Source organism: Triticum aestivum, chromosome 5B, assembly GCF_018294505.1.
Source record: "Triticum aestivum cultivar Chinese Spring chromosome 5B, IWGSC CS RefSeq v2.1, whole genome shotgun sequence".
Classification (NCBI taxonomy): Eukaryota; Viridiplantae; Streptophyta; class Magnoliopsida; order Poales; family Poaceae; genus Triticum; species Triticum aestivum.
Genome location: NC_057807.1, coordinates 604,266,834 through 604,338,922, shown reverse-complemented (window position 1 = coordinate 604,338,922; position 72,089 = coordinate 604,266,834). Strand labels below are relative to the sequence as shown.

The window sequence follows — 72,089 nt, the reverse complement described above, 5'->3', positions numbered from 1 at the left end:
TTATTGACATTCCAAAAGAAACAAAGCTACACCGTTGCATTGCACGCGGACGCGGGTGACCAAAAGCATGAGCTCGTTCCGCCCTCGCCGCAGCTAGCAAATCAATCAGCGACGATCATGGCGTCGCCTTCCCCGGCCGGAAGGATAAATATGATTTGTTTCCCGTGGTAACCGATTGTACAGCGATATGATTCTAGGATCCTGTAGATTTTTTTGCTATGATCTTGTCTTGATGTGCATGTTGTGATCCTATATAGTTATAAATAGAAGGCAACGAGGCAATTCACCACAAATCATTCTTCATTTCCAAGTGTCTTCACCTTCGTTCCCTCCTCCCCCAGCAGCTGGCACGGTAGCGATGGAGGCGCACATTGATCGATTTTGCATTAGCATGATCGTTAGAGCAGCGGTTATTACTTTACTTTTGGCTTTGTGCGTGTCATCCCTCCCGAGCCACTTCATGCAGGCGACCACAAGCGCGTCCCCAGCCTCAGGGGAAGTCGCCGGCAGGGCGATCCGTCCGCTGCTCGCCGTCCACAGGCCGCGGCGGCCAGGCCTCCCAAGAGAAGGCGAAGGCGGCCAGGGTGGGTATTACCATAAGGGCGATCCCGGCGCCGGTGGAGGCGCCGCCGGCGACCAGGGTGGGTATGCCCATAAGGGCGATCCCGGCGCCGGCGGCGGGATCATCCATGCGACTTCCTCTTGATCGGCTCAGGAAACACGACATGGCGGCTGAAAAAGAACGCGAAAACCAAGATTAGTTAGACTTTTACTAGCAAATGTGCCCGTGGAAAATAAATATAATGTGTGAGTGCACTGCCTGTGCCTCGCAATGGAAGAAATAAATTCGCGCATGCAAACCATATAATTTGTGGGTGCAGTGCCACTGATAATGTAATCGCCCCCTCAATTTTAGTTGTGGAGTTGCCCTCGTGCTTCGCTATGAAGGCCACAATCTAACGATATGGCCTTCAAGTGGAGAACATCGACATAACACTTAGACCCCGTCTTGATGCAACAAAAGCAACTACAACGAGGTTATGCTGAAAAGGCTTGAGAAACGCAAGCTACATATAATTCAGACAATCTGCATCTCTGAATAAGAGGGACCAGACGAACCTATAGTCTTGGAGAGGGATCCAGCCCGGTACTGCGAAGTGTGACGCACAGCATGGACAAACTTCCTCGCCAACTGTACCGCTTGATGCCGGTGTCCCTGTCCAGCCACGTGCTCTGCAGATTTCTGACACGCCGCCGTTTTGCCCGTTCAGCCCCGTCGCCATCGCCGGAATCAAGGTGAAACGCCGCTGCGGTCGCCATTGTTGATTCATCCGTGTTTCTTCTTTTTCTAGCTCCCGCCGCATCGCACCTTGCTTGCGCACCGTTGCAGGTCACCCGCCGCTCGCCGGTTTGATGGCAGCACAACAATTTTACCAAGTTCATAATATTTGAGTATGGCACCGTACTTTTATTCCATTAACTGAAGTCTTCACTCCGATCCCGCGGATACTTTTCCATACTGCCAGTGGCATCCAAGTTGATGCACAACTGAAGATACTTGTTTTAATAGAGCTACCATGGTCTACAGATTAAGCATACAATTGGCCACGAATAATTACTGCAAACTTTATCATAAGCATTAAAAGCTAGGGGTGCCTATGATGATACAACTGACGCATTACATCACATATTTTCTTACAAGCCCAGGGTAATCTAATTCGCTCTCAGCATATGCACAACCTTTTTCTTTTTGCAGGTGAAAGAAGAATTCATTGGAGCACAATATTCATAGGAATACAAATAACATCCGCTGGGGAAGGAAATGAAACATGGTGGCCTGCACCCAAAGAAGTGGCCGCTCTTGCAAGATCGTAATAAATTTCTAACACACAGTAACAGGAATAACAGGAAGGAATGAAGTCACACCGGGCTAGGGATACCTGCTGTTGAAGTTTGGCGGTTGAGTCCACGGTGGGACGAAGAAGCCAATTCATCTTCCTCAACAAGGATCTCCTTTTCTTTCGGAGACTCGGGCTTGTGAATCTTGTCCGCCAAGGTCTCCATCCCCATGTATGACCAGAGGAGCCACACATAGGAGAGGTATTCCCCGCCTTCACCCAGGCTCTTGGCGTGCAGGAATCCTCTGCATCTACTAGCAGAGTAGCAGAGCATCTCCACCCACACGCCCTGGATCATCTCCCACATCTCCTCTTCCTGCAGGCCCATCAATGACATGGCGAGCCTGCAAGCTTTGTGAATCAGAGTACCCCCGGCCGTCTGTTGAATAATCTCTTGAGCAAGTGCTTCTTCATCCTGGAGCTCTGCCTTGCTGTTCTTCAAGATTTCCTCTAGATCATCTATGGCGACGGTGAAGAGACCCGGTCTGGTGCCGGGCGACAACATCTCGGTGCGGATGAAAAGCAGGTATAACATGTAGTCGGACATCTCCATACTGCGTTGCGTAATGTCACTTTGTCCTCGAGGGAAGGATGATGGCTTGTCCACGGGCCGGTGAAAGCAGAGATTTGTGGCGATGTGCCAAAGAAGGATACTCCTGTCGAATGGCACCTTCAAGCTATCCCACAACTCCTCTCCAAGGTCACCCCCTGTTGGTGCTTCACTGAACCTCTCCAGAGTCATGCCATCCCTCGAGATACTCGTCGATGAATTTCAGGCAAGGAATACATGTAGTGACAACACCACACCATAACTGTAAGAACTCCAGTAGAGTAGTGCAAGAGAAAAGGATGTATGTCACCTTGACGTCCCTGCTGTTGTAACCATGCTTGTTGCTTGTGGCGAAGAGCATCAGGGAAGCTAAAGCCACTAATGGAAGCAAAAGCGTAAACAGAATCTCAAAAGAAGTGAATCCCACATTGGTGTCTCCATCAACATATCCCATTTTGGTGTACAAGAGATCAAATATTTGATCAAAGCACATTTGCAACATCTTGTATGATGCATTCCTCGTCCTCTTGTTGTTGCTCTGGAGATACCACAGGTCACTTAGCCAAGCACCGTACGGAGCGGACAGGTCCACAAAGTAATCAATGTGCCTGACTGCTATTGCCGTAGGCGGGTTAGCAGCTTGTTGCTCGCACATTGTCGCCTTTGCTTGTGTCACATATTCATCAAGGGAAAGGGGGCTGTCCACTGTTGCTCCATCACGACTTGTTTTCCCCCCGTCTCTTGGTAGGGACACATCAGTGGAAGCGAGCATCTGACTATAGCTAGCTCTTCTGAGGGTCCATGGCTTGAGACCAAATTTGAGGATGCCGAAGACGAAGAGCATAACTGCCGCCAGCAGCAGCCTCAACTCGCCGGACCACCACTTGCAGAAGACGTACAGGGCGACGGTGACCTGAGATAGCAGAGTTATGACATGTCGTAGCCACAACTCGTTGTCCTCCAGGCAGTAGGCGCTCAATGTCACGTGGCCACCCAGGTGGATGAGAAGAACAGGCGCCCATATCACCTCCAGGTCGCTGCTGCTCTCACCCACCGCATCCGTCGTCCACTGCTTATGGCGGTTGAAGAGGGTGGCAAGGGCGTAGATTGCCAGGGCGTCGCCTCCTATGTACGCCATCCACACCACCACCCTCAGCCTGCGTAGGCCGGGGACTCGACGCACCCACATGGAGAAGTAGAGGAAGAACTGCACACATAGGCTGCTGAGCACCAGGATACGCAGCTGCCACTCCTCCCACCATTTCAGAGCACCTGAGACGAGACCCATCTCCGGGCTGGCACTCCCTTTCTCCTCCTCCCTCCCTCTCCCTCTCCCTCTCCCTCACACACACACGCACACGAAAGCTCTGTCGCCAACGGAAAGGACTGTCTCCCGTCTCCGTGCTTAAGATGTCCGCCATGGCACGGATCCTATATAGTAGCATACATACCGCAACACCGAGCGTCCGACACAAGTCGTCCCGACAGCTAAAGGAAGAGTCCGTCTTTCTATCTTTACGTGCTGCTGCTCCTTGGCATAAACTCCGACGCCATCTCCCCTAGAACCAAAGCAATGGATTCTTTCTTCATCCCATCGGTGCTTTAATTATCTGCTTTTGATTCGCCAACCCCATCGTCTGGATTAAGCCAAGGAAAAAGAAACCAGATGATTGATTCTTCCTTCTTTTGTTCTTTACATAGTACGTATGTGCTGCACTCCTCCTCGCTAAATCAAAAGAGCCAACCAAAAAAGCAACCAGAGAATTGTTCTTTTGATCTTTGCAGGCTGGCACAGCTACGAATCTGAGAGCTACTCTAGATGAAAGGGGCGCTGAAATGATGTGCATGTGTATGCGCGCGCCTAGGCAGAACTATGGTTGTTCAGGTTGCGTGTTTTCCTTTTCATTTTTGACATAAGGTTGCGTATGTTGGCCAAATTGGACATATTAGATAATAACGAGAAATAAACGAGACAAAGAGACACGGATTTTTATGTGAAAATCCTTGCGGGAGAAAACCACGGAACGCACGAAGACGTATCACTATAATTGGGAGGAGTATTACATTACACGAGAGGACAAACCCTCTACGTGCTAATCTGGTGGAGATCTCTCTCATCTATTCTATGGCTAGCTGGTACTATATAAAGGGGCAAACAACTCTCTTTCTTGATGGACACGAAACAGAGTTGTAGTCATGCTACGTCTAGCACGGTTGGCATGTCGTAGTCCGGTAGGACTCCATCCGTAATACAATACTTGTATGGGATTCGGAACACAATAAAAATAACACTTTACCTTGAGACGAAATCCCTTACAATAATCATAGATAGCATCAACTCCTCAATTAAAGTCATCACAAGTAAACCTTGTGCCTGGAAACGTCCATAGGACTAATAAACTTCTCATGAAGTCATATTGAGCAAATCAATCAGTAGGTCGTCCAGAAAATAGCACAACTATCAACAAAGCAGACTAACAAAACTTGGTCTCCCAATAAAAGTCTGAGTCTGTGCCACTGACCTCAAAAACTGAAACTGCTCAATCATCGAATGACATAAGTCATCATATCTCCTGTGGTGCCTGAACGAGGACATAGCTCATAGTGCAACATCTTGGTGCACATCGCATTGTGAAGAACTCATCTCACGGAATCTGAACATGCTTCAAAACAGAAAGCACAAACCTCCGCAAACAATACTCATGCAAGAGCATATGGTACGGATGGCATCGCGTGCACCCAAAAACTGCCGACTTGTAGTGGTTAATGAAAATCCATGACATGGTCATAAACTGCCCTTGTAGAACAACTGTCGGATGAAGGAACCATCTTAACATGCAACGGAGTTTCAACTCTGCAATAGACCCCTCTTCAAAGAGCAAAGACAACTGAATTGCACTTGAAACTTAACAGCGCTAAATGTTGTAGTATCTAGTAGAAACAAATCAATCTCCTTCTTGCACCTCAACTGATTATCATCACGAACATGAATATCAAACAAAACCTTCACATGCATAATAGCAAAATACTATGGAGAGAATAGAGTATATGCTGGCTACCAACAGGCTTAATAGTTACCTCCTCCATACCCTTTTTTCTTGAAACTGAATTGTGTTCTTCAAATAACTGCAGCAATATTGCATCCATTATCCCGACAGGCCATAATCCCCAAAACTCCACCTTGAAGAAAAAAAAACTGAGTGCATCCTGATAATCGGCTTGCGCCAACAACGCTCGCATCTCGACTCGCCATAGGGTAAACTTTGTGTCATGATCCAGCATCGAAAGGGTAGTAAATCGATGAGCACAAGTAGTACAAGCCGAAGAAAACCTTGTTAAATTAAATTAGCAGAGCGGATAACTAGAGTAAATAGCACCTGGTAGTCTTCTCGTGTGGACATAGCTGATTTGGTTGTCTTGCCATGTGAACGTAGCAGATTAAGAATAAAAAATTGGATTGCCCTATCACGTAATGAATACCAGTAGTTGGCTGATCTACTAGTAAAATATCCCTAGAAACTGAGCCTTCACGTGTAGATGCAGCAGCAGACTAGCCATAATGCATAGTAACATATACTAGTAACATACACATATCCTTAGACTATGTTACTACCTTCATAGTGGGTAGTAACATAAGTGTGGTAACATGCAAAACTTCATTTATTAGGTTATAGACTCATATTGCATTGGGACATGTGATGTTACAGTAACTAGCTAAGTTACTGTAACTACATCTTTTCTCATTAATTCATTGTCATATAAGCAAATTTGTTGAGTTGGACTCGATGTTACTGCTAAAGTTACTTCCATTATGGCTAGTCGCAGCAAAGGTTGATGCCCTTGGGACTTCAAGCAAGCAGGCCAACAACTCGGCGGAACGGCTGCAATTTATCTTCCGCGTGATCAGGTGAGTAGTATCCGATCGAAGCGGCTATGGATTCCCTCGAACTCCTGTCGGTCTTGGCGACACGCGGCTGCAGCGGCTCGTACAACGGCTCGTACTGGAAACAGTCTCCGATCCGGAACACTGGGCCGGCCTTCGATTGATTTCTGCGCCGTGCGCAGCGGAACGTCTTGTCGGTCTCGACGGATCAAAAGCGATCGGATGAATCACAGTGCAGCGGCCACGACCGCAACCCTAACTTATCGTCTCAAATCTCGTATATGAACCTCAGCTCTGTATACCACTTGTTAGATAATAACAAGAAATAAACGAGACAAAGAAACACGGATTTTTATGTGAAAACCCTTGCGGGAGAAAATCACGGAACGCATGAAAGCGTATCACTATAATTGGGAGGAGTATTACATTACACGAGATGACAAACCCTCTACGTGCTAATCTGGTGGAGATCTCTCTCATCTATTCTATGACTAGCTGGTACTATATAAAGGGGCAAACAACTCTCTTTCTTGATGGACACGAAACAGAGTTGTAGTCATGCTACGTCTAGCACGGTTGACATGCCGTAGTCCGGTAGAACTCCATCCGTAATACAATACTTGTATGGGATTCGGAACACAATAAAAATAACAGTTGTCCAATCAATAGAACACAACTTATAAATTACTAATATAAGAGCATCTCCAACAGACACGCAGCAGGACGGCGCGCTAAACAAGTTTTTCAACGCTGAAATAGTGTTTTTACGTGCGGGAGGTTTACCAGACACACAAAAACACGGCGCCCAACCCGGCGGCCCCACATGCAGCAGCCCGCGCACAAGCCGGCACCCCAAATTTGCAGCCCACAGCCCGCGTGTGCTAAATTTACAGCTCTGTTTTCGTGCGTGCTCTATTTTACAGCTTCTGCTGAAGCGTTGTTTTTGGTCGCACGCTATATAGACATCTTTTCCAGCGCGCGGCTTATATAGCGCCTCTGTTGGAGATGGTCTAAGTCTCCGACGGTTGCATCAATAGAATAGAATCGTCCCAGGAGATGGGCAAGGGGGCGGTATGTGACCAGAACGCCTAGCGAAAAAACGGGATCGCCCTAGCGTTGCTCCTAGGAGGGGCGACTCGGGCGGATCCCACGAGCGCGCCGCCGCCTCTTCCTCCTCCGATCCTCCTCACCCCTTGCCTCCGTCGAAGGACGCCTTCGGTCTAAGGCCGCAAGGCTGACGGCGGTGGCGGGTCCTCATCCTCCTCGCGCGACTGATGGTGGCGGGGGCCCCATCCCTCTCGCGTGCTCTAGGGCGGCATGAATGCGCCGCGGTAAGCGGCACGTGCATCGGAAGGAAAGCGCGGGAGGGGCGGGGAGGGGGGTTTGGGTGGGTCAGAGTGGTCAGAAGCGGTGACCAAAATTTAAAACAACAAAAATTCCTAGAAAACTGAAAACCAACCAAAATTCTCGGTGACCAAAATTTAAAACAACAAACAATGATTTAGTAAGAACAAACGAGACCACAATCTGACAACATGGCCTTCATCAAGTGGAAAAAATCGACATAACTTAGACCCCGTCTTGGTGCACCAAAAACAACTAGAATGATGTTATGTTGAAAAGGAGATTCGAGCCAAACCGTAAGAGGACCCCGCCGGGAGAAATAGACAGCAGGAAGCACGGTTCAAGCTGTCATGTTATTTCGATCGATCTGAACCTTTATCTTAATCTCTTATGTGTAATCTTTTCGCCTTCCAGTTGCCTTTGTATATTCAGAGCACTCTTGACACTGGCTAAGGTCAGGTGCAAGCTACCAGTACTCGCGTACGATCGCTCTACGTGTAGTACTAGTCTAAACGCTTTATATTTCTTTATTTATAGAGGGAGTACACGACAACCTTCAGAAATGCAAGCTAAAGTATAATTCAGACAATCTGCATCTCTGAATCAGAGGGAGCGGACGAAGCTATAGTCTTGGAGAGGGATCCAGCCCGGTACTGCGATGTGTGACGCACAGCATGGATAAACTTCCTCGCCAACTGTACCACTTGACGCTGGTGTCCCTGCAGGCCTGCTCCGGTGCTCCCCCTAACCCAATTTCGGAGGGGTATTTTTTTTTCCGCGAGTTTGTTTTTTTCCTGGCCCGCCGTAGCCCAGATCCAAGCCCTGTCTAATCCTGCCAAGCCCTGTATAGCCCAGACCTTATATGTACAGTACCTGGTCCGGAAAAAAATATCACACGACCCCACGACCACGTAGAACCTGCCGGATCCAATCATTCACGCAGCTCCATCAATCTGCGAGCATTCAGGCAGCTCCATAATTCACGCGGTAGATCTCCAGCGGCGCGCGGCTATCTCGTCGGACAACGGGCGCGGCAACATCGTGAATCTCCAGCGCTCACAGGTACCGCATCCTGCATCCCCCGCACCCCTCTAGTCTCGCTCGCGGCAACATCGAACGAACTGCCGCCGTCAGAGATAGTGGTTAGCCTAGCGGGGAGGGTAACCTACCTACCCGGCGGCGCATGCAATCGTGGATCTTGTTCCGGTAGTGCTGCTCCTCGTGATCTGGGTTTCTTCACTGTAGGGTTCACGTAGTGTCCGTTGCCGCCGGCTGTGTCCACCAGGACTATCATTATTTGATGTGGCGGCTAACCTAGGTATCCGGCGGCAGAGGTAATCACAGATCTAGCTAGGTTTTGTAGTGCTGCTCCTCGCGATTGAAAGTGATCACGACGGGTGCCGTGGCCATCTTCCTGACTTGGTTTGGCAGATCTGGACGGCCTCGGTTGGGGTTGTTTACATAACATTCGTGACCGTGAGCTATGTGTTGATATTTCATCATTGATAATGTTTTCATCATTTGTTGTAGGAAATGGCGGACGAGGAGTTAGCTGATATGATGGTAGACATTGAGTTTGGAGAACTCATGAAAGACTGGATAGAAGATTGGTCAGAAGATGAAAATTCAGATCTTGGAGATCAGTCAGAGAATGGGAACGAATGGGAAGATTTTAATGTGAGTGGCATTACCATGTTGTAATTTTTTGGTGCCATCCTACAACATTATATTTTTGTGTTGAAAATTTGTAGATGGATGAGCATGATGATGGTCAGGAAAATAATTCGGAGCTCTCAAATGAAGATTACATTAGTCAGGTACGTAGGTGAAAAAAATTATTGGCATGCAAATTGAATTCATTCTGGAATATTATATGATAAGTAATTATGTATTTGTGTTGTATTTTTCAGTTCATTTCCGAATGTCATAATGCGTACGACTATTATGGTGATTCCGACGCGGAGACAGGCCTTAACGACGAATCATCAGATGCACCTGATTTTGGGGATTTGCAGTCGTCGGTCATCATGAGTGAGGTATTTGTGTAATCAATGTTCTATGAAAGTAATGTTAAACCATACAAAACAGTTTTCATGTCTATGTTTTGATTGTGTAGGTGACAGAAGATGGTGGGGTAATGAATGTCCAAGATACTGCCAGTGCAGATGATAAGAGGGATATGTTCATGCAGATAATGGACATGACTTTTATGACTCACGATGCTACGTATGATTTCTACAACAGCTATGCTAGAGCTAATGGTTTCAGCATTAGGAAGAATAAGGTCAGGTATACCAAAACCGAGGCACACCTTATGCGTTATAGGAAGTTTGTTTGTTCCAGACAAGGGAAACGTGACAGCAAGTTGCTAACCGAGGAAGGGCACAGCCGTCGGCTCAGAGCCGAGACACGCTACTTTTGCGAAGCACACCTGACTGTCAAGCTTGACCAAAAGCATGGGGTTTGGTATGTTGCAAGTTTTGAGGACAAGCATAGCCATATGTTGGCAAGACCGGACGAGGTACCTTTTCTTTGGTCCCACAGAAAAATCAAACAGTTTCAGAAGCGTGAGATAATGTCCATGGGAGCTCTATGGATTAGAATTCACGACATGATGGATTCCCTCATCAGCAAACATGTATGGTATGGCGGTGTTGGTTTTACCAGGCGTGAAATATACAACCTTTGTGCCAGGGAGAAGAGGAAGCTGCTTTCAAAAGGTGATGCTGCCACAGCCATAGGCATCATGGCCAGTAGGAAACAGAGGGACCCTAGCTTCTTTTTCGAGTACAAGCTAGATAAGGAAGGACACTTGAATAGGATGTTCTGGTGTGACTCCCAGTCTCGTCATGACTATGAGGACTTTGGCGACGTGCTTGTATTTAACATCACGTATAAGATGAACCGCTATGGTATGCCATTCATACCTTTTGTTGGTCTTAACAATCACTGGAAGACCACTGTTTTTCGTTGTGCCATAGTTTCGGACGAGACCGAACAGACATACGTGTGGCTGCTGCAGACTTTTTTGAGGTCCATGTGTCAAAAGATGCCGAAGAGTGTAATCACAGACGCCGACGCTGCGATGAACAAGGCAATTCGCGAAGTCTTGTCAGACGTGTGGCACCGTATATGTACGTGGCATATAGAAAAAAATATGAAGATTCACCTCAGTCCCAAGTCCTTGAAGGAGTTCCGAACCCTTCTGTACTACAGCACGTCCACGACCACGTTTGAGGAGAGATGGCACACGTTTACCAAAAGATGGCAGTCGGAAAAAACAATAACATGGTTGAGACGGATGTATAAGAAGAGGAGACTGTGGGACGCGGCTTATCTAACAGAGGGGTTTTGGCTTGGCATGAAAAGCAACCAGCGGAGTGAAAGCCTAAACTCATGCCTTCACCTCCACCTAGACGGTGAAATGACCCTGGTGGATATGATTTTGCATTATGAGAACGCCGTTGTATGTATCCGTGAAAACGAGGGGCGAGATGACTGCACGGCCTCACAGAGTTTACCGGTGCCAGTTACTAGCTCGAGAGAACTTGAGATAGTTGCTTCTCACATCTTCACTCCAGCAAACTTCTATATGTTGCAAGATGATCTTAGAAAAATTGATGGCATGGAGATTGTAGAAATTAAGCTGGGAGACGGATCACAGCAGTACATCGTGGCCTGGAAGAATAACCGGAATAGCCGTTTTTGGGTGGAGTATACATCAGTAAATTTCGCAGAACCTATACGGTGCAGCTGCAGAAGAATGATTCAAAAGGGTCTACCTTGCAAACACATATTCCACGTACTGAAGTACTTGAACATATCTGAAATACCAAAGTGTTTAGTTCTTCTTCGGTTCACGAAACAAGCAAGGTTGGGACTTTCCGCGAGGCGCACAAGCGATCTATTGGGATATGGTTGGACTGGGAGAGAGGAAAGAATGAAATATAGCCAGGTCAGTGTGTTAGCGTCAGAAGCTATGCATGCGGCATGCAAACACCCAGCTTTGTGGGATCAGTTACAGGATAGTTTGAAGACTGTGATAGCTAAGAGTCACGAGTATGATCTGCTACAGGGAAATTTGAGCAAGAATATAAATGACTTCAGTAAGTGTGCAGTTGAATATGTAGACGATGGTGAAGGCAACATGGTCGCAGTTAAAGATCCTATGAAAGTGTCAAGCAAAGGTGCAACAAAGGTAGATGAGAACCGCCCTGTCTCGAAAAATGGCAGACCACTCTCTTTTGATGAGTTGAAAACCCGATGCGGCGCTTGCAAATTGCTAGGACACACTAAATGTAGCAAGAAATGCAAATTAAATCAGAAGTAAGTGTTTGTATGCATTCTGGATTATTGAAAAATTTATCATTCATTAACTTATCTTGTCTTCTATGATGTGCAGAACAGTGGAGAAGGAAGAAGTGTAGAACACTTGCTTCATTTTTTTACGGATGAATCGAGTGAACAGGACAGTATATCCTTTTCACATTACGGCATCAATTTTAGTTCGACATTTAACATCGTGTTTGGATCCTATATATATCTTCTATAACTAAATAGCTAGCCCCCACTACTAGATTTGTATACGCATGCGTGCTTTCACATCACCTCAATTATTTACAGCCTTCCGATCAAAATTGTGTGGCATCAAGGAATCATGCATGTGCTCATAAGTCACCTTTTGCATTAATGTAAATTATGTCACCTCATTGGTCATGCATGTCTTTTTTTCCCAACGCATGCATGCATTTTTTGCATTAACCTATCAACTCAAACAACGCCACTTCATCAATCATGTCTTCTATTTGTGGGGATTTTTTCTCTCTTTTATATGTCATTTTGCCACACACACTTCTTTTAAGTTTTATCATTTTTAATATGTAAAACTCTTACATTTGTTTTCATTGGTTTTAAGCACTAATTTATGGATTGGTTTTAACACGGTTCCCGCAGCAACGCGCGGGGCATCATCTAGTTGTTGCAACTCGATCGGCACTTTGTTTAGTGGGAGTGTCAAATTTTTACATCTCTAAATAAACAACAAAATCTGACCTAAATAAATTAGTTATACATGGTAGAAAGAATATTGTACATTTCCCCTCCCCACCTCCTAACTGCCATTAAATAAGTAACTTACCACTCCTCACCACACATTCACCCACCTACCTCGCGCGCCGGTTCGAACTCCCCTTATCCCCACCTACAGTAGATTGAGAAAACCCCCCGCCGGCGACCGCTGCAGCCGCCTCCATGGAGAAAAGCCTCGGCTGGCAGAGAGCGATGATGAAGCTCGCCGGCGATGACGAGGGGTGGCGCGCCCAGTTGGCGGAGGTGTGCGGCTGGTCCCCCAGCACGGAGATGTTGGTTAACCACGCGCGTGGCCTCGTCAAAGTCCTCACCGACGCCGAGAAGAAGCGTGCCTTACCCTACGGCTGCGGCGTCCCGCCGGCTCACCTCCTCGTCTGGGCAATGCGAGAGGCCACGCTGAGCGACTCCCCTGTTCAGCGCGCAAGGTGGTGGATGTACCGCTCTACCACCATGACGCTGCGGCCAGATCCAGCACGCGTCGCGTCGAGGGCGGAGTGCGTCGACGTCGAGCTCGGTCTCCCTGCGCCCGTGAGCCCGGACTACCAGGTCCGCCACGTGCCGAAGCCAGTCCTGCCGTTGGGCTCTGACGTCGTGGAGGACGACGTGGACGAGGTACTGCTCATCCCTGATGACCCTGAGGAGGGCGAGGAGGACGCCGTGCAGACGGTAGCGCCGGTCGCCGTCGAGGATGGCAAAACAATGCCCATCGACGTCGAGCTCCTTCCCCTCCACCCTGACATAGTGAAGGTGGAAGAAGAGGAGGTGGCTCAGGATCAGGTGGCTCAGGATCCGGTGGCGCAGCTGTCGAACAGGACGGCGGTCAAGAAGAAGGCTTATCCGTGTGTGGTGCGCCGCTGACGCCGCCTCAAATTTCTGAAGAAGTGAAGATGGACACAGTTGCTGAAGGAAGAGGAAGCTGCTGGTTATCTTAGGTATGCTGTTATATGTTTCAGCATATAAGTTTCCTGTTCTCCTAGTTGCTACTGGGATCCTTCAGCTCCATGGTTGCTTTTGATGTAATAATGATCGATGTAGGGTGGATTGTGTCGTCGCTTGTGAACTTGTTTGGGTCATTGCGCGGTTTGGCTGGCCTGTGTTGGCCTTCTGGGATGTTGCGATGTCATGCTGGTAGCGTTTTAGTCCTTCTCTTTTTAGACTGAACTTGGTTATGAACTTTGGTGGTTTTCAGTAATGAAAATCAGAAGGGGCAAGCCCTTCTTTGAGCAAAAAAATAATTTGGGCTTGATGTTGGTTAGGTGTGCTTTTCTCCAGGTAATTATATAAGTTATGGAATCGGTACGGTTTGGTCGGGTTCTTTGTGGCTAAAGAACTGAATATCTACTGCTTACCCTAAGTGTGAAGTTCAGTTAAATTTCAGAATATTGAATATGTATTGTTGTTTTGCTTCAGTGTTGAATCAAAGGTGTAGGTGCTGCTAGATGTTGCTCCTATGTTGCAACAAGACAATGAAGTGGGCTGCTGCACAAATCAGTAGTGTTGCTATGTGATGTGCCCATGTGCATCACTTACCAAATATAGAACATGACAAAAGTGCGGTGTCTGCCAAATGTAGAACATGCCAAAAGTGCATTATCTACCAATCATGATGGCTCCATGTTATTTCTGCTGCAATGTCTATTACACTTTGCCCATAAACTGAATAGCAAATAATTCATCAGGATTTCATCATGTCAACTACAATGATATCAATAACTTTATGAACAATCTACTTGGTAACTATGAAAACAATCATAGTGGCAAGCAGGCCAAGATACAGAAGACCTCCAACTCCTAAAATCCTATCCCTATAGAGCAATATTTCCTTGTGCATCTTAACCATTGCCCTCTTTTCTTTCTCATTCCTTTTAATTTCAGCTTCACATTCTGTAATCTTAGTCTCCAGTTTCTTGTTCTTCATGGCTAGATACTTAATGACTGACTTTGCTTTGCTATCCCACTCCCCATCAACCCATTCAACATACTCAGAAGTGACATCATCCTAAATAAATCATGAGCAATTCAAGTCAATTTATAATTGAACTTGTCACTGAAAGCGTTAAACACTGAACTTTTTTGCAGCTTGACCGCAGTAGCAGTACTAGTTTGAAGATCATGCTCAGTACACTAACCTCAAACACACAATCCACTAATGCGCTGTCAAAATTTTCTCCATTTATGCACACACGGCCACCCGGAGTACCTGATGACCAAATAGATGGAGCTTGTAAGGGCCACAGGTCATGATTTGTGGGCGACAATGCTGGGATGTAAAGAACAACGGTAAAGAACTTACCTTTTTGCCACCAAAGTGTAGCACTGAAGAAACCCTAGCCGTCGGTTCTCCCGGCCCTCCGCCGCCCACGAAACCCCCCTCCCCTATTCCACTCGAACCGCCTCCGTTGCCTCCTGTTCCACTGAATCCGCTCCACCTGCTTCCAGGACCCAGGGTTCGACCTAACTTGCGGTCGCCACCGCTCTTCTCGCCGCAGCCGCAGCCGCCCGACGCCCAGCTTGCTGTCATGCTTTCACCGTGGAGATTTGGAGGCGCAAATGGAGAGAGTGTGCAAGGGATTTGGAAGGGAAACGAGAAAAGGGGAACCACTCGTTTCCCAAATCAACCACAGCCGTTGTTTCCATGTATTCAAATGATGGCCCCACTATTCCTTTGATAATGCAACAAACCCAGCCATGCATGCACGTGTAATTTACAACCGCACCTGAAATTTCGGCTGGGCTCACTCATCGTTCCATCCCTCAATTAATCACGTCCCAAAAGTTAATTATACATACAATAAAAAATGACGGGCTTGTGAAACAAAATAGAAAAACATGATGCCTGATAACACGCGATAGAGCCAACGAGCTGACATGACTAATTTTCATCTGTGTAATATGTTCTGCCTCGATATATTTACATAGCTAACATGACTACTTTTCATAATCATGTGATGAGGGGGAATTACCAGGAGATTATGCAAGATGATGACATGCAGATAGCTAAGGTAGAAGGCTAAAGTTTGATAGAGTTTTTAAAAAGTAAAGAATGTGAAAAATTTAAATATCAAACTTTGGAGAGCAGTTGAAGAGAAAAATAGAATGCGAATACTATGAGTGTGATAAATACAATTATAAAAAATTGGAGAACGAGAAAAATGTTAAGCAAGAACAATTGATAGTTGAAGCCAAAACTTTATTGGTACGACCAAATTGTCTTCTTGGAGCGAATTGTATGACCGAATTGTCTGGTACGAGCCTATTGTTTGCCAGACACATACACATGTATGTGTCACAATATTCAAGATGCCCTGTTTATTACATAAAAATGATAGAAACCGTAAGATAATCATGTCGTCGAAACCTTCGACCGGACTAAATCCAAAGCACTAAAACTTGACTCTTGCATGCCGCATGAATTCTTCAGGCGCGCCTCTTCCTTGCGATTTCGCGAATTTTGTTCTTCACACACTCCATCGTGTTCGAAAGTGACATAATCAACTCGGCGACGAAACATCTTCTCCTTGCGTCAACACTAGCCTGCAAAAAATAACATACATGTTACATGAACCAAATTTTGTACACGACCATAGTAGCTACTCTACAAACGTAAATAAAAGCATACCTGTGAAAAATCGTGGGTCATTCGGTCCCCGTCCCAATGCTCTAGACATTCTATGACAAAAAGGCCACAAGAGTTCCTGGTATATATGCAAACATTAGCGGTGGGCAATACGAACATGTGTATTGTTGTTTGAATGTGCATGATGTCCTACTAACTCACCCATCCTCTTGCTGGGGCATGTCATACTCCTTGATAGGACACTTACTTACATCCGGATATTTCTCTGGTGTAACAAGGTTTGCTTGGCGCATATCATTTGCTATAGCCATTCGCTATAAAGAGGATAGTGTTAAAGAAGAATCATAAACAACATGTAAGACCAATGGTACAAAAGTTGGTTATATTACCAGTGCTTTCACAGTCTTTTCTGTCAGGTCCAGAGGATAGAGTTGTTGGAAATATGCCCCAGAGGCAATAATAAAAGTATTATTATTATATTTCCTTGTTCATGATAATTGTCTTTTATTCATGCTATAACTGTATTATCCGGAAATCGTAATACACGTGTGAATACATAGACCACAATATGTCCCTAGTGAGCCTCTAGTTGACTAGCTCGTTGTGATCAACAGATAGTCATGGTTTCCTGGCTATGGACATTGGATGTCGTTGATAACGGGATCACATCATTAGGAGAATGATGTGATGGACAAGACCCAATCCTAAGACTAGCACAAAAGATCGTGTAGTTCATTTGCTAGAGCTTTGCCAATGTCAAGTATCTCTTCCTTTGACCATGAGATCGTGTAACTCCTGGATACCGTAGGAGTGCTTTGGGTGTATCAAACGTCACAACGTAACTGGGTGACTATAAAGGTGCACTACAGGTATCTCCGAAAGTATCTATTGTTTTATGCGGATCGAGACTGGGATTTGTCACTCCGTGTAAACGGAGAGGTATCTCTGGGCCCACTCGGTAGGACATCATCATATGCGCAATGTGACCAAGGAGTTGATCACGGGATGATGTGTTACGGAACGAGTAAAGTGACTTGCCGGTAACGAGATTGAACAAGGTATCGGTATACCGACGATCGAATCTCGGGCAAGTAAAATACCGCTAGACAAAGGGAATTGTATACGGGATCGATTGAGTCCTTGACATCGTGGTTCATCCGATGAGATCATCGTGGAACATGTGGGAGCCAACATGGGTATCCAGATCCCGCTGTTGGTTATTGACCGGAGAACGTCTCGGTCATGTCTGCATGTCTCCCGAACCCGTAGGGTCTACACACTTAAGGTTCGATGACGCTAGGGTTATAAAGGAAGCTTGTATGTGGTTACCGAATGTTGTTCGGAGTCCCGGATGAGATCCCGGACGTCACGAGGAGTTCCGGAATGGTCCGGAGGTAAAGATTTATATATAGGAAGTCCTGTTTCGGCCATCGGGACAAGTTTCGGGGTCATCGGTATTGTACCGGGACCACCGGAAGGGTCCCGGGGGCCCACCGGGTGGGGCCACCTGCCCCGGGGGGCCACATGGGCTGTAGGGGGTGCGCCTTGGCCTACATGGGCCAAGGGCACCAGCCCCAAGAGGCCCATGCGCCTAGGGAACCCTAGAGGGAAGAGTCCTCAAGGGGGAAGGCACCTCCGAGGTGCCTTGGGGAGGATGGACTCCTCCCCCCCTCTTGGCCGCACCCCTTTCTTGGAGTAAGGGGCAAGGCTGCGCCTCCCCCCTCTCCCTTGCCCCTATATATAGTGGAGGGGAGGGAGGGCATCCATACCTGAGCCCTTGGCGCCTCCCTCCCTCCCGTGACACCTCCTCCTCTCCCGTAGGTGCTTGGCGAAGCCCTGCAGGATTGCCACGCTCCTCCATCACCACCACGCCGTTGTGCTGCTGCTGGATGGAGTCTTCCTCAACCTCTCCCTCTCTCCTTGCTGGATCAAGGCGTGGGAGACATCGTCGAGCTGTACGTGTGTTGAACGCGGAGGTGCCGTCCGTTCGGCACTAGGATCATCGGTGATCTGAATCACGACGAGTACGACTCCATCAACCCCGTTCACTTGAACGCTTCCGCTTAGCGATCTACAAGGGTATGTAGATGCACTCTCCTTCTACTCGTTGCTGGTCTCTCCATAGATAGATCTTGGTGTTACGTAGGAAATTTTTGAATTTCTGCTACGTTCCCCAACAGTGGCATCATGAGCTAGGTCTATTGCGTAGATTCTTTGCACGAGTAGAACACAAAGTAGTTGTGGGCGTTGATGTTGTTCAATATGCTTACCGTTACTAGTCCAATCTTGTTTCGACGGTATTGTGGGATGAAGCGGCCCGGACCGACCTTACACGTACTCTTACGTGAGACAGGTTCCACCGATTGACATGCACTTGGTGCATAAGGTGGCTAGCGGGTGCCAGTCTCTCCCACTTTAGTCGGAACGGATTCGATGAAAAGGGTCCTTATGAAGGGTAAATAGCAATTGGCATATCACGTTGTGGTTTTGCGTAGGTAAGAAACGTTCTTGCTAGAAACCCATAGCAGCCACGTAAAACATGCAACAACAATTAGAGGACGTCTAACTTGTTTTTGCAGGGTATGCTATGTGATGTGATATGGCCAAAAGGATGTGATGAATGATATGTGATGTATGAGATTGATCATGTTCTTGTAATAGGATTCACGACTTGCATGTCGATGAGTATGACAACCGGCAGGAGCCATAGGAGTTGTCTTTATTTTTGTATGACCTGCGTGTCATTGAAGAACGCCATGTAAACTACTTTACTTTATTGCTAAACGCGTTAGTCATAGAAGTAGAAGTAGTCGTTGGCGTGACAACTTCATGAAGACACGATGATGGAGATCATGATGATGGAGATCATGGTGTCATGCCGGTGACGATGATGATCATGGAGCCCCGAAGATGAAGATCAAAGGAGCAAAATGATATTGGCCATATCATGTCACTATTTGATTGCATGTGATGTTTATCATGTTTATGCATCTTGTTTACTTAGGACGACGGTAGTAAATAAGATGATCCCTTACAAAATTTCAAGAAGTGTTCTCCCCTAACTGTGCACCGTTGCTACAGTTCGTCGCTTCTAAGCACCACGTGATGATCGGGTGTGATGGATTCTTACGTTCACATACAACGGGTGTAAGACAGTTTTACACAGCGAAAACACTTAGGGTTAACTTGACGAGCCTAGCATGTGCAGACATGGCCTCGGAACACGGAGACCGAAAGGTCGAGCATGAGTCGTATAGTAGATACGATCAACATGAAGATGTTCACCGATGATGACTAGTCCGTCTCACGTGATGATCGGACACGGCCTAGTTGACTCGGATCATGTGATCACTTAGATGACCAGAGGGATGTCTATCTAAGTGGGAGTTCATAAGATGAACTTAATTATCCTGAACATAGTCAAAAGACCTTTTGCAAATTATGTCGTAAGCTCGCGCTTTAGTTCCACTGTTTAGATATGTTCCTAGAGAAAATATAGTTGAAAGTTGATAGTAGCGATTATGCGATCAGTAGAAAGCTTATGTCCTTAATGCACCGCTCAGTGTGCTGAACCCCAACGTCGTTTGTCGATGTTGCGAACATCGGACATACACGTTTTGATAACTACGTGATAGTTCAATTAAATGGTTTAAGTAGAGGCACCAAAGACGTTTTCGAAACGTCGCGGAACATATGAGATGTTTCGAGGGCTGAAATTGGGATTTCAGGCTCGTGCCCACGTCAAGAGGTATAAGACCTCCGACGATTTTCTTAGCCTGCAAACTAAGGGAGAAAAGCTCAATCGTTGAGCTTGTGCTCAGATTGTCTGAGTGCAACAATCACTTGAATCGAGTGGGAGTTGATCTTCCAGATGAGATAGTGATGTTTCCCCAAAGTCATTGCCACCAAGCTGCTAGAGCTTCGTGATGAACTATAACATATCAGGGATAAATAAGATGATCCTTGAGGTATTCACGATGTTTGACACCGCGAAAGTAGAAATCAAGAAGGAGCATCAATTGTTGATGGTTGGTGAAACCACTAGTTTCAAGAAGGGCAAGGGAACAAAGGGATACTTCATGAAACGGCAATTCAGCTGCTGCTCAAGTGAAGAAACCCAAAGGTTGAACCCAAACCCGAGACTAAGAGCTTCTGTAATAAGGGGAACAACCACTAGAGCAGCATTACCCTAGATACTTGGTAGATGAGAAGGCTGGCAAGGTCGATAGAAGTATATTGGATATACATTATGTTAATGTGTACTTTACTAGTACTCCTAGTAGCACCAGGGGATTGGATACCGGTTCGGTTGCTAAGTATTAGTAACTCGAAATAAAAGCTACGGAATAAACGGAGACTAGCTAAAGGTGAGCTGATGATATATGTTGGAAGTGTTTCCAAGGTTGATATGATCAAGCATCGCACGCTCCCTCTACCACCGAGATTGGTGTTTGCGTTGAGCATAGACATGATTGGATTATGTCTATCGCAATACGGTTATTCATTTAAGGAGAATAATGGTTACTCTGTTTATTTGAATAATACCTTCAATGGTCTTACACCTAAAATGAATGGTTTATTGAATCTCGATCGTAGTGATACACATTTTCATGCCAAAAGATATAAGATAGTAATGATAGTACCACTTACTTGTGGCACTGCTGTGTAAGTCATATTGGTATAAAACGCATGAAGAAGCTCCATGTTGATGGATCTTTGGACTCACTCGTTTTTGAAAAGTTTGAGACATGCGAACCATGTCTATTGGTGTATATGCATGAAGAAACTCCATGCAAATGGACCGTTCGGACTCACTTGATTTTGAATCACTTGAGATATGCAAATCATACCACATAGGCAAGATGACTGAAAAGCCTCGGTTTCAATAAGATGGAACAAGATAGCAACTTGTTGGAAGTAACACATTTTGATGTGTGCAGTCCAATGAGTGCTGAGGCATGCAGTGAATATCGTTATGTTCTTACTTCACAGATGATTCGAGTAGATGTTGAGTATATTTACTTGATGAAACACAAGTCTGAATTATTGAATGGTTCAAGTAATTTCAGAGTGAAGTAGAAGATCATTGTGACAAGAGGATAAATGTCTATGATATGATCATAGAGATGAATATCTGAGTTACGAGTTTTGGCACACAATTAAGACATTGTGGAAATTGTTTCACAATTAATACCGCCTGGAACACCATAGTGTGATGGTGTGTCCGAACATCATAGTTGCACCCTATTGGATATGGTGCGTACCATGATGTCTCTTATCGAACTGCCACGATAGTTTATGGGTTAGGCATTAAAGACAACCACATTCACTTTAAATAGGGCACCACGTAATTCCGATGAGATGACACCGTATGAATTATGGTTTAGAGAAACCTAAGTTGTCGTTTCTTAAAGGTTTGGGGCTGCGACGCTTATGTGAAAAAGTTTCAGGATTAAGCTCGAACCCAAAACGGATAAAGTACATCTTCATAGGACACCCAAAACAGTTGGGTATACCTCCTGTCTCAGATCCGAAAGCAATAAGGGATTGTTTCGAGAATCAGGTCCTTTCTCGAGGAAAAGTTTCTCTCGAAAGAATTGAGTGGGAGGATGGTGGAAACTTGATGAGGTTATTGAACCGTCTCTTCAACTAGTGTGTGGCAGGGCACAGGAAGTTGTTCCTGTGGCACCTACACCAATTGAAGTGGAAGCTTATGATAGTGATCATGAAGCTTCGGATCAAGTCACTACCGAACCTCGTAGGACGACAAGGACACGTACTACTTCGGAGTGGTAAGGTGATCCTGTCTTGAAGGTCATGTTGCTAGACAACAATGAACCTACGAGCTATGGAGAAGCGATGGTGGGCCCGAATTCCGAAAAATGGTTAGAAGCCATGAAATCCGAGATAGTATCCATATATCAGAACAAAGCATGGACTTTGATGGACTTGCCCGATGATCGGCAATCCATTGAGATAAATGGATCTTTTAAGAAGAAGACGGACGTGGATGGTAATGTCACCATCTATGAAGCTCGACTTGTGGCGAAGAGTTTTTTCACAAGTTCAAGGAGTTGACTACGATGAGATTTTCTCATCCGTAGCGATGCTTAAAGTCCGTCGGATTCATGTTAGCATTAGCTGCATTTATGAAATCTGGCAGATGGATGACAAAACGAGTTTCCTTACCAGTCTTCGTAAGGAAAGGTTGTATGCAATACAATCAGAAAAGTTTTGTCGATCCTAAGGATGCTAAAAGGTATGCTAGCTCCAGCGATCCTTTTAAGGACTGGAGTAAGCATCTCGGAGTTGGAATGTACGCTTTGATGAGATGATCAAAGATTTTGGATTTATACAAAGTTTGTGAGAAACTTGTATTTCCAAAGAAGTGAGTGGGAGCACTATAGAATTTCTGATGAGTATATGTTGTTGACATATTGATGATCAGAGATGATGTAGAATTTCTAGAAAGCATATAGGGTTATTTGAAAGGTGTTTTTCAATAGGAAAGCCTGGATTAAGCTACTTGAACATTGAGCATCGATATCTATAAGGATAGATCAAAATGCTTAATAATACTTTCAAATGAGCACATACCTTAACATGATCTTGAAGGTGTTCAAGATGGACCAGTCAAAGAAGGAGTTCTTGCCTGAGTTGTAAGGTACGAAGTTAAGACTTAAAGCTCGACCACGGCAGAATAGAGAGAAAGGACAAAGGTCGTCCCCTATGCTTAAGACGTAGGCTCTTCAGTATGCTATGCTGTGTACCGCACCTGAAGTGTGCCTTGCCATGAGTCAGTCAAGGGGTACAAGAGTGATCCATGAATGGATCACAGGACAGCGGTCAAAGTTATCCTTAGTAACTAGTGGGCTAAGGAATTTTCTCGATTATGGAGGTGGTAAAAGAGTTCGTCGTAAAAGTTACGACGATGCAAGCTTGACACCTATCCGGATAGCTCTGAGTAGAGAGACCAGATACATATAATGGAGCAATAATTTAGAATAGCTCCAAGTAGAACAGTTGTTTGGAATAGCTCCAAATAGAGCATGGTAGCTGCATCTAGGAGATGACATAGAGATTTGTAAAGCACACACGGATCTGAAAGGTTCAGACCTGTTGACTAAAACCTCTCTCACAAGCAACATGATCAAACATAAAACTCATTGTGTGTTAATCACATAGTGATGTGAACTAGACTACTGACTCTAGTAAACTCTTGGGTATTAGTCACATGGCGATGTGACCTGTGAGTGTTAATCACATGGCGATGTGAACTAGATTATTGACTCTAGTGCAAGTGGGAGACTGTTGGAAATATGCCCTAGAGGCAATAATAAAAGTATTATTATTATATTTCCTTGTTCATGATAATTGTCTTTTATTCATGCTATAACTGTATTATCCGGAAATCGTAATACACGTGTGAATACATAGACCACAATATGTCCCTAGTGAGCCTCTAGTTGACTAGCTCGTTGTGATCAACAGATAGTCATGGTTTCCTGGCTATGGACATTGGATGTCGTTGATAACGGGATCACATCATTAGGAGAATGATGTGATGGACAAGACCCAATCCTAAGACTAGCACAAAAGATCGTGTAGTTCATTTGCTAGAGCTTTGCCAATGTCAAGTATCTCTTCCTTTGACCATGAGATCGTGTAACTCCTGGATACCGTAGGAGTGCTTTGGGTGTGTCAAACGTCACAACGTAACTGGGTGACTATAAAGGTGCACTACAGGTATCTCCGAAAGTATCTATTGTTTTATGCGGATCGAGACTGGGATTTGTCACTCCGTGTAAACGGAGAGGTATCTCTGGGCCCACTCGGTAGGACATCATCATATGCGCAATGTGACCAAGGAGTTGATCACGGGATGATGTGTTACGGAACGAGTAAAGTGACTTGCCGGTAACGAGATTGAACAAGGTATCGGTATACCGACGATCGAATATCGGGCAAGTAAAATACCGCTAGACAAAGGTAATTGTATACGGGATCGATTGAGTCCTTGACATCGTGGTTCATCCGATGAGATCATCGTGGAACATGTGGGAGCCAACATGGGTATCCAGATCCCGCTGTTGGTTATTGACCGGAGAACGTCTCGGTCATGTCTGCATGTCTCCCGAACCCGTAGGGTCTACACACTTAAGGTTCGATGACGCTAGGGTTATAAAGGAAGCTTGGATGTGGTTACCGAATGTTGTTCGGAGTCTCGGATGATATCCCGGACGTCACGAGGAGTTCCGGAATGGTCCGGAGGTAAAGATTTATATATAGGAAGTCCTGTTTCGGCCATCGGGACAAGTTTCGGGGTCATCGGTATTGTATGGGGACCACAGGAAGGGTCCCGGGGGCCCACCGGGTGGGGCCACCTGCCCCGGGGGGCCACATGGGCTGTAGGGGGTGTGCCTTGGCCTACATGGGCCAAGGGCACCAGCCCCAAGAGGCCCATGCGCCTAGGGAACCCTAGAGGGAAGAGTCCTCAAGGGGGAAGGCACCTCCGAGGTGCCTTGGGGAGGATGGACTCCTTCCCCCCCTCTTGGCCGCACCCCTTTCTTGGAGTAAGGGGCAAGGCTGCGCCTCCCCCCTCTCCCTTGCCCCTATATATAGTGGAGGGGAGGGAGGGCATCCACACCTGAGCCCTTGGCGCCTCCCTCCCTCCCGTGACACCTCCTCCTCTCCCATGGTGCTTGGCGAAGCCCTGCAGGATTGCCACGCTCCTCCATCACCACCACGCCGTTGTGCTGCTGCTGGATGGAGTCTTCCTCAACCTCTCCCTCTCTCCTTGCTGGATCAAGGCGTGGGAGACATCGTCGAGCTGTACGTGTGTTGAACGCGGAGGTGCCGTCCGTTCGGCACTAGGATCATCGGTGATCTGAATCACGACGAGTACGACTCCATCAACCCCGTTCACTTGAACGCTTCCGCTTAGTGATCTACAAGGGTATGTAGATGCACTCTCTTTCTACTCGTTACTGGTCTCTCCATAGATAGATCTTGGTGTTACGTAGGAAATTTTTTGAATTTCTGCTACGTTCTACAACAAGAGTGAATCGAGAACATGGAATTCTTGCTTGATCAAGTGCATGACCACGGTCATCCAGTGGGCATTTTCGATATTCAACGCGATATATGTCTATAGTGCAAAAACCCATTATGGATCAAACGTAATACTAGATGAAATATCCTGAAGTGAAGAATTACAAACATAACATACCTTATCACGCACAGTATACTCTTTCGTAACTCTATTAATTGCTCCAGCTTTGGACAGAGCACTGTCCATGTTGCAGCTCGACGGCAATGGATCGTCTCGTGCGATAGCACGATCTACAAGGAATTTGGACCTCCACGCTGGTCAGAGGTAACGATCATGACCAACACGCAGCTCCAAATGTCCCATATAAGCATCAATAACCTTCATAGAATATCAGGGCATTACATGTTGAAAGTTGAGACATAGATTATTGGCAATTTAAATAACAAAACATGCAATTAGTACTTACATCGTCCGAGAGCCATCTATGAGTTAGTACCGGCCAAATCCTTTCGGAAGTCAGAGATATGCCACGCCCTTCACTGTAGTAAAATTTCTTCCCCTTATTCTTGTCGGTGCTAGAAGCTAACTCGACAAATGAAACAGCTGCATCAATTATTTCCGGCGTCAACTCATCTGCTACACCCTCTGGCTCATCAATTTCAGAAAAGAGAGTTGCATGAAATAATATGAACGTCAACAATGGTGATCATATGCATTCGTAGTATACAACAAACCAAGAAAGTTAGTTACGATACCTCTACTAGCAGAACGGGTACTGGAGGGTTTCTGACCACGGTTGGTACGCCTGCTGGGCTTGTCAAGTGCGTAGGGGGATTCAAATTTCTTGGGAACGGTCCGCTTCCGCTTACCGAACATAACTTCTTCATCCTTATCGACTGTTGCACCCTTTTTTCCATTCGCCTTAGCCATTAACTTGCTGACAGAAGATGGACAAATGTCTATGTCCCACGAAGGTGCTTGTGTAGAATTACTAATGACCCAAGGGTTTTCGGGTGTAGCGCCACATTCATCATTACGCTTAATAGGTGAAGCTTCCTTGTGTCCATTCATCTTTGCTGGGGTTTTCTGTTTGGCAAACAAAATGGTGTGAACATTTCAGCCCATAAAAAAATTGAAGGAGAAAATTATAGACAGAAATATATATACATAGTACCTCAGGTACGGTTTTATGGTTGGGAACCACTTCATCAGGCTGCGTCATGTCAATGACAGGCTCTCCGTGTGAGTCTATGTCATCCTTGTATACGAATTCCTTCTTTTCATATGGACCGTTCTCGAACGAATCCACTTCTTGATCCACATCATTGTCCACGGATGGCACGGCAGCAGCCGGCTTGTACATGACACCTGATTTGTTCATCTTCTCCAACAACCTCTACAATAGATATATAAAGTTAAGAATGCTTGCATGGTTTAAAACAGGGAACAAACTGTAAACTATTATGTTATGGCGTGACACCTCAGCAACTTGATCAGGGATTTGCCTCATCTGGGTGTGTATGAAGTCCATGCACCGCTTCATTAGAAGCTCCATCAAATCTTCCGACATTGGGGCTATCGTCGACTTCTTTGCGTTTCCATTTGCAGGTTTGGTTTTTGGGTTCATGGTAGGCACATTACATGGGATTTTGGGCTCCTGCGCCCTATACTCTTGGGTGATATTATTTTCGATCTGCATGCGAAATTGAAGTACATGTGATGAATTAAAAATAAATATTATTTAGTTACAAAACATTTAAGAAAGACAGAACACAATGACTTACCTTGATGTTACCACGGCCGCGCCCATTGTCATAGTCGAACCGATCTCTCCTAGTGGCTGGACCTTCGGTCCAGTTCCTCATAAGAGGTTGTATGGACAAGTTGGGATTATAGGCGCAATCGCCTTCGACGGGTTGCACCTTCTCCCAGGACAAGTACTACAAAAAAATATAAGGATTTAGAGTTAGTTCAATACATCACATAAAATTGTAATGATATAATAATTGACATTATGCAACAGGCCTCATTTGTGTACCTGCAACAGAGCCAAATTGCCTTTCGGCCATTGGCGTAGGTGTTTGCCTTTCTTGACTATGCGAAGGCAATCGAGTAGAGCACGCAGGGTGAAGGCATTCTAATTAATCTTTGAAATACATTTCACATCATGGACCAAAGCGTAGTACTGGTTTGGCACAATCTTGCTCGACATGGGAGCAATAATTGTTCCTAACAGGACAAGGACTAATTTCCAAAGAAAATCGTCGTCGGTGGCTTTACTTTTAATTATGTCCTTTATGAGATTATCTATCACTATGTTTTCTGATGTCTTACTGAGAAATTGTGGCGTCACCCGCTCCTTCATGTCCTCTCCTTCTTCAATCAGAATGTCCGAAGCGGAGAGTCCTTGGTTCTCGAGGTTAAAGATGCACTCGACATCGATCACACCGAGAGTCACCTCCCCAACCTGCTCTTGTATAATGAATCTGGACTTGCTGGCATTAAAATTCTCAATCATATACCTAATCAGAAGGGTATGCATCTTAATAGATGGTATCTGCAGCATGCTGCACAATGTTGTATCAGCCACTCTAGCGCGTTGATCGCTCGATAGAGCGGCAACAAGCTTGCACCATTTTTCAACGGAGCGCACTATTTCTCCATTCAGCTCGTCCATCCTATAGAAAGAAAATATAAAAATTCGTTACATTTGTCAACACAAATGCAAAAATAACAATAGACATGCACAAATATAAAACTTTCTGGCAGCAGCAAACAAAAATGCAAAAATAACACTAGTGCAAATATAAAACTAGCACCATCTATACATCAACATGCACCCAAGTGTGTGCTGATATGAGGCAATAAAAAAGTAACTACAATTGTTTTCTCGAAGTGAAAGTTTGATTTACATTCTGTTTGCATAATTGTTTTTGTCTACAAGATCTTTAAAACAAGACTAATATAGAATATATTTTTGAAAATTAGTTTTTAGACAACTAAATAACCATGCTTCAAACTTGTTTTGTATAATTGTTTTAGTTCCATGCAATTTTTTTTAATAATGTTGCATTCTATTTCGTAAAGAAAAAAAATCTAACTAACACTATGGCTCGCCGTGTTCCATTGTGTATCATAATGTTACATTGTCTGCCGATGTGTATCAAATGGATTCTTCTTAATTTTACAGTGTTTCATCATGTTTCAGAACATGAATCTTCAAACTTGTTAAAATATATTCAAAAGTGGTCTCGTTTTAAAGTTCTCGTTGTCATAAACACAAATATGCATCGGATCTTCAAGAAAAATCAATGGCTCTTCCATGCACGGTACCTCCCGTGCATGGGAGAATTGCTTTTCTTTATTCTACCCTGATATGAAAGATTTAGTTCATGTACGCCTTCTAGTCAGAATGCATCTAGTCGAGTTGATACTATGTGGTAAACCTAAGTCCATGAAAGCAACAAGACGGAGGAACTAGCTTGCTATGAAGGCGCGAGGTAAGGAGGACAACTTACTTGATCGGTCGACGAAGATGAAAGAAGTCGGCGATGCGTTGTCGACGTAGTTCGTCGAGGGTGGCCAGCACGTGCAGACGACCTTGATCTTCTCGGGGTTTTTGTGGCGTGTGGGATGCGGCGGACGGAGCTGTCGATGACTCGCCGGTAGGAGGCGATCTAGACGACGACATGTGCGAGGAGGTTGAGATTATATACGAGGTCGTCTCCTAGGTTGTCGTAACTTCCCTGTGGCCAATCTCGCGATCTATATTTTCCTCCGTTGAATCGAGGTAGAACGTGCTCCTCAATCGTAGGGATTAGGAACATATGGATTAGCACGATCCTGGAATTGTGTAACAGAACGGCAACTACTCCCGTGATTGACGTGCATGTGATCGACGTGCATGGAAAGTGCAGCGTGGTGGGCCCCCACAATATGGATCCGACAGTTATTTGCGGTCTGGGCCGGCCCACCTACCTCTACATTGTTTTTTCCTCAAAATTAATATCATTGTTTCTTCCCTCAATAAAAAATATTTGTGACACCTATTAGTTATTGTATACTTGTATATGTTCAACAATATTTATAGTATCTCTATCATTTCTGCAATATTATATATTCAAATGTACCGTTCCTCTTTCCCTTTTAATTTGGTTTTCCTGATATTTTATGTTTTCTCCTTCTTATTCCTAATTTTTTTTTCATGTTTCATAATTCCATATCACTTCTTATCATATTTTTCAAATTCATATCAAATATGTATGATTAGATGTTTTCCTATTTATGACTTGTTAATTGGTGGGACCGGGAAGGTAAACCACTTTCAGACCTGCCCTCCGGCAGACCCGAATGGTCCTGCTTGTACATGGTGCATGTGGAGGCATGCATGAGATGACCCCAACTTTTGGGACCATGTGGGCATGGCCAATGTGGTCCCCCAGGCAAGGTGTGCACAAATTCGGACACAAAACGCACGTTGCGTCACGTGGGGGCAGTGTTGTAGGGTTTTGTTGCCGGATAAACCCTAGAAAATGCATCGAGTGTCGGAAATGAACGATACTTGTCATGCATGCATGCCATGATCATCCTAGTGTATGCATAAAGTTTGGGATCATTCGGTGGGATCGGGAAGGTAAACCACTTTCAAACCTGCCCTCCGGCAGACCCGAATGGTCCTGCTTGTACCTGCTTGTACTTGTGTGGGTGGGTGGGTGGGTGCGGGCGGTGGCTGTGCTTGCTCCTCACCGGTGTCCTATCCCTTCAAGAAGTATTTTTTTCTTTTTCTTTGGACCGGTATGGCGTATACTAGAGAAAAATTGAAGATAATAAACATATACTACTCCCTCTGTCCTAAAATATAAGAACATTTTTAACACTACACTAGTGTCAAAAATGTTTTTATATTATGGGACGGAGGAAGTACTAATTAAGGAAAAAAAACAATCATGACCGAGTTGCTACATTGCCTTGACTTCTGCACCAAAAATTTAGGAACCAAAAGGATTGCTTCTTCACGTGATGGTCCTGAAGTATCACATTGATGTATTACTACACTACCAGTCTTCATGGATCGTGGTTTGGATACATTCTTGTGATGGTATCCATGTATAGACATATAGTCACGTGAGACACGAAGGCAATAATATTGAAAAACAGACGTGTGCACCGTCGAAGAAACCCTGATAAGAAGATTCATTTTTTTTCCAGATGAATAAGATTTCTACCTTAGTCTGTGGTGTACTACCTCCGACTTGATTTATTAAGCCTCCTTGTAGTTTGGGTCAAACTTTAACCTTTGATTTAACTATTAAAAAATAAGTTACATACGCTAAAAATAGTATCATTGAAAATCTCTTTCAAATACTCCCTCCGTCCCAAAATAAGTGTCTTGAGCTAGTACAAAGTTGAGGCACTTATTTTAGAACGGAAGGAGTATTTGAAAGAGGTTTTCATTGATACTATTTTTAGCATATGTAAGTTGAGACACTTATTTTGGGATGGAGGGAATATGAATCTAACAATATAAGTTTTGTGACATACAAGTTCTAATTTGTTAATCAAATCTATGGTTAAAGTTGGGCATAAAATATGAAAGGGACTAATAAATCCAGACGGAGGTAATAGTTCTTTGAGAACAGTGCAATGTTGTACCATAAGGGCAGTCCAACCCCTGTGCGGCCGATGGATCGAATCTCCCACAAGGTGGTGCCAACGACAACGCGTACTGGCTCGACCTGCTAGTGGATAAGGCTGAGAGAACATGAGTTGCAGATAAGCAACTTCTCCGGCGAGTGGTCTAAACATGAATGCTGATGGGATTCAGTTGCAAGGTTTGTAAGCTTGAGGCGGAATCAGTTCACATAAGATGGAGAAGCTGGGTTAGATCGTACCCTATTTTTAGATTAGTTCTCGTAGGACACTCTTGAATAGTGCCATTCAAGAGGTGTGGCGATGTGAAGGCTATTTTGGGAAGGGGATCGGAGAGTTCTTGCAGCCTGCACGGGAACTTTCTCATGATTGCTTTCTGCTTTATTTTTTAGAGTGAATTCCATTTTTTACCTTGTAGTTGTACATTTGTGACACATATTACCCTATTTAGCGGAACTTTTATCGAAATGTCAAATTTTGGAGACTTTTAACACGGTTTTACCCTAGTTTTACATTTTGTTTGTTTATGGTCGATAGGATCGGCATGTTGCGTCATTGATTCGTAAAAAAACTGTAAGGATCGGAGGGCATCATTGGCGATCTTGTCCAAGCTTCTCTTGTCTATCTGTTCCACTCCTTGTGGCCGTCCACATGTTTTTGGATACAGGGCGTCACTTCACACCTTACCTGATGGACACGCATCAAAAAACAAGGGTCCAAAGATTTCAAAAGGGATATTCTAGACGAATTTTCACTCGAAGGGGTAATTAGTGTCACAAATGTATAAATATGGGGTAAAAAGTGGAATTCACTCTATTTTTTACTCTACATGATTTGTAACCTAGAGATCTAATGCCGTAAGATTTCCTTCAGTTTGTTGTTGTTTTTGAGCGGAGAGTTGAAGAGACCATGGCCTTATCTCGCTGGACTTCCTTTTTAGGGGGCATATTATCCTTTCCCCTAAAAAAGGAGGCACATATATCCTTTCCCCTAAAAAAGGGAGGTATATATCCTTCAACCTTGAGGCACATACGTGATTGGTTTGTGGGGGTTTAGAGAGAACCATACCTACAGTCTTTTTAAATGATTATTATTCCTTTTTACGTGTTAGACTATCATTTTTCCTACGGTCGTAAAAGGATTGTGCCATTGTGGGCAATCTAAGCAAACATTTTTTTAAAACAAGGATAGACCGTAATAACTCATATTATTCACATGGTATTTATTTACATGGGCTAATCAGCACCGTAATAACTCGGTCCCGCCAAATGAATGGCTTGTATTTTTTGATTAACTTTGTATTTCCTGGGTAGTCTCTAATTAGAATAGGTATAGATAGATAGATAGATAGATACTAGATAGATAGATAGATAGATAGATACTAGATAGATAGATAGACATGTGAGACCTATCAAGCACGTACCCTGAACTCATATTATTCACCAACAAGATCGAGGCTGATTGGCACTCCCCTTAATGATGATGATGCCTTCAGCTACCGCGGTGTGGTTGGAGGTTTGCAGTACCCCATTTTGACATTTTGTGTGCAATATCTTTCCAAACACATGGAAAGTTGTTAAGCGCATAATGAGATATGTCAAATGTAATGTGGCTACCTGTCTTCACATCCATCAGTCAAGCTCCACACTTTTGAGTGTCTTCACTGATGCTGACTGGGTGGGATGTGCCAGTGATAAACACTCCATGGGCGACTTTGTGGTCTTCCTTGGACCTAACCCGATTTCACTGAGTTCCCGAAAATAGCCAACAATGTGAAGTTCCATTAACAAGGTAGAATACAAGGCCCTTGCAATAATGGTGTAGCTAAAGTCACTTGGGGGTGCAAGTTGTACTTCGAAAGCTCGGTGTACTTTAGTCACGACCACCAATTTTATATTGTGATAACTTAGCCGCATCGAGGTGGACTTCCAATTCATTAAAGAAAAGGTGGTCTCAGGGCATTGGGATGTCCATTTTGTGTCCTCTGTTGATCAAGTGGTGGATATATACCTTCACTAAACCTACTACAAAGATCATGTTAGAAAAATTAGGACGCAATTTCAACCTTGTGGTTGGTTGACTTGAGGGGAAATGTTAGGATACGAATAATGTGCTAATGGCAGCTCAAGAAGGTCACCCGAGCGGACTATCATACCCTATGAGAGGTCATCTGAGCAAATGCCACCATCTGTGAGTGTTCCCTCAAAAATAAAAACCGCTACCAGCGCTCAAGAATTGCCATGCTAAAAACACATACATTTGCCATATGTTGTATAATGATTTGCAATGTTGTACATAATAATTTGCCATGCTAGTAGGAAGATTGTCAGGAATTTTCCATACGACAACATGCATTTAAACGGATTTGCCATGATGCAAAATGGAGAATTGTCGGCCCAAAAAAGAAAAATTTCCAACATCGGTCAGATTCCCGAGCAAACTATTTCATGTCGTCAGCTCGTAGTTCGCTTAGAGGATGTGTATGAGTGAACAATGATTTCCATGTGTCTTGTTTTGAGATTCGTACTAGGGAATTGAACGTGTCACACATAGTTCGTAAAAAAACTCTTAATTGACATCAGATTTAGGAAAAATTAACGTAAATATCTTTGAGATTATGGAAAATCTTTTGTTATTCAGTACATGATTAGTTTTGCATCGTAACAGATTGTATAGGGATTCTAGGATCTTGTAGATTTATTTTGTTATGATCTTGTCTTGGTGTGCAAGTTATGATCCTATTTATAAATAGAAGGCAATGAGGCAATTCACCACAAATCATTCTTTCCAAGTGGCTTTCCCTTTGTTCCTCCTCGAGCTAGTACGCTAGGGATGGAGGCGCACAATGATCAATTTTGCGTTAGCATGATTACTAGAGTGGTAGTGATTAGTTTAGTTTTGGCTTTGGGGATGTTTACGAATGTGGATGCATCCTCATCCGTTGCAACGTGTGTGTCATCCCCTCCGAGCCAATTCATCCAGATGAAGACAGGCGAACTCTCCGCCTCAAGGGAAGTCACTGGCAAGATGATTCGTCTGCTACTCGCAGCCTCCATGCTGTTGCGGCCACGCCCCCCAATAGAAGGCGTCGGCGGCCGAGGTGGGGTCATCCACCCTCCCGAGAGAGTTGATATGTCCGGCGGAAAGAGCAGCATCTCCAAGGCAAGGCGCCTAGCTAAGGAGCCATAGCGGCCTAGGACGTCAATTTTTGGGATGACACGACGGCTGAACAAGAACAAGTGGAGATTAGTCAATTTTCTATTACTAGCATATTGATTTACTTTTTTGGTACGCATATTTTGAGATGTGACACATGTCCAGTGTGCGTATGTACTTCAGATTCAGTTTCAATCAAATTGCCTTACATTTGCCGGGTTGTAGAATCTACTAATCGACGTAAAGCCATCTAAGTGTTATTCCCCATGCATGTATGCATGCGAGCATACTGATTCGCCCCTTTTCTGATTGATTGTTGTTCCTTTCTTTTTCCTTTTCACGGACTGTGCAAAACCCTATGGATGATATTAAGCAAAGGGAGCAAGTAATAACATAGCCATCACAAGGTTTCCTACGAGGTAGAAGTCATGGCTTTATCAGGGTAACATTGTAGGCTTAAATATATGGATGGTAACGAGACATGAAAGATCGGAAATCTAGCAAGCAAAGCTAGTATTAGTATTGAGGTATGATCATCCTTGCCTAATTGCCCCTTATCCTCACGAGAAGGTTGCTCCTCTGAAGTGTCGTAGCTCCGACCCTTGTACTCTTACTAATTACCGGACACTAACCAAAATGAAAGAACCAAATGACTCGACAAACAAGACTTCATGGAAAAGGCTCAAACATATGCATTCATGACAAGTTTAAACAGGATATGTTAGGAGCTAAACATCTAGCGATTTTAAATTAGTGAAATGGTTCAAGTGTGTCCCTGTGTGCATTTATTAAATCAAAATGGTTCTGAAAAGAATAGAATATTCAAGTTATTTATGATGCATGAGCATGAGATAATCATATTCTACACATTTTCTGAATAGAAATGCATTTAAATTTTGTTAGCAAAGGATTTACGGAAGTCAAAGTTATGATCTATACAAATTTCAGAGGGGTTTGTGCAAAACCAGAATGAATTTAAAATTGTGTCACCAACCTGAAAAACCAAGTGCATTTTCTGAATATTTGGAATGAGCTAGTCAAAATGGATATAAAGTTCATAAGAATTGGACAAAAGAAGCTTAAGTTATGAATAAAACCATTAGAGTGTTGTTTTTAGAAAAACAGTACGTAACCGACTTATAGATTTCCAAAATAAGAAATCCAAGTTCATATTCGGGTCCATGCAAGATTTAATATGGAATCGACATCAAGTTTATAAAAATTGAGCAAGGAATGAAATACTTATGAAATTTACAAAAGTGAGGGGCTAGCTTGAAAAATGGCATAAACTAATTCTAGATTTGAATTCATGGCATTTTTCTATCCGAACTATAGGGGGGCTACTAACAGCGTACGATATCAGGGGTAGCCAGGAAGCTAGTCTCTGGCCGGCTTTTGGGCCAGTAGGACAAGGTATGGCCAGGGTCCCTCGGCCCGCTGGAAGTCCTTCTTCCAGAAGGTTGTCATCTTTGCGTACAAGTCAAGAACCCCTCATTCGATCGGGACTCTAGGCCGTTTAGCAAACCATGTAACCATAAGTCCGGTCCCCCTTATAAGATGAGACCAAGGGGCTATTGGGAATATGCCCTAGAGGCAATAATAAATTGGTTATTATCATATTTCCCGTTCATGACAAATGTTTATTATTCATGCTAGAATTCTCTTGATTGAAAACTTAAATACATGTGTGAATACATAGACAACATAGTGTCCCTAGTGAGCTTCTACTAGACTAGCTCGTTGATCAAAGATGGTTAAGGTTTCTTAACCATAAACATGAGTTGTCATTTGATAACGGGATCACACCATTAGGAGAATGATGTGATGGACGGACCCAACCATAAGCTTAGCAACAGATCGTATCGCTTAGTTATTTGCTACAGCTTTCTTCGTGTCAAGTATTTGTTTCTTAGAACATGAGATCATGTCATTTCCGGACACCGGAGGAATACCTTGTGTGCTATCAAGCGTCACTACGTAACTAGATGATCATAAAGGTGCTTTACAGGTATCTTCAAAGGTGTCCGTTGGGTTGCATAGATCGAGGCTAGGATTTGTCGTTCCATGTGACGGAGAGATATCTCTGGGCCCTCTAGGTAATACAACATCACAAGACGCTTCATGTGACTAATGAGTTTAGTCACGGAATCTTGTATTACGGAACGAGTAAAGAGACTTGCCAGTAACGAGATTGAACTAGGTATGGAGATACCGAAGATCGAATCTAGGGTAAGTAAGATATCGCCGGACAAAGGGAATTGCATATAGGATTTACTGAATCCTCGACATCGTGGTTCAACCGATGAAGATCTTTGTGGAATATGTAGGAACCAATATGGGCATCCAGGTTCCGCTATATTGGTTATTGACCGGAGAGGTGTCTCGGTCATGTCTACATAGTTCTCGAACCCGTTGAAGGAAATATGCCCTAGAGGCAATAATAAAGTTATTATTTATTTCCTCATAAACATGATAAATGTTTATTATTCATGCTAGAATTGTATTTACCGGAAACATAATACATGTGTGAATACATAGACAAACAAAAGTGTCACTAGTATGCCTCTACTTGACTAGCTCGTTAATCAAAGATGGTTATGTTTCCTAACCATGAACAAAGAGTTGTTATTTGATTAACGAGGTCACATCATTAGTAGAATGATCTGATTGACATGACCCATTCCATTAGCTTAGCACCCGATCGTTTAGTATGTTGGTATTGCTTTCTTCATGACTTATACATGTTCCTATGACTATGAGATTATGCAACTCCCGTTTGCCGGAGGAACACTTTGGGTGCTACCAAACGTCACAACGTAACTGGGTGATTATAAAGGAGTACTACAGGTGTCTCCAATGGTCGATGTTGGGTTGGCGTATTTCGAGATTAGGATTTGTCACTCCGATTGTCGGAGAGGTATCTCTGGGCCCTCTCGGTAATACACATCACATAAGCCTTGCAAGCATTACAACTAATATGTTAGTTGTGAGATGATGTATTACGGAACGAGTAAAGAGACTTGCCGGTAACGAGATTGAACTAGGTATTGGATACCGACGATCGAATCTCGGGCAAGTAACATACCGATGACAAAGGGAACAACGTATGTTGTTATGCGGTCTGACCGATAAAGATCTTCGTAGAATATGTAGGAGCCAATATGGGCATCCAGGTCCCGCTATTGGTTATTGACCGGAGACGTGTCTCGGTCATGTCTACATTGTTCTCGAACCCGTAGGGTCCGCACGCTTAAGGTTTCGATGACAGTTATATTATGAGTTTATGAGTTTTGATGTACCGAAGGAGTTCGGAGTCCCGGATGAGATCGGGGACATGACGAGGAGTCTCGAAATGGTCGAGACGTAAAGATCGATATATTGGACGACTATATTCGGAGTTCGGAAAGGTTCCGAGTCATTCGGGTATTTATCGGAGTACCGGAGAGTTACGGGAATTCGCCGGGGAGAAGTATTGGGCCTTATTGGGCCCTGCGGGAAAGAGAGAGGGGCTGCCTAGGGCAGGCCGCGCGCCCCCCCAAGGCCTAGTCCGAATTGGACTAGGGGGAGGGGCTGCACCCCCTCCTTCCTTCCCTTCTCTCTTCCCCTTCCTAGTCTCCTACTCCTACTACATGGAAGGATTCCTAGTTGGACTAGGAAAGGGGGAATCCTACTCCCGGTGGGAGTAGGACTCCCCTATGGCGCGCCTCCTCCCTAGGCCGGCCTCCTCCTCCCTCCCTCCTTTATATACGGGGGCAAGGGGGCACCCTAGACACACAAGTTGACACAAGTTGATCCACGTGATCGATTCCTTAGCCGTGTGCGGTGCCCCCTGCCACCATATTCCTCGATAATACTGTAGCGGAGTTTAGGCGAAGCCCTGCTGCTGTAGTTCATCAAGATCGTCACCACGCCGTCGTGCTGACGGAACTCTTCCCCGACACTTTGCTGGATCGGAGTCCGGGGATCGTCATCGAGCTGAACGTGTGCTCGAACTCGGAGGTGCCGTAGTTTCGGTGCTTGATCGGTTGGATCGTGAAGACGTACGACTACTTCCTCTACGTCGTGTCATCGCTTCCGCAGTCGGTCTGCGTTGGGTACGTAGACAATACTCTCCCCTCGTTGCTATGCATCACATGATCTTGCGTGTGCGTAGGAAAATTTTTGAAATTACTACGAAACTCAACACCCGTAGGGCTGCATGCTTAACGTTCGTTAATGCTAGAGTAGTTGGGATATTTGATGTTGGGGACGGAATGATGTTTGGAGTCCCGAATGTCACGAGGAGTTTTTGAATGGTCGACAGGTAAAGATTTATATATGGAAAGTTGTTTTCAGGGTTCCGGAAAAAGTTCGATTTTTTCTGTTATTGTACCGGGAAACTTCCAGAAGGTTCCGGAGACTTCCGGAGGAGTCTAGAAGTCCACCAAGGGTTCCACCACATCCCTAGGGTCAGCATGGGCTGAGGGGAGGCGCACCAACCCCCAAAGGCCCATGCGGCTAGGGAAGAGGTGGAAGAAGAGACCTAGTAGGAGAAGGGTTGGACTCCTAACCCATCCACACCTATATATTGAGGGGAGGGGGTGCACCAAAGGCACACCATAACCCCGCTGCCCCCTCTCTGCCTTCGGCACACTACACGCCCGTGTAGCGCTTAGCGAAGCCGTGACGGTATTCCGACTCCACCACCATCATCACCACCACGCCGTAGTGCTGGTTGTGATCCCATCTATTTCTTCACCTTCTCTTGCTCGATCAAGGAGGAGGAGATGTCACTGAGCCGCACGTGAGCTAAACTCGGAGGTGTCGTTCGTTCGGCACTAGATCGGTTGGATCATGATTGGATCGTGAAGATTATGACTACCTCAACCGCATTAAATACGCTTCCTCTTTCGGTCAACGAGGGTACGTAGACACACTCCCCTCTCGTTGTTATGCATCTCCTGATTAGATCTTGGGTGTTCATAGGATTTTTTTTGATTTTCATGCAACGCTCCCCATCAGGGGCACTTCGAGACTTCTGATATCATAGCCATAGTATCGATTAGGAACATCTCCACACATATTATAACCCCCTCACATAGGGAGTTTCCCTCATTAATCAAATTCAAAGTAGGAGTAGGGTTTTACCTCCATGACGAGGACCCAAAACTGGGTAAACCCCCCTTGTGTGATCCCCTCTCGTACTTCCATTCCTGCACACCATCCTATTGGGATTACTAATGGTTTTTAGTATCATCAATTATACTACGAACCCACTCTCTGTCGCTAACACATCATCGACAATCATGTTCCAAGTTGTGTCCATGGTCGTAGTTTCACCTCCCACATAGTGTTGACCACATGCTCTGGAGGAAGTAGTTATCATCATCGCCCGATAATCATACAAACTATTGTCTCTTATGGATTTTTTCAATGTCATACGAGCAGCGCTAATCCTTGCTTGCTTTGTGGGGAGATAGCTGGGCTTTTGTTTGAGAAATGCACCATTTCTGCTTCAACACACCAAAGAAACACTATGTGATATTTCAGAGTGAAGAATGGAGATAATTGAATACTTCTTCTCTACCACTTGCAGTAGGGCCAAGTAGAAACTCAAGTAGATGGTACTTTGTTCCTCTGAATGGTGCTAGATAACCAAACTGATTGGGGTATCCGACGAATATTTTTTCTAGTCTTGCGTATCTTTATCTTCTCTTGCTTTCCTAGTTGTGCTAAGTCATGCCCGTGATACAAAGTTCAAGGTAGAGAAACAACAACAAGACAGCGTTTTCCTACACAATGAATGTTTATGTCAAACAGGAACCTAATACATTTGTCAAGTTGAGTTGCATGATTATTTGAAGGAAATACCCTACGAAGGATGAGAAAACTTCTCTTTGTACTTGTCCAATGTGTCCTTGAATATCCTCGTGTCATGGTCCGAACCAGGTTGTAAGACAGACCTTGAGATTCTGTTTTCAATTTCTTTCCTACTTATAAAGATTGGAGTTGGTGGTAAGTTCATATATGAGTCCCTGGAACTAGCAACCTTTCAAGAGACATATATTTTATCAAATGTCCTCAAAGGGACTCCAAGAGACATATAAACAAATGTAATTTACTCACACGTGGGATCTATCATAAATAAACAAATACATTACTTTCTTGTGAGACTAACTTTTGGTAAAAGGCATAAATAACAAGATAAAAATGTGACTTGAACCCAAAATCGATCTTAATTTTAGTTCTATCCCCAACCTAATATGGTCAGTTAAAATTCCTCTGACGACATTGATAAATGACACTAGCGTTACAAGAGCAGATGGTCCCTTTCCGGCCGTCGCAAGAGCGAGAGCAAGCCAGCAGCGCTGCGTCTCTCTCTGACCTAACAAAATCCCTCCTCAGATAAGAATGCTCCCATCATTGACTTGCCTTGCTGCTGCTCTATGATTGCCCCCTGTGACAGCTCACTGGCCACATTGTCAAAATGACGAATGCCAACTGTTCAGATCGAGCCCTGTACATGTACCAACCTTTTAAAGGAAAACGTTTGGGGCCGGGGCACCGGCGGAACATTGGGCCGGTCCCATGCGCAGCGTTCGATCCCACCACAATCGTACGCCCCGTGACTCCACCGCAGGCCCAGCTTTTTTTCTCTGTCTTATCTTCTTCTTTCCACCTCCCTCCCTTATCCTCTTCCTCCCTTCACCCCGATCCCCTCCACATCTCTCTCTCTCTCTTTCTCCCAGCGAGAGAAATCCCCCTCCATGAGATTTAGCACCGGCTGCTGCTACTTGGAGCCAGCCATGGCCACTCACCGAATCCCCTCGCCTCTCCCATCCTTGTTGTTTTTGCCGCAAAAAAGAGTGAGAGGAGTTCCCATGGCGGCTGCACCACGTCGACAGTGGGCTGCATCGACGGGATTCAACGGCGATTGCATCGAGCAGCTCCTGCGGTGCTACACCCAGCGGTTAGAAATGTTTCCAGATGCTGGAACCATGGCGGCAAATCCCAACGGGCCCTTGCCGCCGGCGACAACTTTATTTTTGTTGGAACCACTGTGTGTTTTTGCTGGAACTAGCTATTTTTTTGCTACAATCGTCACTGGGAGCTTTTTCCTGCTAACTTTGTTTTTGCTGGAATCGGCTTTTGTTTTTGCTGGAACCTAGTAATTTTTTGCTTCAACCGACCAACTAAAGATTTTTGTTGCTTGGCACTCCGACCCGCGGCGAGCCGGAGGCGATGATGCTATTGATGTTGCAACCGTAGTCACCTTGGACTGGAACCGGCAGGTGTCAGAGTTGCAACCATGGTGACCATGGCGAGCGCTACTCTGCTTTTCTACTGCATTTTTGGTGATGATGATTTTGCTACAACCGTAATCTCTTTTTGCTACCATGGTCTTCATTTTTTGCTGGAACCAGTCATTTTTTTGCTACCGTATTGTGTGTTATGCTGGAACCAGCTTACCAATCTGCTACCCCCATCTCCAGTTTTTGCGGCGGCGAGGGGCGGAAACTGGCGGCAAGGGCGGGGACCGGCAAGACCGGAGCGCCTGCTGCAGGCCATGGCGGCAGCGCTTTGTTCCCACGAGAATGGAGGAACCGAGATCGAAAGCGGAGCGCGAGGAAGGAGGAACCGAGATCGATAGCGGAGCGGGATGCACTTTTTTTTTATTGCGAGACCCAGATCGAACGGGTGAAATATGCTGAATCGGACGCTCGCGCGTTGACCGGCTCAGCTATTCGGCCGGTGCGCCGGCGCCTATCAGCGCCCCCTTTTAAATTAGGAATATCTGTTCGTTTCATTCTACGCACATGCTTTGTCTCATGTGGGATCGGTTATATGGGTTGTTATTGTTTCCTCACCTAAACGCCAGCACCGCATTAGCATACGTGTCTCCACATCCAACAACAGGAGATGATGTGCTACATTCGTCCAAAAACTCATGTTGTTTCGGAATGATATAGTTCTTAAAGTTACACTTCAACATGAATTTCTATATAAATATGTTTTGTCAGAGAAACATTATAGAGGGATGACCTTTCTTTTCAGAAAAATAATTAAAAAATTAGCATGCATCATAGAAGTATATTTCATGATGAAATCATCGATTCAATGTCATAGATGTTGATAAAGTTTGTTATATGGTTAAATCCTATTTATTTCTGCGGGGCTATATGGTCAAATCATGACTATGACAAAATTGTAGGACGATTCTCTTAAAAAAACGCAGGGTGACAAGTCTTTGGGCAATCTTACGGGAAGAGTTTCACCACCTGAATTGAAGTAGTCTCCAACCTCAACATAATCCTAAAAATCTACAATCGACTCTTTCTGTCTTGCCCTTATTTCCGTGGTCCCTCTTGTGTCTCCTCAACATCTCAAAGGAAATTTCAACAAGAATTCGATTCATTTTCCTCAGACAACATCTTAATCTATACGTATTATTTTGCATTTTGCTCAACAATATTTGTTTTTCTCTACGATCTTTTGTAGCGGCGCCATGTGTTGTTACTCGTTGGTAAGACTCGATGGGCGGCTCATGGGTAAGACTCGATGTTGCGCAGCCGGCCCCGTCGGGTTCAATATCCTTGGATCGAGCATGCAACGGTGTATCACATTCACACATTTGTGTTTAGTGATAATAAAATGCTTGTCTCATGATCCATGAGGTATACGATAGATTGTAGATTTACCCATGTGAAAATGATTACAAAGGGCTATTTGGTTGGTTAAAACAAGACATTGACCAACAAATACAATTTATTTTGATACAAAATCAATCTTATTTTGATACACCATCAATTTTGTGCTGCAATAACTTTTGTCTGGCTCTGGCGAGGAAGGGTTCCGGTGTTCGTTGTACTGCCATTATAAAACATGAATAAATCAGAAGTTTTTCCCGTAAAAAAATATTGTATTTATGGTGAACCTTTATAGTAGGCCCGGGTAAAAAAAAGGGTCCCGTTTTTTTTGCCCAAAAAACACCATCAACAACGATCAATTGTTAGTTAATTAACCAACGATTAAATAAGTGGTGGCGATGTACTTACATCGCGGGGCAGGCGTGATGAGCATGGCGATGTACGACCGGATGCATCCCGTGGAAAACGGTAGCGAACCCCCCGCCAATCAGAACGGGCTCCACTGAGTGGACTGTTTCCCTCCCGTCACATCTCGACGGAGGCGGGCCCCGCCGGCGTCCGCTGCCACCATCCCACCCCGCTCGAGTCCCCTCCCCGGCCGCCAGCCCCGTCCGTCCGTCGCCACCTACCTGGCGACGCGCCGGCGATCCGTTCGCCCCCCCGGGCTACCCACCCTCCCGGTATTATCCTCATACGCTTTCTCCCCGGCCCCGGCGGTCGCTGTCCCCCGCATTAACCCCGCGAGTTCACTCCCTTCCTTCTCCGTCGCCATCGCGTCCCGTCTTCCGCCTATCCCCTCTATCCTCTTCCTCCCCAAGTCCCCAGTCCAATAATGGCGGCCCCTGTCTCCTGTACGACCGGGTAGTTCGTTAGTGCCGGTTAGCGCCTACCTGGACGCCGGAGCAGCCGCGTATCAGCGCTAGGCTGCGGTGCTCCCGCGCAGGAAGTCAGCCGATTAAACCGCCATCGGCGACGCAGGCGCGGCGGCCATGGAGGCGATCCAGCGGGCGAGCCATCCGATCACCAAGGTATGCGCCGTCCGTGCCGCTGCTCTGTTTCTCTGCTCATGCCCTGCTTGCCCGTTCTAACACATAAGGTGGCGAGGATTCCAAAGCTTCCTTTTTTCCCAAACACAGAATAATCATGAATGGTGTCGAGGTCAGGCGTTTATGCTCCATTTCGTCAGTTTTTATAAGCATGAATATGTCAGGGATTTCTGTTTTCAGTTTCTCTCGACGGGAACTGATTTTGAACTTGGAATTTTGAGCAAGTATTGAAATGGGACCGGAGGGGAGGCCCCTGGTCAGGTGGTCAGGGGCGGCACTAGGGGTATTCTTGGGTCTTCATGTGAATACCCATTATTTTTACAAAACAGTGTTGATTTTGGCAGAAGAGTGACAATTTTCGAAAAGCAACAATGATTTTGGCAAAATGAATACTCATGAATACCCGGTTGCAAATTCCTGGAGCCGCCACTGCCCCTGATTATCGAATCTTTTTTAGGAAGTATTTTGCGAATTAGCAACTCTCTTCCACTGTTTAGTTACCAGTTTTCTGTTGTGTCCAGTGATCTGGTTCTTTGGACCAAACAGTTTTAAAGTTTCCATAGAGTTTGAGTAGTTTTTCAGTTTTCACCCACTCTCCCTTAAGGTTGCAGTCATAATCCAACATCGTCGTGCTACTCCTGAAATACGCGGCAATCAGTTACGTACCAGTTTTCTGTTGTGTCCAGTGAGTATATTCTCAAACAACTGTGTCCAACGATTGGCTGTTGGTAAGTTCAACAGAACTCACAAAGAATTCATGTCTGATCCGTACCATTTGATTACATATGTGGATGTAATGCTGAAATCAAATGATGCTAGTATATTCATTTATCGGTTTCATCAATTTTACTTCCAGTGAAGGTAAAATCATCATTCTTATGCTCAAGTTTAAGACTATTCCTCCGCCGGTTAGTTTAATTTAATTCGAAGATTCAAATTTGTGTCAAACTGCTAACCTTCCCATCTGATGCTAAACTAAATTTAAAAATCCGTTTGCAGGTGTTTAGTGAAAGAATGACCTCTCTGCCCAACAGACCAACCGTTCCAGACGGCTGGTCTGTAACATCCGAAGATTCACTGACGCCGAGGTTGTCCTTCAAGTCCAACTCCAGCACTGAGAGCTACCTCGAAGGGTCTGGAAGATCGCTGTCGCGATCAAATCGACACATTTGCGCCCCAAATGCAGAGACCAACTACTTAGAGTACTTAGATATGATGAAACTGGAAGTAGACACACATCTGGATAAACTCAAGGGGGATGTAACAGGTCTGGAAAACTACGCTTTGCCGGATAATGGCTACATAGTCGGCACGCACCTGGGCATGTCTCTTGATGTGATGCTGATCGAGATAGACGAAAGGTTCAACGCACTGAAGCTGCTGCTGGCCGTCGTGTTCCGGCAAGCTAGGGACATGCCTGGCCTGACCAACCCGTCGGTTAGTGATCTCCAGTGGGAGCATGAGTTGCAACTGGAAATCATCGGCATTACGGTCGGAGAATGCATTGCTGGCTTGCAGGAGGAGCTAGAGAGGAAGTTGTATGAGCAAATTTCTGTCACAAACATCATGAGTAAGAATTGGCAGGAAGCAGTATCTCAGTTTGCCGCGATGCGCGAGGACCTGGGTGCTCTTTCTAAGCTGATGTTGCCTTCAGTACCAGAATCACACATTTCTCACAGTAAGCAAGAAAGTTCAGGTAGCAAGAGCAATAAGTGGAAGTATTTATTTGGAAAGAAAACAAAGGAGGATCATGCTGCAGCCCGTACCGAGGAAAGCAAGAGTTTCAGGAAACAGAAATCCATGGTTATCTCGGAAAAATCTGACTTCCGCCATTTGAATGCTATGACCAGGGAAGAAACAATAAGCTACTTTAAGTCTGAAATAAGCAAATTGAAGAGGGCACATGAACTCGCCTTGCAAGAAAAGACAGAGGAGCTCTTCAAATTGAAACGAGAGAAGGGGTCTCTTGCTCTTCAGAATGATGTGGAGTTTGAACCTTTAAGAAAGAAAATCCCACAGATCATCGCTAGAATGGACCAAATCATGTCCAAGAATATAAAGGCACCCACATTTCACACGACTCACGATGAACTCGATGAAAGCTGCAGACTGGCAAGCAAAATTGATTCCTTATACTATGACAATCAGCATCTTAGAGGTTTGCTTGTAGATAATATGAAGGATGTTAAGGAGTTATCCTCTCAGCTGTCTGAAGCCAGCAGAGACATCTCACTTCAGTTATCTTCAGAACAAGAGCTCTTGAGGCAAATTGAGAAAAGCAGAGAAGAGCAGGAGGACCTCCGAATCGAAGGTGATGTGACGGATGGGCTATACCGTACTGTTACAAGAAGTTTACTTGATGATTCTATGGATGACATGCGTGAAGCTGCACTGAGCTTTGATGCAAAACTGTCTTCACTTGAAGCTGTGATCTCTGAGAAGGAGAAGGCCCTGTGTCTGTCGAATGAAGAAAACCGGAAGTTGAAGGAGAAGCTAGCAGCGCTAGAGAAAGAGCGTTTGTTCCAAGAGCACCAGGAAGATCCGGAAGTCATCAAGCAAGAGAGTGCTGAAATGATTCTGCGTGACATCGAGGTGGAGCCTAACAACACATCACCAGGAAGATCATGTGAGACTCCCAAGCAAGATCTGCAGTATGATGAACTTCTCAAACTGAACGGTTCAGTTACGGATTACGATGGTTCTCTCACTAAGAACGGGCAAGAAAAGCAATTGGAGTACATTTTGGTATCTATCATGAAGTTGTCAAAGGAGTTTGTGGAGATTGAGCAAAAATTGTCAACGGAAAAAACTGAAAACAGGTCAGTCCATCTTGCATTTAAAATGCAGATCCAATCTAACATATTTTAACTGTTTTTTATTTTATTTTCATGAATGTTTCATAAATTTCTTGCGAAGACTACAGACTAGGCATTACCAAATCCTGATTATGGCAGCAACTTCCGCAGAAATGTCTTTTTAATATAACCCATTATAACTTGATGTGGTTATTATTTATTTATTTCAGATCAGAGGATTTGACTGATCATTGCAGTCACATGGTCAAACAAGCCGTGGTTCTAACAAAAGTAGGCCTCTGGTACAAGCAAATGCTTGAAACAAGGCGCTCTGAGCTCCAAAAGGCTGAAGCCAAGGTATTCCTTCCTTGTTTACACTGTCTATCTCCTGGGTTATATTGTCAGACACTGTATTTTCTTCTTCATATACAGTAGCATTTGTGGAGTATTCCTTGTTCACAGATTAATTCATAGACATGCATAGCAATGAAAGGTTCATTCATTTTATTAAACTTGTAATGCTTGCAATAACTTGCGATATATCATTATGTACTCATTATTGCTTATGTGATTCAGGTTGTCATTTTGGGCGACAAGGTTAATACGCATTTGAGCCTTCTCGAAAAGATATATGTAACTCTTGATCACTACTCTCCTACATTGCAAAAATACCCGGGGGTAAGTACTGCAAGTCCATGTCGCAGGTGTCGATTGTTCTTATCTCTGTCGTAAGTTGCTGTCTGTGTGCTTAACCTTTTGACAGCATGTTGGAAAGTTTTGGCATTCCTAGAAGTTGTTCATATGCCTGCATGTGTTGATATGTTCAACAGCCAGAACAGCTGAATTTTAACATGGGTGCTTCGTATGCAGTTGCTGGATGCTTTCTTGAAGACATGCAAGCTTGTCGCAGGTTTGAGAAGTCGACATGATGAAGATGAAACAGCATATATGAGTGCAGCTAGGTGAGACAACCCTCACTAGAAAGATGTAGTAAAAACTCACAAGTAGTAAAACCTTCAAAACAATGACTAGTGCAAGCCTTTGCTGTCTGTACTACTTCTTTTGAAAATCATCAAAATGTTACTGCCATTTTTTCTTTAAAAAGGGTTACATCCTGGTTTCGACATTTGTAATAGTTTCGTACATTGTTCCTTGTGGAACATTATAGTGTATTGTTGTATACCTGGCCAAACGGGCCGGCCCGGCACGGCACGGCCCGGCCCGCCGTAAACGTGCCTGGCACGGCACGGCCCGTCTCGGCACGAATAATAACCGGGCCGTGCCGTGCCGGCCCACGGGCGGGAGCTAGCAGCCCAGGCACGGCACGTAGGCTACGTGGGCCGGCACGCGGCACGCCCAGGCACGCCGGCCCGTTGGAGGACGCTGGGCCGTCTGGCGCGATTTTATTCTTTTTCTTCGCAATACCTCTGAAAACAGCAAAAAAAAAGGCCAAAAAAATTAGAAAATTGCAAAATCTGGTAGACTATTATGTGAGATAAATCTAGAGTTTTATTAGCACATGTACATCATTAAAACTCCCATCTAAAAGAATAAAAGAATACAAGACATACTCTATAATTACAAAAAGGATAAAAAATACAAAGACTACACTATAACACTACTACTACTTAGATTCAAGCACTAATAAAATACGCATGCACTATGAAAATATTAAACATATTAGGGTATTCGGTATTTATATAGGACATATATATTTATATTTTTCAAAAAAACATAAACGGGCCGTGCCGTGCCGGCCCGCGTGCCTAGCCTCCAGGCCCAGGCACGGCCCATGGCGTGCCGCGTGCCGGACCTGGCCCGTTTAGCCCGGGCCGTGCCGTGCCTGGGTCGTGCCGGGCCTGCGTGCTACCGGGCCGGCCCAGTTAGCACGGCCCGTTTGGCCAGCTATATATTGTTGTTGACTATTGAATGACTATGCCGTTGTTATGGAAAATGCAGGGATTTGGATTTGCTTGAGCCTGGCTTAGGACCCAGAAGATGCTAGGTAGATGCAGCTGATGCATGGGCTCATGTGCTTAATCATGTGACTCCAGATGTAGATGAGGTGTATATCATGAGCACTGCTTGAGACTTGATTTTTCACATGCCTGTATAATTCAGAGTGATTGAACCGGCGCTTGACTTCTGATCTGCAGTTGTATATAGTATATATAGGTCCAGATAAGCACCTTCATGTGGATCATGGATCATGGATGGTTACAGGTTGGGAATGTAGTTTGTTTACTGTGCACATGGTGCTCATAGTCATTTACAATTTCGGAATTTTTGACATACTATATTAAGTCTTGCCTATAACACCTTTTGTTATGTTTGTGGGAGTTTGTCTCTCTTTTTTCTGTTGTAAATTAGGCACTTTGAAAATAATCTTCGTAAAACTTCAGAAATGTTAAGTCTTGCATTGCATATAGTGCCTTTTGTTATGTTGCGAGTAAACTAGCCGCCAGTGATCAGATTGATTGTTTCTACGTGCTGCACACTATTGATTTATGATGTGGGCTTGCTACTGCAAATTGAGCATTTTTTTTCTAGATATGTAATTTAATTTATATTTACTAGCCTCTTACTCCTAAACCCTAACAAAGAGAAAATAGTGTGATCATTGATATGCACAATTATTATGTTCTCTTTTTTGGTGTGTGTGTGGTCACCCTTTTTGCTCGACATATGGCCGGCCCTGAGGACGATGCCAAATTGGCAACTACGGAACAATACCATGATAATTCATCGTAGTGTTGAGACAGTGCCACCTGAGCACAATGCATCAACATATCTCGTGAGTATGAATTTAAATTTGTTCGGCAAGCTTTGCGGAAACGAGTGATGGTGTTGCACATACGCGTGAACCATGGATCGTGAATCTCAAGGATTGAGGTGCAGAAGATAGAGGCACAACTGGTGATTGGTTTAATGTGGATATATGTCTTGATATGATGGCAAATCAGTGGTGAAATGGAGGTATAAATGGGATGTTGGCCGGGGGAGGGGGGCTATGGCCCTCGGGGCTCGATGTGGTCACCCTTTTTTGCGCAGCATATAGCCCGGCCCTAAGGACGATGGCATCCACGACACAATGCCATGATAGTTCATCGAAATGTTGAGACAGTGTCACCTGGGCAGAAAGCATCAACATTATCTGTTGAGTATGATTGTAAACATGAGTTCAGTAAAGTGAAAAAGAGTACGAATCAAGGTGGCGTTGCAAATGCGCGTAAAATTGTGGATCATGAACATCAAGGATTGAGGTGCAGAAGACAGATACAACTGTATGGTGATTGTTTTAGTGTGGATATATGTCTTGATATCAAGGGCGGATCCGCGGTTGCTCATGGGTGTACAGATGTACACTCAATTTTTTTTTGGCTAGAAACTTTTATATATGGTGTATACTTTAAGACTTTCAGCCCCCAAATGACCTTTTTCGCTAGTGCCATAGCATCACGGCTGTTACCTAAAGCACGAGTTATTCATCAGTCTACACCTACACATGTCACCAGCACATGTAAAAATAATTGATAAAAAGATTGTAAAGGAGTTTACTTTGTGCAATAAACCCAAACTACAAGTACCATGCATTGAAGGTGGAAAAGGCATCAACCCTTTTTCACCACTAGGCTATGCCTTAGTCTACACCAGCACAGGTAATTAGCATTCTTCTTGCTCGTTGTTTCAGATGCATTGTATTATAATGGCTATGTGATCCCCAAATGTATGGTTATCTCTGTTTTTGAGTCGTTTAACTAGTCGCGACTAGTCATCGACTAGCCGACGAGTCGCAGTTGCAGGAGCGACTCAGGCTCTCGACTCGACTCCTGGTATGAGTCGAGCGACTCTGAGCGACTAGTCTCGACTAGTCATGACCAGTCGCTGTGTTTGAGTCAAACGACTCACTTATTTTGGGCCCCCACACGTTTTCTTATAGTATTTGCTTGGCCCATCGGCCCATCCCACCCCAGAAAACCTATAGATCGATCCATTCCCCCACACCCCTGACCTAACCCTTTCCCTGGCGGCTGCCTTCCCTCCTCCCCTGGTTGCTGCTGGTGGTGTGCTCCTCCCCTCCTCCTCTGGTTGATGGTGCTGTTGTGCTCCTCCCCTCCTCCTCTGGTTGCTACTGCTGCTGTTGTGCTCCTCCACTCCTCCCCTGGTTGTTGCTGTTGCTGCTGTTGTGCTCCTCCACTCCTCCCCTGGTTGTTGCTGCTGCTGCTACTGTTGTGCTCCTCCACTCCTCCCCTGGTTGCTGCTGCGTGCTCCTCCCCTGCTACCTACTGCTTAACTCACGTCGACTCGTCGCCGTCGACCGTGAGTCTAGACTAGTCACGACTAGTCTAGAGACGCCCCCCACGAGCGACCCGTCGACTCATCGACTCGAAAACCTTGATGGTTATGTAGTAGATACTCTTTATTTCTTTCGTCATTTCTATAAGGTAGTCATTTTGATGGGGAAAAAAAGCCACTGCTGCTTGAACATTTTAGATATTAAATCACAAAAATTAAACCCACTTTTTAATTTTTAACACACAAGCATGAAATCTTGGATCCGCCACTGCTTGATATGATGGTAAATCAATGGCAAAATAAAGGTATGAACTACTCCCTCCGGTTGGGTTTATAGGTGAGACAAAGGGTTTATGTCTTCGATTTTGACTAATAAAACATGTAAAATAAGCCACAAAGATTTTACGGCTAGAAACTTCATTTGAGGATCTGAAGACCTAAATCCCTGTATCAAACTTATAAACCCAATCAGAGGGAGTAAGATCTCCGAGTTGACCCTTCAACACGAAGCGAACAGAGGGAGTCCGCCCCACCGATGCCCCATGGAGGGGTTGGACATTGAGCAAATGAAGACATGGTGTTCCATGTGGTATTCGCTCGGATGGGTTGGGCATCAAGCGGATTTAGGCCAGGGTGTTGCACAATGAAACAAAAACCACCTGACCTAGACCAACCACCAAGCGCACCCAAACTAAAAGATGAACATGAGGGGGATGCGAGTGACCCAAGCAATAAAAACGTTACGAGACCGATGCTAACATGATTATCCAGTCAGTACACAGCAATACTGCTCGAACGTTTACGCTTTTAATTCCGTTTCAAAGTCCAATTGATGCTATTTGTCATACTGTCATACTGAGGACATGCTTTTTTCCCCCATGGTACAAGCTAAAAGTATCACAAAGTATGTTGCTCAGCCACACGACATCATTGGCGCCTCCGGTTGCATCATTGATAACAAAACTGTATACTTGCCACTAGTGCCAATCTAACATGATTAATCATAGGACTAGAACCATATCTTTTAAGTTATAGATGCATGGACTGGACAAAACATGAAAGCCCGCAGGGGGGTGACCGTGCTATGGTCACTTGGTTGAGACAACAACATCATCGACGACCCACTTGACTGGCCACAGGCTTTAGTAGCCTCCTTCGCTCGGCATGGGATGCCCAGTTACCGCATGCCGCTCCTAGGTTTTGAGCTTGAGATAGACTCGATGATCCTGTACATCCACCGGTCAAGCATTCCTGTACCAAGAAGGAAGAAAAGTCGATGTCAATTAGAAGAACGTTAAACTGTAGAAAAGAAAATTACTGCTTGTTCATGTAACATGCAGATCATGCGTGTAACTCGGAAAATCATACGACAGAAGGATCATGTGTGTAACTCGGAAAATCATACGACAGAAGTATTACTGAAGCCAATCCTAACACCAGCATAAGATAAAAAGCACAATCTTGTAGTGCTGGATGCAAACCTGTCATTGCAAATGTACCCCCAAGAACTGCACAAAGGCGAGTTATGAAATGTAGGAAGTTCCGTCTTTCTTCTCTGATGGTGACTGTGATTGGTGAGAGATCATACAGGAAGTAAACGGCTGCAAAACGAAAACAGATTAGACCTAAAACCAGATGAGCATTACATACTTCGAGAGCAAGATGGGGAGAGAGGGGGGTTACCTGGCCAGGACCTATCAGTTGGGCGAATGGGAACAAAATACTCTGTTACGGAAAACTGATTTGTTGGCAACACTCCCTTTGAGAGGTATCTGTACTCGGTTGGAACAACCTGCATATCAATCAAATTTGAATAACAGATGGCAACATTGTCTCCCACAAAAAGCAACTGATTGCAGAGAATATAAGTCTTAGATTTCCATCTGGGGTGCAGATGATGTTTCGTTGATCTGGTGGACAAATCAGATCCAGTCAACCAACTTCATATAGGTTGTCAGGAAAAAAGGAACACTTCCTTTTGGCCTGCTGATGACCTCACGTACAAAGGATATTTGTACAAATATATTTCATGGATATTCTCTTCGGCAGGGGCCTTATTTATTATTCTCCCTAAATGTTGCAACTACAAGCGGCTGTCTGAACATTATTGATAACAATGGGGAAACTACTGAATGAATGGCCACTAACCTTGATATAGTATTTGAATGTCCCACTTGTGTCATGCAGTATCCTTGAAGTATCATCAAGTGGATTATGAATTCCAGGGTATTCTGGACCAAAGGACAGTCGATGGATAACATGGCTTACGTTGACATGGCTTGACCCATCAAAAATCTGCATGCACCAGATGAATAAAAATCATCTATAGGAAATGATCAGCTGGAAGCTGAAGGACAGTGCAATGAAAAGATTCAAGAATATATACAGAAAGCACAGGCAGAGCCTTCTCAGCACCAAGACTTAAGAGAAGAAAACAAAGACCGTGTGTGAACATTTAAAGATCAAAATGAACAACAACAATTTGTTTCATTAGAAGAAATCACTTACATAAAGAAATGTAAACAGACCTCAAAGAAAATCGATCCATTCTAACTTATCATCAGAATATACCAATGAAAAGGCCCGTGGGAAATACCATATGATGCCACTGGCAAAATTACCATGAGATTGAGAACGCCCTGTTTCAGTGATTTCTGTAGGGATTTAGATGCCTAATTCCCTATATGACTACACCTAGCCACAGCTCGGATATATGCTCAACTAAAAACTTAAATGATACCTTATGAAGAAAATGTAAGTAATTGTCTCAGTTTCATACATTACGAATTAGCTAGCTTCCTAAAAGCTTAAATACTTCATAACAGAAAATATACAGTTTGAAGAACAGCACTAGAGTATCTGCAGTTTTAGATGAATAACCTGATTTGCAACAAAAATATTTAAACCATGCACCGATATATGGAAGTTGCCAGCAACCCTCTGCACGTCCAAAGCACCATACACCTGTAAAGTTTGAAGCCATAAACTCGTTAAAAACACCAGAATATACTTGAAGACCACAGCACTAATATCATTAGTAAAATGAACTAATACCGGTGAAGAAAAAACTTACCCGGCATCCTTCGCCATTTTCCATTGCAAGTTTGACACTCTTAATCATTTTATCTGCATCTTCGTTGAAGGTGTGCTCAGGCTTCTTTTCTACATCATGCTCATGGCCATGGTCTGATTTAAACTTTAATGCATCAGCATATTACATGCAGAAGAACTAAACACCAAATATAATCTTACAACAAGCCAATTTTCCAGAAGGAAAAAAGAACAACAGCTACCACATTGAGAACACAATAAAACCCAGGAAGTACTTATTTAATAATCTATGAAAGCAATTAGCTTTGTGATTTTATGAATGAACAAAGAAGTAAGCCGACAAGCTGCAACTACTAAATACAGGACTCAGTTGACTGCTCATTTTGGTCTTCTCTGAAACTATGTCTGATGCCCTAGTTCTACCAATGCTAACCTGAGAGAGATCATTGCAGCAATCATCTCCTGTTCGTTGGTACATCTTTGATCTTTCCAGTACATGGTCATGTGTACAGTATAGCAGCAAAGCCCAGAACTATACAGAGATACTACTATTCCCATGTTTGGGTTTATTCCAGAACACATCGAACATTCTAGGCTTCTAGTTAAAGCATGTCTTGGCAACAAATAAAATTTCTAACTATACAACATGTTTGTCCATCAAATTAATCAATGTTGTTGTATTGACATTTTTTCATCATAAACAAGGCTGGTGAGCAATAATCCATTTCAATTATATACTTTAGTGACCTAAAAAGTCTTATATTTCTTTACAGAGGTAGTACTTCCAAATTATAATCCAAAGGATAATAACTATAACAGAAAATAACGATTAGTAGCGGCCACGGTTTTTATATAGTGAGGAAAAAGGATGCATAATATGGATTGAAAAGGCGACTCTTTTGTATGACAACTTAGTACTAGTGCTACGTTTGGTTTTCCTTTTATAGAGGAAACAGAAAACAGAATATACCATGATCATGAGTTCCATGCTCCTTTTCAACAAGATCAGACAAGTACTCAGTACCAATGATGTGGCCATACTTATCCAAACGGAGCTGCATACAACAGAAAAACGAGGATGCAAAGTATAATTAGACATGACAGACATATACTGAATAGTTAAAAAATGCACCATTTAAAGAAACTACCATGCAACTTTACTGACAAAATATATTTGGAAGTATGAAGACATGAACCACAGCTTAAAGTGCATGTTCCCTGCAACCTACACTAACCTAGGAAAACAACTGGCCAAAATAAGCTAGCATATCGGCCTGCTTCACGGATGGTAGGAAACGAGGAATGTGCATTTACATAATGTTTCTCAATCACAGCCAATACAGATAATTATTAATTATTACTGCAGCTAGTGTCATAGTAGAGCATACATGCATATGCATCCGATACCATATTGAATTGCATCCACTGAAATTAACAAACTTTTGATATCAGATGGTACCTTCCAGATATTTGTATGCAAGTCAACCTCATGTTTGCCGGACATGTCGATTGCATCCACACTCAAGACTGTATGACAACAGAAGATAGTGAAATAAATATCAAAAAGCATGAACCTTAAGCAAAGGGATGTCCAAATGGACCTTGTACAGAAACTGATACTGGATATATTTAATCAATAGCTGACCTTCACATGGTAAAGATGGAAATGATACATTTATATGAATTGGTAGAGTTTCTCCTCGTTTCAGATCTACAGACATCTGCAGACATTGAAAAGAAAAACTTGAGACAGGTTCATGATCCTAATGCTGGCAGCCAAATCAAGGCAAATAAAACTATCATGTTCAAATGAGTTTTCCATGATATGAAAATAACAACTAGCAAATACTTACAGCTATCCGACTATCAAATGGCAAATTATTTTATATAAATGTAATTGATCGGTTCGATTCATAAGCATCCTTTGTCATCATGAGAATTCCTTGGACAGATTGGTTTTCTATGTCGAAGTTAATAAACTTAAACAGGAGAAATTTCTATCATCTACAGGCATATTCCCAACACAAACGAGAATCATAAATGTTGGAGAAGAATGGACAGAACAGCATAGACGTCACAATAAGCTGCATATGCTAGCCGTACTACAAGAAAAGGTCAACAAGAACGAAACGTACCTGATGCATCGTATAGGTTGTAAGGTAAAACGTGAGCTCATGCGCGAAAAGTGTAACCATAACAATTAGCCCGAGAATCGTCACTGCCGGACATACCAACGATGACGCGAATTAAACATAAATCTCCAAAAATACAAGCATCCATTAGCAGAGAACAGTTCACAGAGCAGCATGATCTATGTACCTATAGCACCCGAGTAAGTCTTCTTCAGCAGGTGGTCTTCGGCGTGCGGAAACGCATTGAAGTTCTTCAGAGACGGTATCCTCCCCATCTTTGCAGCTGTGGCGCAAAAGCATACCAACCTCAGTCAGACGCTACAGCAAGCGGCAGCACAAAATCTAGCGGAAGACTCGAGATTTGACGGGAATTCTCCGTTAACAAGCGCTCCTAGACCTAAGAAGACGGCGATTCTTCAAATATACAACAGCCAGCACGAAATTCTCCTCGGCGACTCGGCCGCGGGGCGCGAGGGCGGAAGGCAAGCTCCGTCGGATTCGAGCCGGCCGTGACGGCAACCCTTCCCCAGATCGGACGGAAGGAACGGGCGGGCGAGATGAGTTGCTCACCGGGAAGGGAGGCCGGAAGGGAGTGAGGCGCTAGCAGATGCGGCGGCGGCGGCGGCTCTGGATCTCACGGTGATCTCGTCGCCTTGGGACACCGTGCCGATGCCGGAGGCGGAGGCGGAGCAGGTCGGAGATACCAGAACCGAAACCCAACGACCCGAGACTAGTATCTTCTCCGCGTGCGCCAGGTAGGACCCGTCCCGTCGGCCGGCCGGCCCAGCCCAGCCCAGCCCAGCCCTAGATCCAGGCCCGTAGGCCCATCCTGAGAAGCAAACCGGGCTCTGTTGCTGGCCAGCCCACCAGGCCGCCTGGCATCGCCACCGGCCGCTCGTCAATTGCATTCCGCAGTTGGACGACGGCAGCACACTCTGCTTCTCACTGACGCCGCCGGCCACGCCTCGCCCCCTCCGAGCGCCGCCCTGCTCGCCGCCGCCGCCGACGACGAGCTGCGGCTCTTGCCCCCGCGGCCCGCTGCAGGTACGCCACGCTTTTTTACCCCCGGCGACTTTCTCCTCGTCCTAGATCCGCCTCCACTCCCACCCTCCCCGTGCTTCGGCCCTCGCTGTAATTGTGATTGGATGTCTCCAGAGCTCGCGCGGGCGGGTTCGGCGCGATGGGGGACGACGGGGCGGAAGGGGAGGCCCCGCGCTGCGTCGGCTGCGGCCGGCGCGTGAGGACGCTCTTCGTGCAGTACTCCCCGGGCAACATCCGTTTGATGAAATGCGTAAGAGCCCAGCCCCCCTCCCGCCGCATCGTCTGCGTCACCATTTTGCCTTCTGCGTGCAATCCCATTTTAACCATGGTTGCTGTTGGTGTGTAGGATGTCTGCAAGGCGGTCGCCGATCCCTACATCGAGTGTGAATTCATGGTATGGTATGGTATGAATATGATGATCAATGATGCAAGGGTTCAAATTGTTGCCATATGTGTGATTTGACCCGTAGGGGTGCAAGTGGCGCGCTGCTTACTCCTGCTTCGTTGTCCTAAATCGGCCAAATCGGTTGCAGCTTTAGTGTGATGGAGACATGGAGTCAGTTCACTTTATACTGGCTGGTCGATTTGGCGGGCTTATGCGGGTGCGCCGCTTGCACCCTTATTCGACCGTTTGTCTGAGTCCGGCGCGCCTATATATTGCATGCCTGATGCGCTTCGTGGCCTTAACTCTCACTCTTCTTTCACCACTGTAGATTATCTTGATCGATCTGATTCTGCACAAGACCAGGGCATACCGACATCTACTGTTCAATAAGCTGCACATTGGTTCATCTATTGACAAGGTGGGAACCATATGATACCATGCAACCTCACGCAAGTGCTGTTCCGCCTTTTCAAACTCCCTAAGGCCGACTCAGCTTGTAAAACGTTCTTCGCCACTTTTTTTTTTTGCTGAGCTTTCAATAATAATGCTCTAACATGCAGAGCAGTTAATTTTTAGATGTGATGCTTTTTGTTGCTACCATGATCATTGGAGTTAAACTATACAGTTTACTCAGTGTGTGCTCTATCTAAATATGGAAGCTGAATTGCTGTGGATGCTCCTCTTTTGCATTAATAACACAAGTACTTCATTTACCTTTTATTCAAGCAACAAAGGGTGATAATAATTAGCAATTTAGCATCATCAATACTTGCTATGAGTCCTGATGCTTGAGAACTTGAAGTTTCATCTGTCCTGGATCTGCTCCTCCTTTGCATTAACATCATAAGTACTTCATTTGCCATATCTACTTTACTTGTTTTACTCAAGCAATAAAGGGCGATAACAATTACAATTTAGCATCATCAATACTTTCCTAGTTTCACGATTTACTCACTACTTCCTATGAGTCCCAATGCTTCAGAATTTGAAGTTTCATCTGTCCTAGATCTGCCTGCCATTTTTCTTGTTCATATTGTACCTGTATCATATGACACCTTCAGCCTTTTATACCTTGGCAGTCCATCCAACAAGAGCATATATAAGCTGATGGCATGGAAAATATAGCTATCTATTCATAATTCTTCTAAGATCAAACTGCATTTTGGCACTCATGTTGTAATATTTTCTGCCTTTGTATATTTTTTCCCTAATCATAAGTCATAATATGTTGCTTTTTGCCTTCAACAATTATTTAGTGGCTAAGTACAAATATTCCTTTTCTCTTATGTGCCTGGTTGTGGTTTCGTTTTGCAGGGAATACTGTGCCAGTTCATTCTGATGCATATCGTTCTTGATGCTTGTATCCATTTTCATTTATAATTTTTTTATTTTAATTCTGGTAGTTTCCAACATTCAACCTAAGCTGCCCATAACTATGTAGTCAGAATATCAGTTTCAAAAAACAACAAAGCTGATGGGGATTCGTCCAGGAACACATTGTCCACAATTTGCAATTGCAGCGAGGTGATTAAAGTTGACTGCATTCAGATACCAAATGTTTCCACATCTCGTCACCCAAGCAGTGTGTTGGTTGTTCTGCCTTTCTTCAGGTTCTGGGTGATGCATTGCTGGGGAACATCATATTTACGGCCATGTTACTCCTGGGAGTACGATATATCCTCAAATTTTCTTTTGACATTACAAGGTATCCTTGTATGCTTGTATCCTTTTTAAAATAAAATATCTAATACCTCTGAGGTGGTATTTTTCAGTTCTCATAATAAAATTATCGTTCCTAATAAGTACACCTGTTGTTATCTCATTCTGTGTGAAGTGTTGTCAATGTACTCTCTCCGTGCTAAAATATAAGATGTTTTTGCAGTTCAAATTTGAACTGCGAAAACGATATTTTGGTACAGAGGTAGTTATCCAGTAGGAATTCTGTAGTAGTATATTTCTATCTTCGAAGAGGATGAGATTATATAAGAGTTTACTATCGGGGCCTCCCCTACAGTTTTCCTATGATAAAAAGAGGGTTAAATCATGTCATAGTTCTAGATCTGTGTGTTATACTTGGCTCACTGTTGCATTCTCCATTACTCAGGTATCGACAGATTCTGTTAGCCATCATCATTTCAAGCTATTTCAAGTTATTTCTTCTGACAATGATGGTATAGAAGAATCTTATGTCAATGATTTCCTGTGAATTTATTTATCAAATATTTTCTTTCTAGCTGATTACCAAATTTGCAGGTTTGGGAGTTTCCATCATCTGCTATATTCATTGTCGAAACATTTGTTCTCTCATCAAATGTTGTAGCCCTGAGAGGTAAGCACTGCTTATTTATGTCATGAGTTTTTTTTACCCTTCTATGTGTATTTTCTTAGTCTTCATATTTTCTAGCCGTTAGGATTCTTCCACATCAATAAGAATACAAGATTCATGGTTGTTCAGCACAAATCAACGTATAAATAAACATATAGTTATGGCATGGCCCTGTATGGCGTCGACTGGTAATAAGTAGCCGTGGCAGTATTTGAACATTTATAAGATGGTTGTGTGAAAGAGGCATCTATGTGGGGACCATCTCCTGCGACTGGACCAGACAGATGCCCCAAGCTCTGCAGCACATGATTGAGTTGTGTCATATTCTTATTGTATCCTACAGAATTTGATTGATAGATCTTTGCCTCGGCTTGATCATGCCCAACTTCTAGAATTTCCCAAAGCGTCACCTTCGATGCAGAGCGCCTGTCAATACATACTTGGTATATACGCGCACAGGTGTACTAGATTTGTTGGTTCCCCCTAGCTTTCAATACTGATTGCGCTGAGAAACGACCGATTGTACTGAAACTGAAACTGGTTAATTTCCTTTCAGTGTTCGTAGTTAAAATTTCTTCCCATGCCTACTACTCCCTCTGTACCGAAATAGTTGTCGCTGGAGTAGCTGACTTCAGCTACTCCAGCGACAACTATTTTGGTAGAGGGAGTATATAACACTGAAAAGGACCCGAACCCACTGTCTTCTTCTAACCGATCACAACGCTGTGAAAACTGAATGTCCTGGTGGTTTTTTTCAGTGGTGACGCGCTTCCCAAAAGCCCACTGCGTTGGTGTCTGCTTCATGGCGCACGCGGCAAAGCACTTGACGGAACGGTGGCTCATGTGGACACCATGAACATGAATTCATCACGACTTGCCGCCGTCTTACTCCAAGGCAGGTAGCCCCCAGATTTACCCTGTTTCACTCCATCTAGGCATACTGTGCAGCGTTCGTGATCTCGCTCCTATCACAGCGGGTTTATTCATTTGCGACGATCTGATTGACTGTCCTTTTAGTGTTCGTGCAGAGTCGAGCGGGGAGCTGTCCTGCTGGCCTCTGTACCGAGGTGCTGCGGGTTGAGCGATCGTCTCCGGCGAGCGTATGCCTGAGAGTGAAGAGGCAGGCGGTCTGGGGAGATGGGCTGTCCCTTTCGCCTATTTATGGCCCAAGTAGGAGTAGGTACTTTGCCCTGTTCGTTCACGCCCGGAAGTGCGTCAGCTGACAGGGCCTCTCTACCTTGTGACCACACGTGCAAAACGCACACTCCGGTGCCTGTATGTTTGTATGTCTCCGTTCTTTTTCAGTCTGGTTTTATTTACAACCGTTGTAGAAAAGAGAAAAAGAGCTTCCGGGTCGACGCGACGCACTTCCGTAGAGTTCCTGAGCCTTTTCCAGCAACAAAATTTGGTTTCTGGGTTTCCACGGGTTACTTTCTCCACTGACGTTCGTGTGTTCGTATAGTTGCTGAGCGTTTCCCGGCGATGCATATGCAGTTTTTGAGTCGAGCGTTCAGGGTCAATGCACATGTATTTTTTCAGGCCGTCGATGTCATCGATTCCTGTGACGCGATGGCTTACTGGAACTGGGCTTAGCCTTTTCTGGCCTTGTCCTCCATGGACCGATTTTGCTCGCGAGCGTCTATGCGGTAGGTTGATCAGTCAGTCTCTTGGTCCACGCTCGCTTTCGCCTTGATTCGTCCTCGACGGGCCGAACGATGCCTTGATTCCGCGCTGAGCCGACTAGGGATGCAGACTGATTGATTGTCCTCTGTGGCTCTGACCCTACTTGGCTCCATCAAATGAACCAGGATTTCTATAAGTGGTGTGATTTTTTTTTTAAGGAAAAAACTTGGTATCTCTCGAGTTTCATTCACCCATGCATCGGCGTACACCCAGAGAACAAATGTTGATGCTACCGGGAGTACTGTCTGCAGCCACTCGACGAGTTGTCCTAAGTTTTTTTTTTTTTGAGAGAAGTTGTCTTATAAGATATTAACAACAGTTTAACACGACGGACAGCAGTGTGGTCTACCCCATCGGCTCTGTGTCCCCCTCTTTTCCCTGTGCCGCCACGTCCCTGCCTTCCTTCCTTCGGCCGGTCACCACTCTACCAGACGATATCTGCACTTTGCCTCTCCTTGCTACACTCCATACTTTTGTCGGTCGATCATGGTTGCGGTCGCTCCACACTTTTCATCTTGGTCAAACTATTCCGCTTGATGGAGTACGTGCTACATGAACCGTGATCAGGAGATGGGGGACAGCTCCAATTTTGTTAACGAACGCTCGCACTTTCGGACGTACGCAATTCTCGCTCATATTCTCTCGAGCGCACGTACGTGTGGCCGGAGGTCGCATGCATTATTGCGTCCTCGTGTCGTGTGCTCGTGATCATCGCGGCGCGGCCACCACCGCGATTAACAACTCTTTGCTGCGTACGTGCGCATTCCTTTGTTGGTTTCCCCCTTTTCATCTTTTCAACAGATTATATCCTAATTAAACTGGCCAAAATTTAGAACTCCGATCTAGAGCTAGTGCCCGATTCTTCCACCCGTGCGCACTTTGTTAATTTGGACGATAATCATAGACTGACTTGGACGCTGCAACTGTACCGTATTAGTCATCCGGCCGTGCACATTGTCCTTGCAACCAGTCTACAATATTATTGCTGAACCCTACTAAAAAAACATACTCACACCAAACGTCTCTTCGAATTATATGATCAACGGCCATGATTGTGTAGAGCACCTTGCAACCTTAGCTTCAAAGAGTTCTTCCTTGTGCATGGTTGCCTCGCGAATATACTAAATCTTGAAAGAAAAATCGTTGTCCTATCATGTAGCAGATTGTAGGGGCATCATGGAATCTAACAATCCTTTCACAGGCCACTCAAACTTCAAGGACCACTTCTTTAATTTTTCATTTCCACATATAGATAGAGATCAAGCCTTTTCTAGCCAACCGCCTATATATTGGTAGTACATACACAAAAGGCTAGATTAAAAATTGCATATTTTGACTTTAGCGTGTGTACGATTTGAGTGGAATCACCAAAATTAATCACTCGTATGCACACGTAGCTGAATAGACGAGTGGAATCTAGCAATCCTTGCATGGGCCACTAAAAAACTTCAAGGACCACTACTTTACGTTTCCATTTCAACATATACATAGAGATCAACCTTTTTCTAGCCAACCGCCTATATATTGGTAGTACATACACAAAAGGCTAATTACGAAGTACACATTTATATTTTAGGGTGAGTCTAGTTTGACTCAAATGACTGGGACATGTGGCCGACCGGAATTTTAGTGAAGGATTTGTCGGTCCATGGTCGGGCCAATATTTTGCAAGAAAACTAAACTAGTATGCAATAGGGTGAGTGCATACCAGAAATTTGGCAAGCCATCCAAAATGAGAGTTTTTTTACTGTACATCTTATTACTAAATCGGTGTGTAGTATTAGTTTAGTATAACGGTTGATTATGTCGAGAGGTTTATGTATTTATGTTTGGTTCAGTAGGGGTAATTTTCTATCGGTGTTTGGAGTTCTTTTTATTGATCCATCCTTGTGTTCGTAGGCCGCAATCTCGCTCCCCCACTTTCTACTTCGCCTCCATCTGCATATGCGGCCAGTCGTTTGACTTCCGCAACTTGGTTGACATCTCACATAATTGAGATCACGCAGTTTATTTTTATTAGTTGTGGTGTTAAAGGAAGTTCGTAGCTTGAATCATTATATTCTTGAAGCATGACCGGTTTGATTCAGTTTTTTCAAGCATGATTCACTGATTCATGTAGATGAGGTTTCTTGTGTCCTCTGAATGTGTGAATATGAAGCAATGGTCTTTGTATTCATAGATCAACTTCATTCTACTTATGAACATATGTTGTTGGGTTCAAATATTGGTATGCTCTCGTCATTGGAGGTCTAGGAGCCAAGCCAGGGACGATGCGGGATGGGACGGTCTCAGCCGGGCGGAGGACAAAGGGCACAAAAAAGATGGCCGCCACGTCGTCACCGTGACAAAACCAAGTGTGGTCATCTCTCGCCTACACAACTAGTGGAGTTGGTGTCTAGTTAGGAAAATGATTTGGCGATTCGCTGGAGTCTCAACTCTCCTTCATTCGTAGTACCAACTCCATGTTTTTTTCTCCCCATAATACCCTTCAGGCTCGCAAGATTTGTTCCGAGTCTGAATACTAAAGAAATGTGTTGTACTCCTCTAGTATTGGTTGAGCTGGTCCAGTGTTCCACTGAAATGGATAGCCCATGTCGATTAGAAGTACCATAAAATGACCCGGTTCGGGTTTTTTGTGATGGAAAATTGGTATGGCTATCTATTGCGGTCACGAATTACCAAGACATGACCTTGTTTGAAGCGAGGAGCACACACATATGTTAACTAGGTTCCTGATTGCTTGGTAAGCTACCAACAAAAAGTTAAACTAGGTTTCTGATTCTATTTTCCATAATAACTAAAAAAGTTGATGGCAAATAGAGGTTAAGCAAAGTGGCAACGTGACATGAATGGAATCGACAACATTAATCACCCTTGACCCTTGCACACACGTGGCAGCTGAATAGATGATGTCGAAATGCCAGAAAGCAAAGCAGGAAAGCACTGCACAAAAGTTCTCTTCTACACCCCGAGCTCAAATGAACTCAGGGTGAACAGTAAATCAAAAAACATTGAAAAAAAGTTCAAAAGAATCTGAATTTTTTTTGTTGGCAGACTTTGACAAATGTTCTAAGAGTTTGCAAAATTTCATCATGAAATCACATTTATGAAAGTCATGGCAAAAAAAATAAATCAGTGCTCTAAAATGCTTTTGAAAGTAGCATCTTTGAAGTATCAATTTCTTTTGCCACACCTTCAGGTACTCCATGACGAATCTTTGCAGGCACTAGAAACATTTGTCAATCTTTTTCACAAAATATTCAGATTTTTTGTATTATTTTTTATTTTATTTTATTTTACTGTTCACCCAAACTCATTTGAGCTCAGGCTAAGAAACTCTGCGGCCAGCATCGCACCACCTTTTTCTTCAACACAACAGAATCAAAGTCTCCGCCTCTGCTTCTCGTGAGGGAGACTAGGGTTTGTTTACCTCCCGTCAGTGCCGCTGCCGATCTACCTCGTCTTCTGTAGCCTTAGGGCTATGGAGGCGCGGTGAATCTGAGTAAAATGCACAGAACCACCACATTAGCGTCATAGCTCTCGGAAAACCACCATTTTACAAAACGTGACACTTTGCACCACAACGAAGAATTGACAGTGGCAAAAAACACTGATTCGTTTTCTGAGAGCGTTTTCACGTGGCCGATCACTCGCGGGCCGACGGCGGTGACAACAAGGCACTAACAGCCGTGTTCAAAGCGATTGGGTTGCACGCCCTAACGCAAGTTATAGCGTGCCGCCATGGACCCTGACGGTAAGAAAAATGGTCAGATCCCATTTTTTTTACCAAACTAGGTCAGAACTCAAACAAGTTTCAGAAAAGGGTCAAAACACGGAATTTAGCTGCACCATGAAGGCAGCGAATCCCACATTCCCACTGCCACTGACGGTAAGAATTTGGACGGCTCTGGGGCAGCGGCAGGAGCTACAATCGAGACCCCAGCGACGTCGCCATAATAGCTAGCGCCACGCGCGCGTATTCGCCGGGGCACCGACACCCATGGCTCGGTGGTGCCGTTTTCACCTGTGGTTTCTCTGGTTTCCCCGGCCATCAAGGCTAGCTTTCCTGGCCTTGTCCATCAGAGTGATTGTACTTTGTGCGAGCCTAGGCAGTTGATTAGTCTCTTCCTCCTTGTGCGCTTTGGTCATAATTTGCCGTTGAGAAGTCAGACGACGCATGCACGAGCTAATGACAATCTTTTTTTTTGCGGGAAAAACATGCATTACTCAACTCAAAAGGTCTTTACAGTCAATCACAGCCAGGTGGATAGCATCCTGAGGACCAGAACCAAGCCAAGTCATGGTTCTTGCCTCTAAACGAGCAAACTTTGCTATGCTATCGCTAACTTTATTTTGGCTACGACTTACATGAGTAATACATGTTTCACGAATAGACATGAGATATCTAATCTCCTTGATGAGCGATGAGTAGATCGATCTATCAACATCCGTAGCTTGGATCAGTTTCACAGCAATAAACGAGTCCATCTCGATCTCCACTGGCAAGTCACTTCTTTGAATGGCGAAGGATAGTCCTTCCATGCATGCACATAATTCAGCTTCAAGCGCATCTCGACACGAAAATAGTTGCCTACATGAAGAGAAAATAATAGCACCCTTGAAATCTCTTAACACCATACCAGCACCTGCCGATCCATCATCCTCCGCATAAGATCCATCGGAGTTTAGCTTTACCCAACCAGCGTTAGGAGCAACCCACTTGGGACTAGCCTCGCTTGTCATTGCATGTCGACAAGGGGCAGTATCGAAAGTTATGATAGCCTTACCCTTGCTAGGATCAGTGCATGGATCAAATTTAATTCCAATAAGAGAGTCCAGATAACTCATCAAGAACCTTCTAGATGCTTCCATGGGTGGCGCTGGTTTATGATGGACCACCTCATTGCGGATAAACCACACCCTCCACAAAGTCATCAACAACATAGATCGTTCAATATCTGGAAGCGGTTCGAGAGCATGCATAAGCCATTCATCACCGTTGTTCTGTATGGCATCAACGGATGGCAGAGTCCAGACCTGCCCCATTACGTCCCAAAGAATTCGAGCAAAAGTGCAGCGGCAAAGCGCATGAAAACAGTTCTCAGTTTCAATTGCACAGACCGGACAAACTTCAGATGTTTCCAGCCCCCGTTTATGCTTATTCTGCCAAGTAGGCAAGGAGTTAGTTGCTGCCCGCCATGCAAAATTACGAACTGATGGGGGGACATCCGAGGACCAAATAATTTTCCAACAGCTCCGACTGCCATCTGGACGTGTACTGGATCCCGTAGAAGTGTCTCTGTGTACTTCTTCAAAAGCAAACTGGTAAGCGCTTTTTACTGAAAAAATACCGTATTTAGCAGGACCCCATGCCAGTATATCCTCGTCAAGTCGTGGAGACGCTCGGATTTTGATGATCTGCTCAATGTCAGCCGGTATGAAATACTGTTGTAGCACGTCCATGTTCCATGTTCCATTCTCATTAAGCAATTCTGATACATATCTAATTCTGCATCTACCTTGCACAGTGACAGGTTTAAAGGAGAATGGCCTTGGAATCCAGTTATCGCGCCAAACTCTAATACTTCTCCCATTGCCCACTCTCCAAATCAACCCTTTCTTAAGAAGATCAAGCCCATAGCTTATAGCTTGCCACGATGAAGATGCATTACCTGTAAAAACAGTATCCTCAAGCTTGCCATCCGGATAATACCTGGCCTTCAAAACTTGCGCACATAAACTACCGGGTTTAGAGATCAATCTCCAAGCTTGTCGAGCTAATAAGGCCTGGTTAAAAATACGGTAATCTCTGAAACCAGCTCCTCCTTTATCTTTTGGTTGCATCAAATCATCCCAAGATCTCCAATGCACTTTTCGCTTACCCTTTTTAGCACCCCAATAAAAAGCTCTAACCATTCTTGTCAATTCATCGCAAACCGAGAAAGGTAGCTTAAAAACACCCATGATATAAGTGGGTAAGGCTTGAGCAACTGACTTGATGAGTGTTTCCCTTCCAGGTTGAGCCAGGTGACCATCCCCCCACTGAATCAATCTCTTAGTTAGGCTCATCTGGAGATTTTGAAATCGTCCTTTGGACATGCGACCGTCCGGGGTTGGAAGCCCAAGATATTTTTCCTCAAATACCATACTTGTCACATTGAGTACTCCTCTAACTTCCTCTTGATCCGCAATAGGACAAGCAGTACCAAAGAGAATAGAGCACTTATCAACATTCAAATATTGGCCTGTTGCCCTTCCATATTGATCCAAAGCCATCTTTACTTTTTCTGCCTGAACACGAGTTGCCTCAAAAAATAACATAGTGTCATCGGCAAATAACAAATGTGAAATTCCCGGCGCCCTTCTACACACCTTCACCGGAGTAATATCGCCAATGGACACATAATACTTCAGAATAGATGATAGACCGTCGGCCACAAAAAGGAACAAAAAGGGGGAAAGGGGATCGCCCTGCCGAAGCCCACGCGACGGTGCAAATGAATCCAAGAGGGTCCCATTAAGTTTGACAGAATATCTCACCGACGTGACACAAGACATTATCCAGTCCACCCATCGGTGAGAGAAACCCAACTTTTCCATCACCTGCTTCAAGAACTTCCAATCCACCCTGTCATATGCCTTCGAGAGGTCGAGCTTATATGCGCAAAAACTTTTGGTCGGGTCCTTTTCTTGTTTAATGTGATGAATACACTCAAAGGCCACCAGAGCATTATCAGTGATCATACGACCGGGAACAAAGGCACTCTGTTCCGGGGAAATAATATCATCAAGTAGAGGCCTTAAACGGTTCACCAGGCACTTAGAGATGACCTTATAGATGACGTTACATAGACTAATTGGCCTGTAATGAGACAAACTTGTAGGGTTAGGAATTTTAGGAATAGGAACTATAGAGGTAGAATTTACTCCTTCCGGCATAAGTCCTGTGGCAAAAAACTCCTTGACCGCTGCAATTATACTGGATTTTAACACATCCCATTACGCTGGAAAAACCTCGCCGGAAGACTATCCGGACCCGGTGCCTTCAATGGGCCAATCTGAAATAATGCGTCCGAGATCTCCTTGTCACCAAAAGGGGCACACAAACGTTCATTATCCTGGTCCGTGACTTTTGATTCAAACAAATTGAGCACCCACGAAGCATCCAACGTCGTGTCTGCCGTGAATATACCTTGAAAGTACTCTTTTGCCATAGTGGCCATCTCGTCAAAATTAGAATGTACCACTCCAATACTATCTGCCGTGAATATACCTTGAAAGTACTCTTATTACCCCAAGCGCTCAGAGTAGCCAGAGTCTTGCTTAGGGCAACATGCAGATTCTCCAGATTATTCACGCAGCCCATAGAATCCCATGCCTCCTTGATTACATCTGGTAAAGACATGTCTCTCTCCCAAAACACCTCATAACGCCTCACTTTGGGACCCTGGCGCCCTGAATCTGGAGCACCCTTCAGCACTAGTGCCACATGGTCAGAGCAAGGGGAGACAACATGTTGAACTGAGTAAAACGGGAAAATATTACGCCATGTATTTGTTGCTGTAGCCCTGTCTAGACGAACCTTGACATTGTTCGCCCCCGCACGCAAATTATCATAGGTAAACGGAATGCCAGAGAAGCCAAGGTCCACCAATCCGCATACTTCCAGTACATCTCGGAAAGCGACCATCTGTTGCTCCGACCTCGGGTTAGCAGAGAGATGTTCAAAGTCCCAAAGGGCCTCATTAAAGTCTCCGATTACAAGCCAAGGCTGATCACAAACATTCTTTAGACCCTGGAGTTTAGCCCACGTAAGATGTCGATTTTCCACACGCGGTTCTCCATAGACGAAAGTCACACGCCATTGCTCCGCATCGGCATGTAACCTGACCAAAGCATCAATGTATCTGTCATCCTTGTCCAAAATATCAACCAAACATGATTCATGCCAAAAGAGTGCTAGACCACCACTCAAACCATTACTATCGACACCCTCAAAACCTTTCAGTCCAAGACGAGCTCGTATCCTCCTCATTCTTGTAGCTTTTTGCCTAGTCTCGCAGAGGAAGATCAACATGGGGAAATGCGACTGGGAAATCGTCGCAATTTCACGAACTGTCCGGGAGTTCCCCGCCCCCCGGCAGTTCCAACTGATGAGATTCATTGCTCCCGGCGGTACCCCTCCCGGGAGCCCGCCGATGTCAACAAGTTCTTGGTTTTGTTCTGTCCACTTGTAGCTGAATTTGCCGCTGTTCTAACTCTCTTAGGGTCTTGTTTGCCTGATGGACTGTGAGGTATGACAGCAGCCCCACCGAAGTTACTTGGTTGGTAGGAACCACCCCTGGTGGGTTCTGTCTATCAGTTGCATCCCTTTTCCTTCTCAAATCAGCCTCATCTGCAGCACCTAAAACACCTCTTCCTTTGGCCCTGTTTGGTTCGGCTGTTGATTTCTAGAAGTAGTTGTGAAAAATCTGCTGTGGAAAAACAGCTGTGGAAAATCTGATGTGAAAAGATGTAGGTGTTTGGCAAACTAGCTGATACAACTTTTTCAGATTGTGGCCCGCAGCGGAATCAGATTTTGGAAAGCACGTCCTGGGCTGCTTCCGCTTTTGGTTCAGATTTTGGCAGCGGATTTCTGGAATCGGATTCTGCTGGGTTCGCCCTTTGGTTCAGATTCTGCTGTGCGTCAGCGGAATCCTTCGATAAAAGCTGAACCAAACAGGGCCTTTGTCAACTTCCATCTCAGTTTGCACCACTAAAGCAGTACCATCCCCCGTATCACCAGGAGGCATAGTATCCTGAGTTTGCATGACGCTCCTTCCACCACTGCGACCACTCCAGTAGGCATTCAGGTCCTTGAAAATCAACTTGGAAGCAGCATGGACGCCGTCACCGTGCGCTGTATGAAGATGGCCAATCATTCCGCAAACTGCACACCAGTCCGGAAGCCTCTCATATTTGACCTTGAAGATCTGCCTCTTCTTTTTCCTCACAATTGAGACATGATTCTTGAGAGGGTTTCTTACATCCAGAATGACCCGAGCTCTGTAAAAGTTCCCCGCAAAGTCACCAGCCTCCTTGTCCTCAGCATAAAAGACACCCACCTTCTCCGCTAAAGGCTTCATCAGTTTTTCATAGCCATCCGGAAGATCATGAATTTGGATCCAGATTTTGAAGGTGTTGAGATCAATAGAAGATGGCTTAGTAAAACCATCATAAGGGGCAAGCAGCACCGGTTGCCCTCGGAACGCCCAAGGTCCCCCTTCCATCACCTTGATCCAATCACCCAGACATGTAAATTGCATGGTATACAGGTTATTACCCAAGGAGCGGAATTTGACAGTCTGGGCTAGATCCCACACACTTCTCATGTTTTTATAGAACCAGTAGTCACCATACTCATGAGTCGTATGAACTTTACCGATTGCTAACCAACGAGGATCTGGGGAATTCTCCTCCACTGCTTCCTCGTAGACCAAGTCATCAAAATCCTCCTCAACGATCCCAAGCTCTTCCATTAATTCCGCCAATTCCTTGTCCTCCGACACTACGGAATTCGCTTCAACACCCGCCATTAAGAACCCTAGATGCGTGGGCACAGGGACTCCAAAACCCTAGCCTAACCTAGTGCGGCAAGGCCGGGAAGCAACACCAGGTCACCCTGTAGTCAGCCCGATCTCGACCAGGCTAGGGAAGGGGAGGGGAACGCAGCGACATGGGGAAGTTCGCGGTGGTAGGTCTCAACGGCGGCCGAGGTCGCGCGAGAGGATAGGAGCCCTAACGTGAGGGGAATTAGTGGTATTGTAGCTAATGACAATCTAACACAAGAGACAACGGTGTGGTCTAGAACCTCGGCTATGTCCCCATCTTTTATCTGTGCCGTTGGTCGCCACCACCAGACGATCCAATCCAATTAATGAAGAACCTGCACTTTGCCTCTCATTGCTATTGCTCCATGCCTATAATCGGGTCAAACTATTCCGCCCGATGGATTAGTGGTCTGACTGGTCTCCTGGCTCATGATATACACGAAGCGTAATCAGGTAGATAGGAGGGACAGCTCTCATTTGATCTGCTAAACAAACTTCTGCACGTAATTATCGCAGATCTTTGGAGGTCGCATGCATTATTGGGTGCGGCCGACCGGCACCATCACCTCAATTAACAAGTGCGGCTGGCGTACGTGCGCATGCCTTTGTTGGTTTCTCGCTTTTTCAAATGTTACATAAACTAGCCGAAGGAAATCCAAACGACCAATCTTTTTTTTAACATCAACACAAGTGCTCATATACACGCGCATACATTCACCTCTATGAACACACACACGCATATCCTATCCCTATGAGCACCTCCGAAAGGCTGAGCCAGCATATCATCTTGAGATTTACGAAGTCACCGTTGACACCTCGTCGTCGACGGGAACGTCTCCTCCCGCTGAATGCGCATCGCCGAAAATCCTGAAATAAATTCAGGAATAAATGCGAGCACCAAGATTTGAATCCTGCTGGGT

General features: G+C 44.7%; 3 protein-coding genes across 11 annotated transcripts; 2 read left to right on the top strand and 1 right to left on the bottom strand.

Annotated features, from left to right (window-relative positions):
- Positions 1–43,381: 43,381 nt before the first annotated feature.
- On the top strand, positions 43,382–48,999 carry LOC123113568 (WPP domain-associated protein). 2 transcript variants are annotated; one of them, XM_044534853.1, is made up of 6 exons: positions 43,382–43,852; positions 44,870–46,689; positions 46,896–47,022; positions 47,242–47,343; positions 47,536–47,627; positions 48,625–48,999. In XM_044534853.1, the coding sequence occupies exons 1-6, from the start codon at positions 43,814–43,816 to the stop codon at positions 48,668–48,670; spliced, it is 2,226 nt and encodes a 741-aa protein (XP_044390788.1). In that variant the 5' UTR covers positions 43,382–43,813; the 3' UTR covers positions 48,671–48,999. The 2 variants fall into 2 exon arrangements, with proteins under 2 accessions (XP_044390788.1, XP_044390787.1); XM_044534852.1 differs by lacking the exon at positions 43,382–43,852 and adding an exon at positions 44,734–44,778.
- Positions 49,000–51,749: 2,750 nt separating this feature from the next.
- On the bottom strand, positions 51,750–56,928 carry LOC123113565 (endoplasmic reticulum-Golgi intermediate compartment protein 3). The gene is made up of 12 exons (XM_044534842.1): positions 56,715–56,928; positions 56,332–56,427; positions 56,148–56,230; positions 55,658–55,733; positions 55,472–55,539; positions 54,983–55,067; positions 54,035–54,147; positions 53,842–53,925; positions 53,110–53,256; positions 52,645–52,753; positions 52,443–52,562; positions 51,750–52,212 (listed from the first exon to the last, which is right to left on the bottom strand). Exons 2-12 carry the CDS (start codon positions 56,417–56,419, stop codon positions 52,139–52,141), a joined length of 1,047 nt encoding a protein of 348 aa, XP_044390777.1. The 5' UTR covers positions 56,420–56,427; positions 56,715–56,928; the 3' UTR covers positions 51,750–52,138.
- A 71-nt stretch (positions 56,929–56,999) lies between these two features.
- LOC123113567 (protein ARV 2) lies at positions 57,000–61,215 on the top strand. 8 transcript variants are annotated; one of them, XM_044534844.1, is made up of 11 exons: positions 57,000–57,188; positions 57,300–57,435; positions 57,532–57,579; positions 57,899–57,988; positions 58,885–58,930; positions 59,012–59,094; positions 59,154–59,275; positions 59,675–59,741; positions 59,824–59,899; positions 60,655–60,791; positions 60,925–61,215. In XM_044534844.1, exons 2-10 carry the CDS (start codon positions 57,325–57,327, stop codon positions 60,750–60,752), a joined length of 741 nt encoding a protein of 246 aa, XP_044390779.1. In that variant the 5' UTR covers positions 57,000–57,188; positions 57,300–57,324; the 3' UTR covers positions 60,753–60,791; positions 60,925–61,215. The 8 variants fall into 8 exon arrangements, with proteins under 8 accessions (XP_044390779.1, XP_044390781.1, XP_044390780.1 ...); XM_044534846.1 differs by having other exon boundaries at positions 60,914–61,215; XM_044534845.1 differs by having other exon boundaries at positions 60,655–60,795.
- The last annotated feature ends 10,874 nt before the right edge of the window (positions 61,216–72,089 follow it).

Bases quoted from the DNA above. Each gene is read 5' to 3' on its own strand.
- LOC123113568 (XM_044534853.1), top strand. From the start codon at position 43,814: ATGGAGGCGATCCAGCGGGCGAGCCATCCGATCACCAAG. The intron at 43,853-44,869 runs GTATGCGCCGTC...ATCCGTTTGCAG, and splicing joins CGAGCCATCCGATCACCAAG to GTGTTTAGTGAAAGAATGAC. The intron at 47,023-47,241 runs GTATTCCTTCCT...TATGTGATTCAG, and splicing joins TCCAAAAGGCTGAAGCCAAG to GTTGTCATTTTGGGCGACAA.
- LOC123113565 (XM_044534842.1), bottom strand. From the start codon at position 56,419: ATGGGGAGGATACCGTCTCTGAAGAACTTCAATGCGTTTCCGCACGCC. The intron at 55,540-55,657 runs GTCAGCTATTGA...GTTGTCATACAG, and splicing joins TCCATCTTTACCATGTGAAG to TCTTGAGTGTGGATGCAATC. The intron at 52,754-53,109 runs GTTAGTGGCCAT...ATTGATATGCAG, and splicing joins CATTCAAATACTATATCAAG to GTTGTTCCAACCGAGTACAG.
- LOC123113567 (XM_044534844.1), top strand. From the start codon at position 57,325: ATGGGGGACGACGGGGCGGAAGGGGAGGCCCCGCGCTGCGTCGGCTGC. The intron at 59,276-59,674 runs GTATCCTTGTAT...TCCATTACTCAG, and splicing joins TTTTCTTTTGACATTACAAG to GTATCGACAGATTCTGTTAG. The intron at 59,900-60,654 runs GTAAGCACTGCT...GGTTTTTTTCAG, and splicing joins AAATGTTGTAGCCCTGAGAG to TGGTGACGCGCTTCCCAAAA.